We start from the raw sequence: 72,089 nt of genomic DNA on the forward strand, positions 1-72,089 counted from the left end.
TCACAAATAAAAAGAGCACAGGAGAAAAAAAAAAAACCCAAAACCAAAAATCCCTCGAAAGAAGCAGCTTGTCACTAAGAATTGAAGTCCAAAATGAGCAGCAATTCCTATAGTTCCCGGGAAACCAGTTTATGATTTAAAAATCCATTATGAGACTAGCTGTATCTGGTGAATAGTAGAGGGAAAAATGAGACCTGGATATATGCAGCATCGGTCTTCATTCTAGGAGAAATTTTCAACACCTAGAAAATTCAGGTACATCATAGAATCATACCTAGAGAACTTGTACCTACCAAAGTGCTCTTCTAAATTTTACAGGGTTTACAGAGTATTTTTCCTTTTGTTGTCACTTCTTACCATTTGTAGAGCAATAGAAGCAGTTTCTTTTCATTTCGAAGAGTTAAAACTAGGGACTGTAGGAAAATGAGGGAAGTCCAGTATTTTTATTAGTCTTGCAGTTTGACAGATCTCTTAGGAGAGGAAAAATAAATAAAGAAAGAAATAAATAATCTATATCTTTCCAAAATGTTTCAATAAAAAGACTCCATTGACGTACAAAAGCTGTACACAATAAAGGAAATATGTAAGGAAAATTATGCTTCTTATTTTTTATCATCTGTGTTGACTGGGGAAAGATATAAGCATTTATAGGTATCATCTACCTAGCTGCTAGCTGCCTACCCTGAAACTGTGTTAGGCATCTGTGATTTGTTTAGATCTTCTCTCATAAAGGGTACCTGGATGGCTTTTTAGAGGGCTGATAATTAAGAAAAATAGCTTCATGCTTTCACTCTGGAGACAGGGAAAGTAAACAATTCAAACGTTATATGCCTTCCTTCTAAACAGGCTTGATATCATGAAGGTGTTTCCCTAACTGCTTCACAGGTGAGAAAGCTGTGACTTCTTTTTTCTCTTCTGCAGTTAACGAGGCTGCTCCTCCATTTGCAAGGGTATTCGCTGCTATCACCCTGTAGTTTTAAATTTAGTTGTAATTATACTTTTTGTGGTGATGGAACTATTGCTCACCTCAGGGAACAGAGGAGCATTCCCACATCAGCATAACCTGATAAAGAAAATTCCCTCCTTCAGAGAGAGAGAGAGAGTTGACAGGGAAGAAGCAAATACTTAAAATGTTGATTCTGGGACTGGTTCCATGTCTGAATAAAAGTTTGGACCATTTTCCGGTGTGGCCAGCCTGGTTTCACAGTGCTTCTTTCTTGCCTCAGGGAAGCTGATATTAGATCCTGCTAAAAGAGGGCACCTTAAATTTAATTCAGGTTTATTATTAACTAGTAGTAGTATAATTGATATTTATCTAAGACGATAGAGAAGTGTGAAGAGTACAGAGGCCAATTTATGTCTTGGCCATCATATTATTATAGCATTCTAAATAGCAATAATTAATGATGATTCTAATGCTCTTTCCCTGACAAGAGAGATGCAAGATCAGTTTATCTGAAGAAGTATAAAGGACAAACAAGGAAATATATTCAGTGAAAGTCCCAGGAGATATCTTATTACTCCTGGAATTAAAAACGGGTATTGCAGACTGCACAACCAATTACTGAGACAGTTACAGTGTGATTAGGGCTCCCCAAAATTGCTTTTTTAATTATGTCAGAAAAATGTGTTTAAATCATCAGCATGCTAATATGCCTGGTGGGTTGGGGAACATTTATTTGACTTTCCATGATGAATTCATGTAGCCAGTTAATCTGTTATTTCTAAAGACCCTCATATCCAAAACCCTGTTATTCCTAAAGACTCTAATATAAAAAATCCATTCCTCCTCCCTTCCAAGGGATGAGGGAAGTCTCTGCACCATTCCATTCACATGGCATTCTGGAAACACTACAGACCTAAACATTACACTCAAAAGCTCTGAAAAGATGTGAGCTTTAGTGTTTACTGTAATCATTCCTCATTAAGTTGAAATAGGGTTATGGAAGCACTAGACAAAGGAAATGCTGTGTGGGATGAAGTCATAAGATAAAATTAACCATGGTAAATACTTTGTTTCCTTGGTTTCCCGTGTTCTTAAATTTGTAAGGAACTTGGAAAATAATGCAGTATGCAATGTGGAAAAAAAAATATCCATCATTCTGTAGAAACATGAGTGATAGTAAAAAGGGGCTGCTCCTTCCACAGGTGAAGTAAATAATTTATTTCGTCACCCACTTCACTTTTTTATGTTTCACTAGCAAAAATGTTTAAAAGAACTGAGCATCGTATGGTGTTTTGAATTTACAGAAGCAAAATATGCTGGAGAAATGAGGAAAATTTGTCAAAATCATATCAGGTAAGTGTGAAAGCTGACAGAACACAGGATTTCGGATCATGGTTATAGGTATGCTTTCCAGCAGTTGTACTCACTGCTCTGTAACTGATTTTGACTTATTGACTGTAAATACAATAACTCTCTAAAAACAGCTTGAGTTGTAGGTAATACAATAGATCTTCCTTTGGTGGAAGCAGAAAAACTGCCCAAAGCATTTTGATATGGAGATGGCTCAGATTAGTCAGGGCCCTGTCTCATCTTCAGCATCATGCTCTGGCTGAACTTTCCCAAAACCATATTACCTAGAAATTTACTTTTTTTCTTTGTGCATGAGCCTATCATGTGGTTCAACTCCTCCCCTTCTTTCTATAGATCTCTTGGTTACTATTTCTGTCCCACATCATAATTAAGATGTCTGGCTTCAAGCAGCTTGTTCTTTTTTCCATCACCTGTGAGCAAAGTGGTATAACTTTAAGAAACAGTGTATTGAGAAAAGTTGTAATGAAAGATTTTTAAATACTTCATTTAATTAATAAATTTTACTTAATATATTGAATTAATAATTCAAGATTGAAAAAATTACACATAGCATTAAAAACATAACATAATAAGAGTGGAAACCCCATTCATCTTGTTAAACATAGGATAACTCGATAGCAGTAGATTGCAGCTTGTCCTACCTGGGCAAGGAAGAGGCTCTGAAAATTGTGGTTAAGAAGTAAACTTCTATTCTAATATCTGAAAAAGGTGATTTTTTTGTTTTTTTTTAATTATGGATTTTGCTATCAGAGACAGGTCATTAACTTTGCCTTGTTGGTAACATTTTCTTGCGTCATCTCACACTGTCACCTTCTGGCTGTAATTTACTCTTTAGCCTGAAAATATCTCTGACAGAGGGAGCAAGACACTAAGGTCTAACCAAAACTCATTTAGGCACATAGCTGCTGTCGATCAGCAGTCGGTACCTTTTTCCTGGCAGTATACTTCTGCCTCTCTGATCACACCATCTCTTTGATGATGATCTCTCTCCCCAAAAGGCAGGGCTGAGACATTAGGAAAACAATGGAAGGGCAAATCACAGCATTTTGTGTTCTAGTTTAATAATGGTAGACATATCCATTTGAAAGGCTTGCGGTATTTTGTCTGAGTATTTGTTTGATTTCTTTCTCTCCACTGAGACTTTTGCAGCTAAGATTTCAGGCAAAGTTATGTTTTTCAGCATGACCTCTTGTGGCATGCCTTGTGTGTCATGTTTTAGTGTGAGGTGTCCCTGTCCATGGCATGGGGGCTGGAACTAGATGATCTTAAGGTCCTTTCCAACCCTAACTATTCTGTGATTCTATGATTCTATGATACACATACAATGGAAGTTGCTTCCTGAGTCAGAGTAGACCTGACAAGAAATTGTATAGTCTGTAATACAAAGCTATGGACATATGACTGAAGAGTCTGGCTGGAGGAAGAGACAAAAAAAATTTGATTTGTCATGGGCAAAATGTGACCTGGATTTGCTGTGGCAATTCAGCAGCTGCAGAATGTCAGTGACTGTTCAAAAAATTATCTTGATGAAATCTTCAATTAAAGTTTCAGGATGATTCAAAAAAGAGGAATTATTGACCATCTCTTGAATTCTGCAGGATCTTTTTCCACCTTTGCCAGGTCCTGCTCTTACTCATCAGGGAACATTTTGGAAATGGGTGTTTGATTTGTAGCAGGGACAGCAAGCAGAAAGGTGAAGTCAGATAAAATTAGTTTCTGTTTTTTTCTCTGCTGTTGACATTGAAACTTCTGACAGTTCCTTCAATTGGTCTTTTCTGTGTTATGCATAGGTAGAACTGGAAAAGTAGAGCTTTTCTCAGGAATGCTTTCCAGGTGAAGTTTTTTTTTTTTAATTTTTTTTTCAGCAGAGGAAGAACACCTGAAAAAGGGCTTTTTCTTTCCCCACACTCATAAACTTTCACTCTCTTCCCGCTTTTTTTAGAGCTGAGAAATAGTAATTGAGTTTGGAGAAGGAGAAAAATACATTTCATTTTTAAAAGTAACATGTTCCCTTTTACATGATTGACAATGACCTCCAAACACAGCACCTTGTCTTGAGAAGTAACATTATTAATCCATTCCTACCGTTTCACAGCTGGTAAGGCTACAGAAGTAGCCCATGTGGAGAGTGCACATGTTTCTCAATTCTGCAACAGGAAACTTTGGCAAAAATCTTCCTGACACTTTTTAACTTTTTTTCCTTCCATTTTTACAAGCTACGGCTCTGTCTGGCAAATAGCTTCTCCTTTAAAATGAGGTCTTGGTCCAGTTATACTTTCAGGTGAAGAGTATGTTGAAAAAAAGTTTTCTGTCTCATTGTGGATGTGATGATATTTTCTGACGGTTCCTATAAGAGAGTCATTATTGGTTATAAACAATTCCTCTTCCCTGGAAGAGAAGATTTCACCTCAGAAACCAAACAGCCACAAGATCAGAGAATCAGATTATTGAATCAGTAGAAAGCACTGAAGAGCAAAAGCTAAGACTTGGGGTAAGATACAGGATTTCGTACATGGACCTCCAGTGCATCAAAGACACAAGCTGAGTGCCAGTGCTCAGGACAGCAGTCCAGCTCCAAGTCCTATGCCTGATTAGATCACAAAATGCTATTTAAAAAATAAAAATATTTTTAAGGACATGAAGTTCTTGAGCTGAGTTTGCTCAGCAGTGCTTCTGCCTAGACTGGCCTGTTTTTGTAGACACGTATCACCTGCCTAAACCAGTGTGTGGTCCACAAACAGCTCTTCCATGGCTACATTGCCAAAGGACCCAGTATGCTGGGCTGAAAATGGTGTTTCTACGCATCATTACAGGACCGTGATCTGCTCTGAAGCTGGCAGGTGATATCAACCACCTAATTTTGGTCCTACCATCTCACTGGGTAGCTGAGAAGCAGGGTAAGCCCTGCTGCTTTAGGGTGCCTGGCCATTATGCTTCCAGATGGAGCAACACTTCCCACTAAAATAAAAAGCACATCCCATCCCCCTGATACTGGGACTGTGCATAATACATGTGAATGTGTGAACATGTGGGCTGACCTGTACCTGCACCTGGACACACTAGGGGTGCCTGTGGTCTTCCTGAATCTTACAGCTCTCTCCTAACCAGGGTAATAACATGCATGTAATATGTTTCCTTATCGAAGCTGACATATCATAATTGAATATGTGAAGATATCACCTGCAGATGCTGCTTTAAACTTCCTACACTGTATATTGATAGAGCATTTTGGCTGTGGGTTGGCTGAATATGTTAGAAAAATGCCTCCTTTTGCTTATCTGGATAATTAATATCTTCCTTGCCAGATAATGGCAAGTGAACATCTTTCTTCTACACTTCATTTTACATAATAATTTCAGTATTCCATTTTAAAAAGCCTGTGTATCTATGGATGAATCTTAGTTGTTCTCAAGTGAAATATTGTGAATCAAATCATGATGACAGAATCTTGACTATTTAATTAAAGTGTTAGCATGTATCTGTAATGCTTGATTCCTACAAATGGCAAAATTAACAACTTCATTTAACTATGTTGTTCTCAGTGGAAAAGAGCACACTTAAATGCTCCAGGGTGCTATTTACACCTGCTTAATTACTTGTATTTACAAATTATCTAAATTACCTTGACACAGAGGAGGATGGGGACCACAGTCCATGAATAAAATTAAAACTTCAGACTTCAAAACCAGTTTGGTATGATGTCTATGTCAGAGGTGATTTGGAGTCTGTTCCTGTGAGCAATAATCCTTGGTTGTTTATATATTATGCTGTCTTGGACCCAAAGACACCTCAGTTTAGGTCAAAATTGTCATTTTATGTCATGTCAGTAGAGAATGGGGGAGTGTTGTTATGATTATATTTTATGGGAGTGAGTTAGAGGCAAGTTCATTGTCATCTTTGGACCTGGCATATGTGTCTCACAGTAAAATCACTTTTGCCCATCTATTTTCAAACCCAGTGCTGAAATGCGTAGCTTGTTCTACATGTCAGGGTGAACACTTTTATTTAAGTAAGGGCTTAATATGAATATAATTTGGACCTGAATTTTAAGTTCCTGAGTGACTACATTTAATTGGCCAAACCAAACTGTAGCTGTACACTGCTGAATACCACGCTGAGATCCAATTTTCATGGCAAAGTCTGTGACCTGGTAGCCAGGCAGCCCTGGTCCCCTTTCTGTAGCAAGTACAGGATTAGGTCCTATTTATTGTCTATGGAAATCAAGACTTATGGCCTTTGGAAGACAGCAATTTTCTATTTGTTTTAGAGAAAGCATCAGTTTTAAGTGAGGTGCTTTGCATAACTCACACTTAAAGTTCATGGTGTGTTTTATAAAAGGCTGAATTCCCCAGTGACAGTGGGCAAGAGAGGTAGCACCTGGGAAATTGTTTCAGTAGGAAAAATGAAAATCATTATGTCAGTTTGAGTGGAATGTTTAATGTAATATACGGATTTGGGAATTGTGCTAGAGGCATATAAGAGGTTGACCAAATATAATGCAGGCAAAAATAAAGCATTGCTGTGTTTACATAGAAAGTAGTAATAGATCTCTAGACAATTTGTTATTAATTGTCCCATTAAGTACCCCTGCCTTCTTCTTATTTCTTTTAGTAATTCTCAACTGTTTCTTAATAGCTTACCTGTAAAAGAGTGAAGAACATTGAAGAAACAGGTTTCAATTACCTTGGTGAGAACACGAGAAGTTCTTTAAAATCAGAAGTAGAAGAATAGCCGTCCTTTTATGTCCTTTGCTTAGAAATTACATATTAAAATGTACAGCTCCTCTTCATGGTTCATTAAGAACAATTAGATTTTGTAAATGTATTCCAAGACAAAGTTGAAGTTCTCATATATTTTTAAAATGTTATTAAGTCTAGGTGAGGATACTGCTTTATTGATTGAAATCCCCACAGATACAGAAACCAACTTATCAGTCTCATTAAAGAGGAACAAAAGAGCACTAAAGGAGCAAATTATTTTCTAAATTTATTTTGCAATTATCAAAACAAAATGCGTATAAATAAAATGAAATCACATTAAAATAAAATGTAAAAGTCACAGTAAAAACCTTGTACTTTATTAGATTCTTTTTTTAGGGGTTCACAGCCATGTTCGACATAGGCTGCACAGCGTTCCCTTTTCTTCTCACTTTGGTGAACAATTGCATCTATAAGATCTGTGCAAATTAAAAAAAAAATAGTAGAATAACCAACTCTGATGAGAACAAGTGAAATTTCTTCAGATGAAACAAACATAAAAAGCATAACTTTATTTCATGAAAATAGATAACCAACAGTTTATAAATTTATAAAATGGTGAAGATGATTAGAACTGGGCTATTAGCATGTAATCCCCAGTGCTGGAAGCAGTTCTTCCTGCACTGTTCTCTGCCACCCAGGACTGTTATCTGCAGGAGGCAGAATATTCTTGCTCAGTGAAAGTTTCTGGGTGCATGATAAAGAGTGAATAACAGCATTAGTAATGCTTAGAGTTCATGCAAAATGATGAAGCATTCAGAGTCTTTTCCATCCCTTCATTCATCCTTGCAACAACCCTTGCAGGAGTCAGGAAGGTGTTACTATCTTTACTTTTCAGCCAAGAAAATGAGGAAGCAGGGTGTTGCGGTGGAAGTACAGGCAGTTCTGGGGGAGAGTTGGTGCCAGCTGGGTGAGGCAGCCCTGTCATCCCCCTGAGCAGCCTTGGCTCTCAGCAGGAAGCTGTCCTGGTCAGGGTGTAAGTACTTAGCACTCATGTGGTTTTGGCAGCTGGTGTCAACTGGGCAGAGCCAAATCTCCATGGACATCACTGCTGATTCTTCTTCCTCTCTTTCATCTAGAACTTCATCTAGCTCTTCTCTGCATGCAATATTATTTTGGGTTTATCTTGTCAGCAAAGTATCATATTCCAAAAAATAACAATAAAGGTGTCTTACTCTAAGATGAGGGAGTCTGTTGTAATTACCTGTGTAATTTTGCTGGTTTTATTCCACATCTCTTCCTTGTACAAACAAACTCGTAGGTGCTTGTGAAAGGGCTGTGGCACAATGCTTAGGACCTGAGCTCTGGGGCTGCTTCTTTTTTGTTTCTTTCCCACTGAAGCTTTTCTATTTTGTATAAAGCAATTGATAATTGTTGGACCAGCAAGGAATACTGTTCTGGAATAAGAGACTGACTTGATACCTACACGGTACATTGGATTGTACAAAGCACAGCAGCTCTTGGCCCCTAAACAAGTGAAGTGCCACTCTCAGAACTGCTGCTGGGAAAGTACCTCAGGACAAAGACAGGTCAAAAGCAGTGAAACCTGCCTTGACATAGGCTATAGCAAAGTGGCTGAAGCAAGGGTGTGAGTTTGAACCTGGATCTTGTACAAGCCTAAGAACCTGGCTGGTTCTTGGATTTAACCTTCCTGTATCCAGGATTTTGCTTTGTATTGGCATATTTTGGCAAAGTACAATTCACAATGAAAAATGTTTCAGCAAGAAGTCTCAGATCAGGTCATCTTTAAACCTCCTCATTGAGGTTTATGGCATTTGGGTTAGGATGTCCTTCAGTAGGTCATTTTTGCTTCCATACTTACAGTTAATTGTGCAATGCTTTTAAAATATTACCACCCAGAAAAAAATCATAAGTAACATGTGCTTCATCACAAGCTCCAGAAATCACCTACTTTCAAATGAAAGTATTTTTAGAGGCCCTCATGTAGATGACAGGTCACTGTACTTGGAAAAGCAGGCAGCACTCAGCAAGAGCAAGCAAAGTCACATCAGAAGACATGGTTGGTGGCATGAAAGAAAAGGAGGCATAAAATAGCCTGATTTCATCTGCAAAATCTCTGCCCAGCTTCACTGACACTTTTTCTGACAAACCTCTAAACTAATTAGCTATGAGGATTAAAACAAGGCTAAAAGTGCATAAAAAGTAGGTGTCCTGCCCTGGAACACAAGGTAATTGCTGTGGACAAGTCCATGGAGGGTTTTATGTTCATGGAAGTACACAACATGGTTCAGGCATGATATAGCCTGGCAACTCTAAGCAGAAGCCTGTTGCTGCTTCAGGCAGTCACAGTAAAAACAGCCAGCAGCAGAATAAATTACTTGCTGGTGTGGAAAATGATCATGAAATTGCATGATATTAGAGCCCCAGGTCTGCCTCCAAGCATGCTGTGGTGCTCATGCTTCACTGTTTTCTCACTGAAAGCCAAACGGTGGTCTATAATGATATTCTGAGAAGGATTAGAGCAGACAGATTATTGTAAACCCCATTTGATTCCCCCAGCCATTAGCATGAGGGGAGTCCATGCAGACAGCTCTCTTTTCAGAAGTATGTTCGATTTCCATCAGCAGCAGATAAACTGTGCAAACCACTTACATAGGTGATGTCAATAAATAAGCTAAAATAATTTCAAATCCTGGGAAGAGGTGGTAAATGAGTGAAAAACATTTCTGATAAACAAATGGAAATCCTGCAATGTATCTCATGTGTCTGAACTCTGAATTTCTTTAATGTTCCTGTAGAAACACTGTCTTTGTATTAGTATTAACTGAAGGTTTAGAGTATGAATCAAATTATCCTGAAAACTAAATAAAATAGTTTGTGCAAGGAAATATAGTGGTGCATTGGCCATCTAGGAATGCTGGGCTGGAGGTCTGAACAAATAGAAGATGACAAGTAGTGAACCATGCACCAGGTTGGGGATAACATTTTGGCATCTTAATCATTAAGAATTGTAAGCTGAGAACAAGGAAATATAAATTTGATCTGTGTGTTTTTAATTTGTACACAGTATTATGGGAAAAGATGGATCTAAGCAAACAGTTTTCCCTCCTTGCTTGCTTTCTACATAAACATTCTAATTAACAAAAATGGACAATCCCATGTGTCAACTGCACAGTGTATTTTTTCCTGACAAAGTGAATTAGTTTATGTAATTAGTTAAAACTCTTCTCTGATATGCAAACAAGGGCATTGGCTGTGTTTAAAAACAGAAGCTTAATTATATATTTTAAAAGTGCTAATTCATATTTGGATATTAAACCTTGCTGCTAGATGCAGTGTAATTACATTTATCAAAAGTTTTCTGGGAGCCAGCATAGCTCTTCAAGGCCAGCTCTGCTGTGTTTTTCTGTCTCAAATTTAGGGCCTTCCTGCTTAATTAGCTATTCTGTTCCTTGCTGGGGGTTTCATTTTCATTTTGAATGCTCCTAACTGATCCTTCATCTCTACCACTATTATCTTGTATCAGGATCTTTACGTAGTCTGAAATTTACTTCTGGACATTCATATCACTTGGAATGGACATTCTTGGTGCTCCCCCTTTGACACTGCATGGAAAATGCATGTATGGAGCCTATTTTTTCTCCATAGACCATATGATTTGGCAGTGAGGCTGTTGGGGTGCACAGCACCTGCTCAGGAATCTGTTTTGTCCTTGTTTTTGCTGAAATGCGTAAGAATTTCTTCTTTTGCGATTCTTTGAAGTGAAGCCTGGCTATTTCCCCTCCCATGTTCCAGTTCTTAGATAAGTAAGCAGTTTGTGTCATGGATTTAAAGACCTGAGGATGAATTGGGAAAAGAGAAAGGAAGGGAAAGAGGAAGGGGGGAGAAAAGGCAAGGGAAATGGGAAAAGAAATGGGAACAAGGAAGGGAAATAGGGAGGGAAATGGAAAATGGAAGGGAAGGGGTAAATAACCATCTCAAGTGTTTGTACAAAGAGCCTGAGTGAATGAAAATTACTCTCTCTATACATGGGACACTTCATGTTAGTTTTGAGTACTGTGAAGGTCCAGGTGCCATCTCTGTGCCCCTGTGAACCTGGCTTAGCTGCTGGTTTTATAATAATCACTCCAGAAGTGCTCCTTTGCTGGATCCTGAAACTGCACGTGGTAAGTGACATTCTGTGTCTCCCTTCCTGCAGAAGCCCTGTGGTCTCAGCAGGTAAGGAAGGTGGAAGAAGCACATTGTTCCTAATTTTGCTTTCTGACGGCAGTAAGGAAAGAAGGTCTTGCGTTATGCCTCTTCCTTGTGTGTACCTAAACACCCCAGTTTTATTCCCTTTTCTTTATTAAGGACAGACATTCCCCATGGAAGAGCAAATGAAGCAATAATTAGCTTTGAAGGTTGGTTAAGTGCCAAGCTTCTGTCAAAAATAATCACAAGTCACTGCTTAAAAGCAGTTTAACAATGATCAAACTACTTTAGTCCAGCTATTAAGCACATTTTAAACAGCTTTTGAAAAGTTATAAATAACTCAAAACCAGCCAAGTAAATGCAGAAAATGGGAGTGGAAGTCAGAATAAGGCCATTGTCTTCCACATATTACTGTAGAAGAGTCAAGCTGCAAGTGTTTAAATTCACCTCCTAAATTCTTCTAATAAAAAGCATGGCAGGCTTCTTCAGCTTCACTGTTTCCTACTAATTTAAATAGGGTTAGCGTTTTGATAAGGTTATATTTCAAACAGACATTTAACTTTATTTTTGTATCAAGCAGTTTTCATTACAATACAAAAAAATCCAGAGAAGACCAAACTCATAAATAACAGTTGGCCCTCCAAAGTTAAAAATTTTTGTTACCAAATTGTTTTTAGCCCCATTCAGGTGCCTGCACTCACATATGATTAAAAACTGTCATTGCTGTTGCTACCTTTACAGTGCTGGTTTTATACCAATGAATCCTCCTACATAATAAATACCCATGCTCTGTACACTGTGACACAGAAACAACACACTTGCGGGAATGAACTGTGGGTGCAGACCTGCTCTTCAGTCCACTGGCCAACCAAGAGTCATCATTTTTCAGTGTCAGTCTCTAACTCTTTTTGAGTAGTTGTAAGTTCCTGGCCCCTTCATGTTAACATGACATTTCAGTAATAGGTACCATTTCATTAGTCATGGGTATAATAAGCTACAACTGGAGTTGTCTGAAGACACAGGGTAAGCCTTGCACCTGGGATAGCCTGAGAAATAGAACTGTAGTATCACAGACTAGTTTTTACCAAGCACATGTCCAGCAATGTGGCCATTCCCAGACAAGCAAGTTCTATTTTTTTTTCACATTCACATGATATTTTCTGTATTCAGAAAATATTTAGCTGATAGACTGTTCTGAATATCCTAGAAAACCAAAGCATGAAATCTTTGTGTATATCTTGAAGGTGCTGATGTACTGCATTCATTTAGACTGGTCTGACCTTACTGAGGTCTCAGGAAAGAAACTAATTTTTGTCACTGGGGCTTCACCTTGTTATCGAGGCAATATTTTGCTGCCTTGTAATCTGCCAGCTAAGCAAAGAGAAATATTGGATTCATAGTGAAAAACATATTTCCATAAAATATAGGGGTGTCTGTGAGGATTTTCTTTGTGTCTTCCAGTTGAAATCCCTATTACTGTCACTAATTTCCAAAAATTTCCAGAGCAAAGCTTGACTTTGGTAATTAGAAGGGAATGGTAATAAGGGGCAATGGTTTTAAACTGAAAGGAAGTATATTTAGATTAGACATTAGGAAGAAACTCTTCCCTGTGAGGGTGGTGAGGCCCTGGCACAGGTTGCCCAGAGAAGCTGTGGCTGCCCCATCCCTGGCAATGTTCAAGGCCAGGTTGGATGAGGCTTGGAGCAGTCTGATCTGGAGGAAGGTGCCCTGCCCTTGGTGGGGAGATTGGAACTGGAGGAGCTTTAAGGTCCCTTCCAACCTGAACCATTCTATGCTTCTGTGACAGGCACTGCCAAACAATTCCCAGCTCACTGCTAGTTTCTGTTCCCCAGTTCTCTGTACCATGTGACAGGCATTTCAATTCAGGGTTTGGTGGGGTCTGTACATCCCCTAATACCACATGAGAACAAGCTGTGGATAGTCTGGGGACAGTTCACAATGACTGAGCCCACACAAGATCTTCCCATATTGTCCTGGCAGGCCCTGTAGCTTTACACATCTGAAATCTCTATCAGACTGTGCCTTAATCCATGTATCACACACCTTCAGCATTACAATATTCAGTTTTGCACACAAGAGCTCAGTTTTGCACACAAGAGCTATCAAGTCATCTGCACAGATCCCTTCTTTCAAGGAATTTAACTGATATAAACACCTACTGCTGGAAGTATAGCAGCTTCATGGCAACTTTTATCCCCACATCCTACTACCATCCAAGTGTATCTCTAATTCATAGTTTCAAATCCCTGCTGATGTTCTGTCACTCCCTGATCCAAAGGTGAAATAAGCAGAGATCACAAGCTTACTACCAAACTCTCTTCTTCCTAATATGTCTTCTTACAGAAACACCCACAATTTATTACCTCTGCTCAATACTAATGATAAATACTACAGACTTATGGCTGTATGGTACTGTTTCCAGAGGAATTTAAGAACATTCTGTTAACTTTACTGTGTGAGTACTCACCAGTGATCATACAGTGATCATTCATTATTTTAGCAAGTGCACCCATTTCTTGAAGAGAATGCAGGAGCTCACATTATGTACAACAAAGCAATTTGAGATAGGAAATAGACTGCACCCAGTTGAAATTAAAAACATATTTAGTCAGGAAGAATACAATTGCTCAAGATGAAATTTGGCCAGGAGATGAAAGCTAATCTCGTTCTACCCAGTTTCTACTTAACCTCATATCTTTATAGAGAGATATATAAAGAGATACAAAATATTTATGAAATTAGGATATTATTCCCACCCCTCCCCAGTTGCATGCACACAATTTACTCTGTGATATAACGATTTGCTTTTTTTGACATTGCAAGTTGCTTTGCAAGGTAAGATCAGGAAACTTGCAAATATAAAAGTTACAGTGAGTACACCATCCAAGACTGCGGAGGCTGAAGCAAGAGTGAAATGCAGGAGACAGTGCAGAAATGTGCTACAGTCTGGTAGAACTATCAATCACAGACTCCTCTGCTAGAAAAAAAGGTTACAGCTTTTCACTCTTTCCTCATTTCCGCATCTTTCTGCATCTCCTAACCCCTTGACTTTTCATAGACATTCCCAAGGCACTTTGGTTTACCAGCTTACAACTCCTCATCTGTGTACAAGTTACCACTTGGCAGGAAATGGGACTCTTTGTCTCACAATGGACATAGATATCCTTCTGTTAGGGCAGCTAAGGCGCTAGTCCATCTTTGCTCACACCAAATGTTTTTGTATTTCCTTTGCAGTTAAAACACTGCTTTCCACAGCACTTTCACAAATGATTTAGAACTTTGAAATTTTACCCCCCTCTACAGCACTGAGTGTCTCAGTTTCCTTACAGGGTGAGACAACAATATGTACCATGTTGTTAAAACACAGTTCTAGCTACTACCCTTTAATTCTTAAAGTTTTGCAACAGTTTTGAACTGAGTTTTCAGAAAATAAGTTCCTTTTATAATTGTCAAATAGATGTGCATGAGAAATTTTCATATATATACAAATTCATTTATTTAATCTTTCCTGACTTCACAACAGCCAGAATTAGGGTGAAGAAAAGAACCAAATATCATGCAAAACCATTTCCAGTAGAGAAATAGAGAACGAGACCAAAATTTGAATAATTAATTCATTTTTCCTTAGATACTTATGGCTACAGTAAGGAATAGTGAAAGAATATGGAAGTATTTATAGCTTTACCTAAGGCAAATGAATGACTAAGATGCTTATTCTTATGTTAAGTAGTCAGAAGTAGCTGCAGTCTTAAAAGAGTGGTAGATCAATCCTAGTTAGGCATATATTTTAAAATTAGTGTTCATCAGCTGCTTTTTGGTAGGAGGAATCAATTTGTAGGACCAAGTTGTAGCACTAAATAGTACATCAACAAAAACAGATGAAGTGATCACAGCGTCAGCAACTCTCATCTTCTCCATGGAGAAACAAAGGCAGTTTTTAGCATCTTCATGGGCTGCAAATGACAGTGGGGAAAGGACAGATAAATGTATTTTTCTATATGTCTTTTAGCCTTTTCATATTAGCACAGCAGAACTGAAATCTGATAGTAAATTGTTCTTGCACCACTGGTTTTCTCACTGACTACAGAGTATCACTCCTTTAAAGTTTTCTGCAATCAGAGCATTGTCAAAGAGCATTGGCTACACAGTGAGCTATATTTTTGTCATGACAGTAATAAACCCCAGCTTAATTAAGGTGAATTTCTGAGGGACACCAACTGTTTCTTTTGGAGACATGAATTTATGAAGATTGAAGTGATCTGTCAGAGCATCTTATTGTGGATTTCAGTCTCACAGTAGGAGCCTGCTCCACTTTCACTATCTCCTCTTTGTCAGGAGCAGACTAATGGGGAGTTTCCCAATATTAGGCTCCATTGTAACACAAGTTCAGATTCTAAAGAGATCAGGAAAAACTAATCTAGGCCATCAGACTCCCAAGACAGAATCAAATGCTATCTTATTTTTCTCTATTCCTTTATGCAATGCAGTTTTAAACCCTGCAGGTATTGGAATTTCTTCACTTCACCTTTGATCCTACATTTTAATTTTCCATTGTCTCCACATAACCCAGCCCAAAATCCCACTTCTAATGCCCTTTGACTTCCTACTAATAAACTCCAAAGCCTTCATAGGTTTGAGCAGATCTTGCCATAAGACCTTCCTTGTTTTCTTGTACTATAGCTACTGCATAGTAGAATCTTTCACAAAGGGGGAAGAGTATGGCACCCCGAGAGCACTCTTCTACACCCAAATACTGACTGCTGCCCCATGGAGTGGAACACACAGCTCTTGACCTCTGATAAGCTTTATGGGAGGACCACGCTTGAACATAAAGAAAGAACTATAGATGTGTATGATGATAACATGCCCTCATATCTGCTTGTTATTTATTTTAACCTAGGCATTGCTCTGTGTTACATTTAGCCAGAGGTGAGGAGCAAAGCAGTGACAGTGCAGACCATGTCCTTCAGACCTCTTACCAAACATAGCAAATGTAGTCAGGGTGAAGTTTACTCTTATATGCCACTCAAGTTTATTGAAGACATACTGAGAGCAGGTGAACCACTGAATGGGAAATGTACATTTTAATTTGTAATTAATCAAAGTATCAGCTTGTGATTTCTCATGCCATGTGTAAAAGTGTAGTCTTTGATATGCAAAGGTGCTGTTGAAGTGTAAATACAAACTGGATAGATTTAGAAAGGCATTATTATTATTATTATTATTATTATTTTAACATGAACTTGCTCCTTTTTCAGAGAAAGTTTTGACACTACAGGTTCACATGGGCTATAATGTCCTTAGATAAGTTTTGCAGTATGCAATTTGGAAACCATTTATTATAGAACTGTCAGTGTTGGAACAAGGGAAAGACAGGCTTTTATGAGCTTTTGCTAAATACCTAGACATAATGAGTAATGAGACAGACTGAAGGACATTGATACGTCTGATAAAATCATACTCTTATCACAGGTCTCTGGATTTAGGGCAACCCTCCACAGATGATTATGAGGTGAGCTGCTGAGATGAGCACAGAAGAAAGTTAACAGTAGCTAAGCTTGATGTAAATGTACCCCAAGTTACCTGTTCAGCGACATGTATTTCTATGGGTTCTTCCCCATGGGAATATAAACTAGATTAACTTTGTTTTATTGAAAGATAAGTAATCGTACATTCATTGTGAGACAAGAACATAACAAGGGAAGCTACTGAAAAAAAAATTACTTCTCTGCCTCATTGTGTGGGTCCATTGTATTTCCATTGCTTGACAGTAATCTGTTTTATTGAAAGCTGACGATAATAGGCTAATGCAAAGATCAACTTTTATAAATGTTTATCTTGGTGTTGAAAACTGCAATGCCAGTATAAGCAGCAAAAGATACTGGAATATTTGTAGTGTGTTTGTTCAGCTAACTTGAACAAAGTTGATAAAGCAAAGTTGTGCCAGAAAGATGGCTTTGTTTTGATAAACTAGTCACAGAAGCATTGTTCTCTAAAGGTTGGCTGATCAGTCAAGGCTCTCTGAATTATTTTGTGTGTGCTGTGCATTGATACATGCACAGTCACATAAGAGCTACCTCAATAGCCAAAGCACGCTTGCTCTTTGATGTCACTGCTTTTTGCACACTCTTCCCCTAAATCCTACAAAAAAAATTTGAACAATAATTGCTCTAATACCAGGCTTCCCCACTGCAAGCTTTGCATTTTGTAATTAGTTGACTATCAGTTCACATAAATACAAAAAAAGGCCAGCTCTTCTCCCCAAACTCTGTTCACAGAAAAAGCCTGCAGTTTATGAGACTCGCTGTTCCTCCTGGCTAGGGAGCTCCAGACACAGGGACCTTCCCTGGGCTCTGTGAAGGCCTGGGATGTGTAACCACTTGAGAGATGAAGTCAGAGCTGGCAGAGGAGTGTAGAGGGACATATTCAAAGCACCTTATAAGTACCTAAGTTAAGCAGTATGACTACCATGGCATCTGAATTCAAGTGAACGTTAAGAAATTGAGAGAATCTGCTCTGAGGCATCAGCTCCTGTCTCCTTGCAGATGCAATGGGAAGAAAGGGTTGCAATCCATAAATCAAGTCTATGACAGACTGAGCTGTCTATACTCTCTTGAGCTCAGTCACTGTAGCAGTCACAGTGGCTCAGAGAGCTGCCTACAGATGGAAAGGTGCCTGCATTTGAGCCGAAAGCTCTCTAATTCTTTTTTCTGTTTGCTTATATCCTATTTGTGAACCAGGAGCCTGTGCACTGCTGGTGTGAATGGGCTGTGCTGTTGTATTTATAACTCAGAGAAGAAAGTTTGAGGTGTCTCTGTGTGGAAGCTTGCAAGAAGGTAGCCTCCTAAAATCTGTGAAGGTGATAGACAAATAGCAGCTCAAACCATCTTTAATTCTTGAAACCGAAGAGAGCTGTCAGGAGGAAAAGCTGATGCTTTGGGGACTGCAAATGGCAAGCAGATGCAGTGCTTCACTAATTGTCAACTGGTTCAACTTTTTCTGTCAATCTCCTAAGTGCCAGTCATATCTTTGTAACACAGACACCATAGGAAATACTTTTCTGCTTAAGAAACAATTGAGAAAATTTATCCAAACTTAATTATGAGTCTTCAGTTGAGCTCTTGTTTTTGACTACTGCTTTATCGCTCACAGCACAATATGGTAAACTGGTATATTTAGGTCTGAGTATTTTATTCTGTTGACTATGTTCTGATCTGTGATTTGTATTGTTGTGGTTTAAGCCCAGTCAGCCACAGAGCTCGCCCACTCATTCCCCCCCCTTCCTCCCCACCCTGCTCCCAGAGGGATGGGGAGAGGAATCGAAAGAATGTAACTCCTACGGGCTGAGATAAGAGCAGTCCAGTAACTAAGGTATAACACAAACCACTGCTGCTACCACCAATAATAGTAATGATAAGGGGAATAACAAGGGAAGACAACCGCTCACCACCCACCGACCAATACCCAGCCCGACCCAAGCAGTGATCCAGCCCTTCTGGGTAACTGCCCTCAGTTTTACCTCCTGGACATGACGTGCTGTGGTATGGAATACCCCTTTGGCTGTTTGGGTCAGGTGTCCTGTCTCTGCTTCCTTCTGGCTTCCTCTTCTCCCTGGCAGAGCATGAGACTCAGAGAATCCTTGTTCAGTGTAAATATTACTGAGCAGCAGCTAAAAACATCGGTGTTATGAGTGCTGTCCTCAGGCTGAAAGTCAAAACCACAGCACTGCATCAGCTACTAAGAAGGAGAAAAATGACTGCTACTGCTGAACCCAGGACAGTATTCACAAGACAGGCCCAGAAATAGCTGAGTCATAGCATGGTAAAACATTTCTTTACAATTACTGTAGGGTTACATTTTTTATAAGATTATCCAAAGTGAAGAAATGAAATTTATACTCTTTTTAATGTTGGTAACTGTATGTACAACATTTGGAAATGCAAATGCATGTATAGTACATGCAAGGTGCAAAACAGGCTGGAAAAAAAACCCTATAGGTAGTGTAAGCCCTATTATGGATTCCCAAGTCCTTTGAACTGTCTCCTATGACTTACACTTACAGCCATCACACCTGCTCCTTCTATAAGCAGCTTCTTTGTAACAAAGAAATACTACAAATCTCAGAGAATAAGTAAAAAGCCCAATAGCCAGTTAGTTACTGGTCATTAAGCAAATTAATTGTGTTATCAATGTTCTGGATGCTACAATTGCTTGTCCCGTAGTAAATATTCTGCAGGAATGGCAAGGATTTTTCAAGAGTAGAAAATAAGTCTTTTTAGCAGGTAAGAGGTTACTTTCTCTAAGCCAGGTAGACTGTTTACTGTTTCAGCTGAGCTGGAAAGCTCACAGCAAGGACGACATGAGGCTTTTTTCAGACTTGTTGGGCAATGCTTCATGTATTTACTGTACTGAATCCCTCTGCAGGGTTCTGCAGTCAGCCAATGTACCACCCTCAGCTAAGTCCCTCCAACACAGGTATTTGCATGTGATAGGCAAACTCTTTAAACTTAGGAATGACATCTCACGTTTCTGCTGTAATAAACACTAAAATGACTAAAAGTGAAAAAATAAAAAATTCTCCCCTTCAGGAAGTTAATTTCTGACCATTAGATACTTTCCCAGACTTGTTTTACTGTAACTTCCCCTGCAGGAAGAGATCTAACGGCCAAAATAATGTATAAACTCTTACATTAAAAAAAAATCCCTCACTATTGCCTTCAAAGCAAAAGCAATGGCAAACAGACTGTGACCTCTCATTTCTAAAATTTAAACATTTCTTGAACACAAGTAGGGATTTAAAGCTTGGGATTTAGAGCTCTTACCAGGCACTAGTGTCAAACATTGACACTGTGTCCAGTGGAAATATCCCAGACTTGCTCTGAGTTACTTATGATCACTTAGTTACTTATGATCACCTACCTGTGATGCCTCCAGAGTCTTTAAGCCTCTATTAGTTTGTGAGAAATGATTTGGACTTCAGAAATTACTATCTGTAACCAGTGCATCCCCCAGTTTCCCCTGACTAAGAGCTGAAATGTGTTTATGTGGAAACTCAGCTGTGTTAGCTTGTGAGTTTTGTACAAGCAGATGCTGGGATTTATGTTGCCAGTCTAAGCCAAAGAAGATCAGCACATTCTACACTGTGCAGGATTGGGTCCTTACACTGCATTCTTTCCTTTACTTATCTAAAGAAAAAGAGTACTGCAAACAACCTGAGATTTCCCTGAGCATTTTGATCAAATCCAGAGGAAAAACATTAAAATAAGTAACTGATTGTATATTTATTTTATAATTAAACTTTCTTTTATTTTTTTTTCAAAACCAGATTTATATTTTTAACAACCCCATAACAATGACAATTTAAGTTTACTATCATTCAGTAAAAAAACAATACAAAAAAAACAAACAAGAAAGGAAGATGAAAAAGACCTACTACTTGTTTGAGTATGGAGTACTGGAAACTGTTTAGGCAACCCTTCCTTCACACTTGCGGAGCCAGGCCCCCTGAACATCTTTGCACCTTAACAGCTCAGCTGCAGGGATGACTTGGGCAAATTTGCTGGCTGTGGGTTGAGTGTGGGTAACTCTGCTTCCAATAGCGATAACATGGAGACAAAACTTGGACTCCTTCCCTCCTTCTAGGGTGAGGAGTCCCTTTCCATGGCAGGGGGGTTGGAACTAGGTGATCTTTAAGGCTCTTTCCAGCCCAAACCATGATTCTAAGATTCTATTCTGTAAGTGTTTAGTAGTCTGCTTTCTACTTTCCAAATATATAGAGGGTTCTCTGGCTTCTGGGGAAGTATAAATGGGAAAAGGCACAGATTTTGGGTGTTATTTACAAGCTTTTCCTGTCACCAGCTCATACAAGGGGAAGGTACCTGGGTGCTAAACTTCTCTGCATCAGAAGCATTAATTGGAAGGATTGTAGTTCTTTGTATCCACTTGATTACATCTTGGAGTAGTGTTTTGCCAATTTTCTGTGTGGCCTTGCAGTGTTTTCAATGTGTTGGGCAACTCATATGCTTGCTGAAGGGTAAATATGGGAAGCAGTTTGGTGCCCCTGTCCCACTACATGGCAGTCCTAAGGCTCAGCCCAGGCTCCAGGGGTCAAAGGCAGCACAGCAGAGCTCCTGAACCACTGTGGCAATGAAGGACCAGATTTAACATTAACATTAAAATCACTCATTCTGCATGTATGTTTGAGGTTCTTCCAACTTTATGTGTATGCCTCAGGGGAGTCTGCAGAATTAAGACAATGAAATTAATATAGGGAATGAGAGTCTAAAATTGCTAAAAAACTGTTCAGCATAAACCAGCTGAAAACTTAAAAAAAAAAGTTAATAAAACCCTAGAGTAAAATCACTATTTATTTAACTTCTTCTTGCTCCCCTTCTCATGAATAGATTGGGAAAACTCCCTTACAGCTGTGGCAGAGAATTACAGCAATTCAGTTCCATCTATTTTGTCCCCTAAATTAATTTCTTAGTTACCTTCACCAAAGGTCCTAAACGTTGGTGGCATTGGTTCACTGATCTCACGAAACTGTGCTCATCTATACCAACAGAATATTTGCTTTTCTCTCTTTGTACCTGAGGCTGTATTTACAAAACATCATGAAATTTCCAGGTAAAAATGGCTCTTTTGGATGCAATTTCAAATAGCAAGCATGAGGGATAGATGAAATTCTAATATAAAAGCAAATGATTGAGAAAGAGCTACTGGCACTGAAGATTGTTTTAAACCAAACATTTAATCAGATTAATTAGTTAGGATTAGTTTTTACTGCAAATTTATGCTGTGCCTTGATCATTGAACTTTACTGATAATTACTTACTTGCATCCTCATAAAAAGAGGAAATAAATAGTAGCTGATGAAAGGTTCCAATTTATTAATGCTGTAGAAATAAAAACAAAATTACTGCTGTTATGCAGAATGGTCACACAGAGAATTTCTAGTTTCTTACTTTGAAAATAAGATTGTTATTACCCAAAAGGCATTATTTAATAAAAAAACCTTTCTCCCATACTGGGATCAAACTACTCACTATTGCTTTGATAAACATTTTTAATAAACTGAAAAGGACTTGTTCTCTTTAAACACTAAATGTTTAAAGATGACATTAAAGTAAGCTTTAAGAATAGCAGAAGAGAAATTCTGGTTCTTTCTTTCTTTCTTTCTTTCTGGCTGAGAGCCTACTGTAATAATTGGGAATATTTTATTGACTTCTCTGGATTTTTAACTGAATCCTAGATCTTTTGCAAAAAATAAAATGAAATAAAGGACATGGTTTTAAACTGACAGCTTCAATATTGGCACAGTTGTCTTTGTGCCTTTCTTCAGTGTTTTCTTGTGGATTGTAAGCTTTCTGGCATTGGGAATGTTTGTTTGCATGTACAATAGCTAATGCAATAGATAAATAGACAAAACTCAGTTTGTCTCCAGGCATTTCCATTTTGTCTGTTATTTAATAATGCAGCCGATCAGCCACGCAGATTTAATGATCACAAGAGGGAAGGACTCCATTAGGCTTCTTTTCTATACAACGCCATAGGAAAATAAGCTTCATTAATTCTGTTAATGGAAGAAAAAAATGTTTTAAATTGACAGATTCCCCTTCCCAATTCTTTTCAAATCAAGGTAAACAAGTCGTATCTAAATTTCCAGCAACTTCTTACAATTTATATTGGCCTGCTTCAATACATCTGATGGATTACACAGCACAATCTGTTTTGAAACACATATCTGAATTCATGGATCAGTTACTTCTGCTGAAAGTACTGGACATTTTTTGCTTCAGCTAGAATATAGCTGTGTGGAAGGCAAGTGTGGAGGTTTTTGTACCTGCACTGTGCTGGGGGACATTTAAAATGCATATTCATTAAGTTACAAGATGTAAGCTGGAAAATACAGTTTAACTAAAATCTCAGTTAAATTCAATATTAATGAACCACATGTGATCCCTAAGAACATTACTGATAGAAGATAATTAAACTTCCACACAGATTCTCTCACTGTTTGCAGCACACATGGAACAGTGCTGCTCAATCTAACTGTATTCTTCTGATCTGCTGGGGAGAGTAATATTTATCTTCGCCTTTTAGTAAAGTCCTTACTCCAGCCATTTCATGGGAAATTTAAATTTACCTACCATGCTCCTTTTATTTTTCAATACAGAAGACAAATCACCATTCTCTCCATTCTGCTAGGATGGATGAGGTGCCTGGAGGTGCTCGATAAGGGCCAGCCTACAGCTTTTAAAATAACTGAAGGGAAGGAGAGGGCTATTGGTTTTACAGCATCTTTCCCAGACACCCTCCACTTTCAGAGCCCTCTGGATGATGATTATGAATCTTTAGGAAATCATAAACTCAATGCACATTTTGGGGAACAGGAGAACATTTCTGCGCATTTCTTTGAGATGTCATTTACCATTTGCAATGTAGGAGAGCCCAGGAGCTGTGACTGGCTGTATCCACAAGAAAAGGCATTAGACACATGCATGGTAAAAAAACCAGAAGCTTTTAGTCTTTCCTCCAGATAATTGCATTTCATGTTCAATGGCACCAGTGGAACAAATCAAGCAAAGCAGGAGGTAAGAGAGGCAACTCCTGCAGGCATGTTTTGCATAGCATATACTATATAAATGTAATGAGCAGTGGTGGAAGCGGTAACTGTATTTGCTTCCAACCTGGTTAATTTTTGTTATAGCCTATGCTTCTGTGAGGCGACACCAGTTTTTAAGGCTTGATCATGAGTCATTTATTTAATCAGATTTTCTTTTTTTTCTTATTTGTGCATTTATGCTTTTGGACCCTTTAAACATATAATCATGGTATGAATTTTCCCTCCTGTTCCAGGTGAAAGAGAGTTAAAGTCCATTTTGGTAGCTGAATTGAGCACAGCACATTTTCAGCAAACACTCCTTCCCCTTAAGTGTCCTGGTTTAAATTTGCAATCATGTATGACTGCTGTTTGTATGTAAAACCTCAAATTATTTTGCCCCAGTTAATCACCTCCAAGTGGAAGGGGTGACAAAAAAATTGCCATGGTGCCAGGGCAGCACGCAGACCTTGAATCCTCCTGGGTGGGAGACAGGATATGGAGACAGGAAAAAAAAAACCTCAAGCAATTTCTAGGAATAGGTTTTGTCATTTTCAATTAATTTTTTTAAACAATAAACCTCTGAATACGGTGGAGAAATGGAGTATCTTGTTTGTCAATTAATGTAGAGTGCTTTACAAAAAAAAATATGACATTTGCTTCACTCTGTCTTCATCAATATGACAGTCATGTTAACAGTTCAATTTATTTTTCCCCATGTTTTTACTATGAGGACAGAATGGAGTCACCATTATTTCTGTGGTATATATTTACGTTCTCCCATGCGATATTTGTCTGGCCTCTTGTGATTTATTTTCAAACATTTCTCAATGTCCAGTTGGAGACCAGTAACAAGTGGTGTCCCTCAGGGATCGGTGTTGGGACCGGTCTTGTTTAATATCTTTGTTGGTGACATGGACAGTGGGATTGAGTGTGCCCTCAGCAAGTTTGCCGATGACACCAAGCTGTGTGGTGTGGTTGATAGGCTGGAGGGAAGGAATGCCATCCAGAGGGACCTTGACATGCTTGTGAGGTGGGTTGATGCCAACCTCATGAAGTTTAACCATGACAAGTGCAAGGTCCTACACCTGGGTCAGAGCAATCCCAAGCACAGCTACAGGTTGGGCAAAGAAGAGATTCAGAGCAGCACTGCAGAGAAGGACTTGGGGGTGTTGGTTGATGATAAAATGAACATGAGCCAGCTTCAGTGTGCACTCGCAGCCCAGAAAGCCAACGGTATCCTGGGCTGCACCAAAAGGAGCGTGACCAGCAGGTCGAAGGAGATGATCCTGCCCCTCTACTCTGCTCTTGTGAGACCTCACTTGGAGTATTGTGTGCAGTTCTGGTGCCCTCAACATAAAAAGGACATGGTACTGTTGGAACAAGTCCAGAGCAGGGCCACGAGGATGATCAGGGTCTGGAGCACCTCCCATATGAAGACAGGCTGAGAAAGCTGGGGGTGTTCAGGCTGGAGAAGAGAAGGCTGCGTGGAGACCTCATAGCAGCCTTCCAGTATCTGAAGGAGGCCTACAGGGATGCTGGGGAGGGACTCTTCATTAGGGACTCTAGTGATAGGACAAGGGGTAATGGGTTAAAACTTAAACAGGGGAAGTTTAATTGGATATAAGGAGGAAATTCTTTACTGTGAGGGTGGTGAGGTACTGGAATGGGTTGCCCAGGGAGGCTGTGAATGCTCCACCCCTGGTGGTGTTCAAGGACAGGTTGGACAGAGCCTTGGGTGCCATGGTTTAGTGTGAGGTGTCCCTGCCCATGGCAGGAGGGTTGGAACTGGATGATCTTAAGGTTCTTTCCAGCCCTAACTATTTTATGATTCTATGATTACTTTAGATTTCTGTCTGCTGCAGAGAATCATAAATATGGATTTGTGTAACTTACTGTTTATTTAATGAACCCAGTGCTCATTAACCTGGAAGTTAATTGTTAACTGGCTTTTCTGAAATCATATTTAAAATAAAAGCCTGAATTAGCAAATAGCTTCATATCTTTCATTTTTGGGGTAGCTGAGAATGAATCAGTAAGACACAGGTACTAGTGAATATGCTCTGCACGTCACACCAGCATACATGCAAATATGAATATTCAGTATCACTATTATTTAAAAATATTATTTTAGGCAAAGTCTTCCCTTGATATGACCTTCCATGCTGCGAAGGAGCTTTCATGGAGGAGAAGACAAACATCAGAAGGACTGATGTTTCACCTCCTCTGAAAGGCTGTGTGAGACAAATGCCTTGAACAGTAGAAAGTACCTGTGTATGTGTCAGCCCTCGTGGGAGATGGAAATGCTGTGCATTGCAGAGGAGACTGAGCACTTTATCTAAGAAGTTAGGAAAAGAATTAACTGGGGTGATTTGGTTAGAGAAACATGGTAAGAATTATTTTAAAATAACAATAATAATAATGTTTGTAGGCTCCTAAGCACTAGAACAGGAAAAGATTTATATGTTATTAGGATTAGTCTTGGACTGTATTGCTTATATGTCTTACTGAATGGACCTTGCTTCTATTTATTTATTTAGTATAACAAAACCAAAGCAATAATGCTACAAAATAGTTAACTATCAGAGAGAAGTGGATTTAAGTCCATGTTTACTGTTCTGTACCAGAGTGGAAAACACTTAAATTTTCCAGTAGGAATTAAGGGAATTTATTTGCACAAGAAAAATGTGATCTGAGATAAATCTAAGACAAGATGCCAAGAAATCTGTGCAAACTGTATTTTAGGGATGAAATGGCAGTGCTACAGTTAGTATGCACAAAACCACTTTCCCCATATTTTCTTCAGCTGCAGGATTTGCATTTGACTGTTGAATACTTGAACTGATTTTGTGAGACTTCCTAGGCTGCTTATTTTCCCTCTTTTTATAGAAGACCTCCTTTGATCCTATTCCTGAAGAATTGTAGGTCTATTGCAGTGTTGCAATGTCCATTACTAACTGTGCCTTCAAGTACTGTTATCCCTAAGACACTGCCAAACTTAGCGGGGAATGGAATCTAAATCTAAATACCCAGATCCTCCTGCTGCTGTAGAAGTTGGTCTGACAAAGATCTTCCTATGACTGATTTGGCCAGTGTAGGACCTGGCCTGTGAATTGCAAAGGATGCTTGAGTGTATGTGAGTTCAGAGTTTCTCCTCAGCACTGCCTAAGGAGGGAAAGTTTGCCAGCTCTAGATTTACCAGGGGCACTAAATAGCGATGTTACAAGGTGCAACCCCTGCCAGTTTGTACAAAGTGACAATGAACAGAGATCCATAGTGCTCTTCCAGTCCTGCCTGCAGGGAGGCATAGGCTCTGAGCAACTTGTGAGCATCCTATAGCTGCTCTTTAATCCTCCGATTGTCATCCCCCTTGTTCCAACTGAGACGAGCAGAACACCACCAGAGAAAAAAATTAAAAATCATAGATTTTTTTAATGTCCTCTCTGTCTTTGCATAGAAGTTCAGACACCACAGACTTGAGTGAAAAGGATTCAGCCACTGAAGAAAAGAGAAGCAAGAACAGATATCTGTGATTTCAGGAGAAAATTTCTGTCTATGCTTACTTGAATTTGGGAGAAATCACTCACCAAGAGATTAGTTGGTGCCTGCAATTAGTGTAAGAGCAATGCAGATAAAGAAAATGCACATTTTCAGCCAGGAGGTGATGGATAGTTAACACCAAAATACACTTCAATATGAAATACCCTGACATTACTTAATAGGGGATCTGGGTGTGAACTTTGATGTTTTAATCTCCGGTGGTGCAAACTGAACTCTGGTTTTTCTGACCCATACAGGCACTTGTAGTTTGCCTGACTGAGAACAAGGTCATATAAAGGCCTTGGGATTTACATAGTCAACTGGATGTAGTAAGAAAAGGTCTGGATTCACATCGCACTAATCCAGAGCTTGTAAAGTGCTGACGGCCCTGCAGGCAGACCAGTGTTTTCAAGCTGTCTTTGAGAGGCAGATGTTCCTTGTGGGGCTGATTTCCTGTTCCACTGAAGTCTCTACAGGTGGTTCACTGCCTTTTCTCTGCTTAGTAGGAGACAATGCCCTGCTATTCCTCGGGAGAGCACTGAAAACTGCAGCTCTGGGTTCTCCTAGCTGGTTTAGACACAGCTCCATAAACATAGCCATAATCAGTTGTATTGCTCAAAGGCTGAAATAGTCCAAGCCTGGGTTTTTTTTTTTTCCCCACACTAAAAGTGTATGTAAATTAATCTTATTTTGCACAAACACTAGCTGAACTATTTTTGTGCTCTCTCACAGCCTTCTTTGGGGCACAGCTTCGCTCCATGTTATCTGTTGTGACTGTCTCCTCATCGGACTATGCGGCAGAAAAAATAATGCTGAAATCAAAGGCACTCTAATGGAAATAGCAATTTTCTTGAACCCCCTTCTATGAGGAGAAGTGAACTTTCCATGCATTTGTACATTGCTTTTCCACATGCAGCCTTAGACTACAAGTGTTATAAAGAAGAAAACTGAGTTTTTCCTTCTACAGCATAATATTCGAGAAGGATACAACTATGCAATATTGAAATTCCCTCAGGAAAAAAACACCTTACAATTATTATGCAGAACATTAGATAATAATTAGAAGCTAATATCTATCAGAAGGGACTATTTAGCCTGACTTCTATGTCAGTGAGGACTGGTAGAGTCAGTTTAAAATGGCTCATGCCAAACCCCCTTGAAGTCAATTCTACCCACCTTTTCCTTCTCCAGGTGTAACAGAGAACCACACATCAGGTCACCTGCACCACCTGTTGAGATTTTGCAGTCTTTGAAGCTTTAAAAATCTGAATATGAATGTATCTCATATGCCATTTGTAAGATATCCTTTTCAGGGGGACAGGACAATGACACATAGATCCAAAAGTATGATAGCAGGTTCATTCCACAAGTTGGGCACAAATACAGCTATGAAATGATTCTCCCTTACCCTGTAAAACAGAAAGAAGGCAGAAAAGACTTGTGCTGATTCTGAAGACAGAATGATGAACTTTATTGGTGAATGTAAGGAGACATTTGAGGATGTGTCATGGTTCAAGCCCAGTCGGGAACTAAGCAGTATGCAGCTGCTCACTCACCACTCCCCCTCCCCCAGTGGGATGGGGAGGACAATTGGAAAGAAAGGTATTACCTGCAGGTTGAGATGAGAGCAGTTTACTAATGGAAATGAAGTCTAGTATTATTATTATTGTTGCTATTATTGTTGTTATTGTTACTATTATTATTGGGGAAAAGAAGAGATAGTAATAGACTTCAAGACAGACAAGTGATGCACAATACAATTGCTCACCACCTGCTGACTGATGCCCAGCCCAATCTGAGCAGTGATCCATCCCTTCCAGCCAACTCCTCCAGTTTATATACTGTGCATGATGTGTTGTGGTGTGGAACACCCCTTTGGCTAGTTTGGGTCAGGTATACTGTAACTGCTCCCTCCTGGCTTCCCATCCCCCTCCTCACTGGCAGAGCATGAGACTGAAAAGTCCTTGATCAGAGTAAACACTACTGAGCTAAAAACATTATTGTGTTATCAATGTTATTCTCAGACTAAATCCAAAGCACAGCACTGTACCAGCCACTAGGCAGAAAAGTAACTCATTCTATTCAAGCTTAAACCAAGGCTATCCAAGCTTAAACCAGGACAGGATGGCTCTGCTTTAAATTGAATCTTTAGCTTACCTGTGAAGGCAGCCAATTGTAACTAAAATCTTCATTGCATCTGGACCCAGATTTCTAAATTTCTTGGCTGATACACGTGATAGAAGTAATCTTCTTTTGTCCCTATCTGTCGGTAGACTCTACAAGCATGCTTTGTTGTGTGCTGTCCCACAACATCCTTTGCCTTTCTACATGCATAGCAAAGCTTCAGCAAGCTTGGCTTGTTTCCAAAAACCATTCTTTGTGACAATTAAAAGAGACAATTCAGAACACCATAATAATAAAAGCAAACAGAATACAGCAGAAATAATTTCTGATCTCAGGCAAGAGCTGAGAATGAAAATTAATAAAGACAAAATGCTGTTTACTGAACTTTCTTTGCGGTGTGCACAGAACAGAAAATAATTTTGTTGGTTCTGTTATCATTCTTGCAAGCACAACACAAAGCACTGCTGATATGGTACAGGTCCATCTGCCAGCCAGGGGAGAAGAAAAGAAAAAGCAATTAAGAACATTATGAATCAGATTTGTTGCTCTGGACTGGAAAGATCCCGTTAAGCATGCTGTGATTCTGAACAGAGAAGAATAGCAGATGAGCTAAGAGAGAATTTCTCTTGGTTTAATTTTTTTTATTATTATTTTATTTATTTATTTGTTGGGTTTTTAAAATTTGTCTCGATCTATTTACCCTGTCTTCCCCAGCTCCCCCAGTCAAGGATATATCTGTAGCCAAACTATCTTTGGCTCCCAAAGCTAAAGTCAGGTACTCTGTGTAGAAATCCACATTCCTAGGGTGTGGGGGCTAACTACTAGTATGGACAACTTACTGTTCCAGTATGATCCTGTGATAGAAGAATACCTGTCTGTGCACCTGAGTGAGGCCACCCAGCCTGATTGCCAGAGCAAGGAACTAGGTAGCCATTTCAGCTTGCCCTCTTCCTGCTCCCATCAGTCCCCTAACCCAAATTTGCTTGATGTCTGAAACTGAGGCAGCAAAAGTAATCCTTGCTTTATGAAGACAGTGAGAAATTTCTACCTCCTCAATAAAGAGGGTTCAAAACGAACTATCTTACTGGTGGCCCTATGCATTTTGCACATTTGTCACACATTTGTCAAATGCAAAACCAACACTCTCTTCGCATCTGGGGACAACACTGGCAAAGAGCTGTTTTTGTTACGCCTCTCATACTTTTGTTTTGGCAGCCCCGGCATCCTTTCTTGGTGATTCTGCACAGAACTCCTCTGGTATGCATGTAAAACAGTAATGGGAAATGAGTCTCTGAGAAGTGAATCTAGACCACATTACTCTTTAAGTAAACACATCAGGCAGCTGGTAGTGGTCCAGCCAGACACAGTTCCCATGAAACTATGTCTTATCTTTATGCTTCACTGTAATCTGAAGGAAATGAACAGAGAGCCCTAATGTTATGTTTGCTTTATAACACGTGTTCTTGCAAACTGAGGATGCAGAATAGACAATCGGGTTTTTTTTCTGGTTCCTTTGTTCCCAGAGACATTGTGACTTGTTGCCCAGCATGCATCAAGAAAGCACATGCTTATAAACCTGCTACTACTGCCCCAAAATCATAGCTATGCCATGTGCAAGGCACTCCTGAGCCTGCACTAGATGTACTAAAGCTCCAGTTATTTTTGTAGGCAGCATCACATGTTTTTCCATCCCCTTCACATCTCACACCTGTTTGACTCGCAGCCAAGCTGCCTTCTGCCAGCAGCTTGCACATGGTCAGCTGTCCTATGCCAGGGAAGCAGATCAGCCACATCTGCCAGACTGTCAGCAGGCACAATTGTCCCACTGATAATGGGTCACAGTTTTGGACAGGAGCAAAGTGGTCACTTGTTCATATTTAAATAGCTCTGGTCCCTGGAATAACGTCAGGCCACTGTGGCCTTGGTGGTGGCTTCACAGTTGGACTCTGCCGTGGGCTGACTGCTAAATCTTTCTTGTTTACATGATTATGTACATTACAGAGAGGCCAGCAGTGGGTTTACATATGCCAGCAGTGATGGCAACACTGCAGTAAAGATGCAGTAGATGAGTGACCACCTTCATCACCAATCAGCCACCCAAATCAACGACTGCTGGGAGAGCATCATGAGCTAGGGTCTGAGGATTCATCTGCCAGCATCCAACTGAGCAGCTGTGGGCTGGGCATAGCCTTTGGGACCGATACTGTTGCAACCTGATGCAAAAAATGTGCCAGATTATCTCCATTCATCAAGTGAGAGAATAGGAAAAATTGCCATTTTAATACAGTCAGAATTAAACTTGAATAGAAAAAATGAAACTAGCTGTCTAAACAGAACAAATTTTTTATAACTTTCACAGTGATTTATAAATCATCCCCAGCTAGTTCGTGTCTGAGTGGAAGCTTTTTGTGGAAAGCTGATCTTATCTTAATGCAAACATTTTGCTCCTGTTCTCTGGAAAAATGTTCAGTTCAGTTTGTAGAAAGAAATACAACCTTGTTGAGAAATGGTGGGACTTGCGAGACAGTCCAGGAATAAAAAAAAAACACAGAAAGATAAGGTGGAAAAAGTGTTATTAGATCTCTGGAAAAGGATCAATTCACTGTTTGAAAACGTTGCAAGAATTTGTTCTCTTCTTTTGTATGGCACATGTGAAATCAGGACTGACTTTTAAATATAATGTTATAAATTGGAAATAAGTTTCAAAGGTAAACTTAAAAATGGATATTTAAACAGTAATATTACCCCTTTATACTGATGAGTACGATTAAGAGGCAAGTAGACCCATAAACATTGTAAAGGAGCAAAGCCCTGCCTGGTGAGCACTCATGTACTGCCTTTGTGTGTCCTGCCTGATAGTGTGGTGGCTACAGTGGTGATAACACCTCTGGGATAATATATTTAAGAAATGGGAAAAGAAACCATGGGGAACAACAGTGGTGGAGAGAGGAGTGAGAATATGTGAGAGAAACAGCCTTGCAGACACGCAGGTCAGTGAATCAGGAGGGCAGGAGGTGCTCCAGGCAATGGAGCAGAGATTCCCTTGCAGCCCATGGTGCAGCCCATGGTGAGGCAGCTGTGCCCACGCAGCCCATGGAGGTCCATGGTGGAGCAGATCTCCACCAGCAGGTTGGGGAGGACCCCATGCCAGAGCAGGGAAGAGTATGAGGAATCCTCCCCTGAGGAGGAAGGAGCAGTAGGGGCAAAGTGTGATGAACTGACCACAACCTCCATTCCCCTGTACCATTGCTGGGGAAGAGGTAGAGAAGGTCGGACTGAAATTGAGCCTGGGAAGAAGGGAGGAGTGAGGGGAACGTGTTTTAAGATTTGGTTTTTCTCATTATCTGACTCTGCTTTGATTGGTAATACATTAATTTTCCCAGTTCTGTTTTGCCAGTGATGGTTGTTGGTGAGTGGTCTCTCCCTGTTCTTATTTAGACACACGAGCCTTTTGGGTTCTTTTTAATCCTGTCCAGCTGAGGAGGGGAGTGATAGAGTGTCTTTGATGGGCATCTGGCATCCACCCAGGGTCAACTCACCACAACTCACAATGTCCCTCAATTTTGATTTATTCCTGACACTAGAAATAGGTGAGCCTTTCCCATAAAAGGCTTGTTCCTACTCTTTTCTTTCCAGAGCTGCCTGTTTTCTGGGAGCCTGGGGAAACCTATCTCAACATTACATAATTAAAACACTTTAAATGATGCAAACAGAATTGTGGCATGATTTTATTTCATGGTCTGTTTTGTAATTTTGCCTATTCATCCCATTTTGAATTTAAAACTTGTTTAAACACACCGTTAAACATTTCAGTTTACTTACAAGACCGATGCCACTCTCATTTAGCAAATTAGTGAAATGAGGCATATAGAAACTCAGTCAAATCACCATTGTCATGGATTTTCCCTTGTGTAATCTATAACTGAGTTCAGCCCATGTAGTACTGGGTATCTGAGACAGGTGATGCACCTAGTGATGCATGAAATAATCTGCGGTATTAGCTCCTGAGTGAGAAAGGACCTGACCTATGGCTGATACTGTCTTCAGAGGCTGAGAATCACATTAAGAACAGGTCACCAGAGCAGGTGGGAACGATCTCACAAGCTTAGGTGTTGGGTTAAGGGCTTGATCTGAAGGCATCTGAAGAGAATGCAAATATTCCAGTGTCCTGAGTACATTGCTTGAGGTCCTCACAATTTCAGCCATTTCATCGGTTCATAATTTAATAGTTTCTAGTGCAGTTATCTGAATGGAAACAAAAGGATTCTCTTACAGCACAAATCCCTAAAATAATAAGTTTTATAAACCAATGCTTCAGCTAACTTGGCATCCAGTCTTGAATAATATTTCACTTGGAAACAAATAAGAGGATTTCTGAAAGATCGCTTGTGTGGAAAAAATGAGACTATTTAGGACAATGTAAGAAAATTGTGCTAACTGATGCAAAGATACAATTTTGTCTTGAGATTGTGAATATACTCATTCTGCTGCTTTATTAACTCTCATTAGATGCTGGTTTAAAACATGGTGCTGGTTTAGCTCTTGGGATTTAGCACAATGAAGAAGAAAAAAAAAACCCACCCAGTTTTGTTGTCTCTTAATTTAACATTCCACTGGTTACTTGAGAGTTTGTTTCTTGAATAGGTTGCTACAGTGCATCACTTCAGTTACCTTAATGTTTTGATTTAGCTGGGAATTGTATTCCAAGAATGCTTCTATTTTGCCCAAATCTGTGAATTTTTAATAATTATTACATTCAAAATGGTGTCTCAGTTGAACAAGAGATCAGTGACTATAGAGCAAATGAAAATCAGTTATTGAATATACAGGTATTCACATCCACATTAAAAACCTAAGAGAATATAACAAAGTCAAATGTTCCAATATAGCTGTGAATTTTGTGAGTAGCTACGGAATTTTCATTGTTTGCTTTTAATCTCATATGATTATTTCAAACATGAGCATCTTATCTCCTTTATCCTTTTTCAAAATCCAATAAGTGAAATAGAATTATGTTCTAAAAAGATAGCAGAAAACAATGGCCAGAGATATTAGTGGATGCTTATTTACACAGGCGATACTATTTTCATATTGCCAGAACTTGGTCCAGATGCTCAAGTGTTAGGTTTAGGCATTGAGTAAGTGTGTTTGGAGGCTCTAGCAATCCAGAAGCAATTGCTTTTGGCAGGCTCTGGAGTGACTATAGATCCATGAGATTATTTATGACCTATAACAGCATCTCTACTGTCTATTCCTGCTATGCTCAAAATCCCAGCCTCACTTGTCTGAATGTGATCCTTTGTGCAAATGGGCTATGTGGGCCTCGTTAGGGATTTATACGGACTAAAGAAACATCACCTGAAACTTTGCTGTTTAATTTAAATGTGATCTAATATCGTAGATTGAGTGTATACAAAATTTCATTAATTTTGAGGATTGATGCTTTCTATGTGTGGTAAATCACTCTTGCTCAGAGATGGGTGTATTAAAGTGCTTGGTTGATTTAGGATGTGGATGTAAATGGCAAAGCTTAGTTTATGAGCTTCATTATTTTTGGAGTGAGGCTTCCCATACGGTCCATTAATCTACCTGATTTTTATTATCTCTTTCTCAACAAGAGCCACTTTCTTAATAGATATTTTGACATTGAGGTTTAATGACATTTAAAAAGATGACAGACTCATGCACAAAAGTTATAAAATTGTTCAGTCATGAGCAGATCATTCAGTCCCAGAAATGGAATCTCTACTTTTTTTTCATTTAAGTTTTAGTATTTGCTCTGGTAGTGTAAACATAATACCCTGTATAAAATAATTTACTTCTGCTTTCAGGAGAGGTTTGTTTCTCCATGCTTGTCTACAGACTAGAAGAATGAGAGAGACAGCAACTAAAGGATCCCAACTACACTTACATTTTTTGAGCATTTCCAAAATAATTATAGAGCAATTTGATAAAACAAAGATCTCCAGCATCAATGTGTCTAATCTTAACTACTCTATGGGAAGCTCTTCCTTTATTTGTACAAGCCACTCTGCCTTCGGAAACACATTGTGCCTCTGTACTTCTTTAATCAAACAAGCTGATCTACCTTTGGAATCACAATGCATCTCCATATCAGTATAAAATTTGAGTAGGTGGCCTTCCAATTCTGAGGCAAAACCAGGTCAAATTTCTTATTGACAAGATTCTTCTGGCTAATAGGGTTCTTTGCCTCAGCAACCTGGGTCAGTAATTCAGAGAAGAGTTTCTTCTGTGGATTTATAACAGACTAATTTATCTTTAAAATTCTATTCATTATTCTTTGCCTTTGCAAAAAGCCCTCTGCATTTTAAACGTATGCATATATTTAATCTGTCATTAGTTTTCATAATGAACATGAAAATTAATATGCATAGCCAGCTCAAGCCCATTACTTCACTATTTTAATAGCCTTCAGAAGCATTTTCATGCCAAAATAATAGGCTTTTTTTTTTTTAACAACCTGCATAACTTACAGGCAGCAATATGTTTTTGCTGCAGGCAAAGGAAGCACCATCTTTTCTGATGACCTGAAGCTTCTCATCCTGTAGATATAGTTGCAAAAGGTTTAAAGATGTGGTCCTGCAGAGAACATAGATTTTTCTGCTGTGTACAGAGCAGTTTAAACTTCATGCATGTGTTCTTGGAACTGTCTGTATGGTTTAGCACATGTTTTTAGCTCTGAAACACAGTACTTGTGCAATATGTTCTCAACATAATTCTGGACTAGTGCCTGTGTGAATGGAGGCGCTCGCAGTGAAGGAGTACTGTGATCTTTGGAATAGATTAGTATGAATGGGAGTGCTTCAACAGCAGAGATCGGACAGAAGTGTGTGGGATTTTCATTCCACTTGCAGGAATCGTTAGGAATTGTTGTTTGTAGTCATTACTGCACTTAAAGGGTGTTGCACCTCTTAATGTGAAAACCTATCTTTATGACAGGGGACAGACTGAAAGAGGATTTAGTTTTATACAGGAGGTAGCACACCTTGCTTTCATTGCTTGGTGGTTTTATGGTTGTCTCTGGGTTCTTAACATCTGTATTTATGAGCATGGATGGGCAATTTAGCTTGTTTCATTGTAAAGACAGACACGGTTAAAGTGGAGTTGAAGTGGAGATAAAACATATTTATCTTTAAAGTGATGATCTCCTTTAGAATTCTTAGAAAACTCCTATACAAAGGCAAGAAGAATCATAGAACCAGACATCTTGGAATGACCTTCAAGTACCCCCAGTCCAACTGCCTGCTCAAAGCAAGGTCATCTGTGAGATCAGACCAGCTGCTCAGGGCTTTATCCAGTTAGGTCTTGAACCCTCCAAGGATGGAGACTGCACAGGCTGTCCGGATAGCCTGGCTGTTCTCATGGAATTTCTTTCCTTATATCCACCTAGAACGTGTTCAGTTTATAACTCCTGACTCTCATTCACCTGGTGTGTACTGCTGTGAAGAGTTCAGCTCCCCAGTAGTCCTCCAGGCAGGCAGGGCCAGGCTGCTGTGTGTCCTTCCTGAGGCTGTCCTTCATCTGGGCTGAACAAGCCCAGCTCCCTCCACCCCTGCTTGCAGAGCAAGGGCTCCATCATTGACCATCCTAGTGGCACCCACTGGATTTCTCCAAATTTGTCAATGTCCAGAGGAATAACTGTAGAAACAAGCTCTTAAACTTGTGTTTGTCTTGTGTATTTTTATATCGTTATACCATTCCTTTCTCTTCCTATTGATTGAGCTAACCTCAGCACTGTTAAGAAAGCAAAATCTGTTATCATTCTCTAAGATGCATTTCTCATAATAACTGTCTTCTTGGGATTTCATTAAGATCATTATACTTGGTTTTCCTACAGGGTCTTCCTTTCATTTCCTTTGCTAAACTCCATGGATGGATGACAGTCATTTTTCAGGATTAATTAATTCTTTAGTGATAACATTATTAGTCACTATCTGAAGATCCAATAATCCTTTAAAGAAGTGATGTGAAAGTCAATAGGTGCATGAAAAAAGGCTTTGAAATTGTTTCCTGTTTCCAGCAAGTCAATAAAGGCCCTCGGTGGGAGGCTGAACATCTCAGTATCCCAGTGTAACAGCAGATGGCTTCGCCATCCCTGCAAGTGTTCAAAAACCATGTAGGTGAGTCCCTTAGGGACATGGTTTAATGGTGGACTTGGCAACCCTGGGGTAAAGGCTGGACTTGGTGATCAAAAAGGTTTTTTCCATACTATTTGATTCTATGATTTTCAACACAGGACACATGCATGCATGCAAAACAAGAATGTTTACAGCTACTTTCAGGCTCATCTGCAAAAAAGGTCTCTTTCTAAGGCCCTTGGGGTGGCAATATGCAGGACAAGGATAGTATTTTCTCTGTTTTTATTTCAAAATGGCATTTGAAAAGTTACCTGTAAGCTCTACTTTACTTTTGTCATTGAAGGAGGAATTGCAGATGGTAACACTGGGAGGAGCAGTCTTTGCACTGGAGGAGGTTCTGTTCAAGGAGACCTTTACCAGCTGGAGAAATGGGCTGGGAGGAACCTCTTGGTGTCCAGCTAAGGCCTTTTGATACTTCACAATCTTTGTTTGTCTCCTTCAAAAATGGGGTGACTGAGATTAATCACTGTTGAGAAGAAGTGGGCAATAGATGCATGAGTTGAAAAGCTGAGCTGGTATTAGGCAATGATTCCAGCAGTATGCATGAGCTCTCCTTATTGTGGTGCTATAAATGCTGTATCAAGAAGGACTAAAACATCATAAAAAAAGTAAAATACCTTGATGGCATAAAGAAATATTTCTTCTTGTTTAGAGGCAAGGAAGGTTTCTCACAAGCATCCCTCTCTCCAGGGCCTTCCTTTGACAGTTTGAAGCAGGATAGCTCCATTATCCCATGGTGCTGTGAGTAGCACCATATCACACCTAGGGCTCTCTCCTTACAGGAAAGCCTGCCTTTAATTTCTGTCTGTGTCTAAAGTGAGGAAAGTTAATTAATGACCATCTTTTTCACAAATGACCACCAGAGCTGAATTACCAGGACAGTGTCAGGATATTGTTTTAGCACATCTTCTTGCCTAGGGTTTCTGTTTTGACTCAGTGTTTAGCTTTGCTGGAGTTGCCCAAAAGTAGCTGTGCAGCAGAAAAGCTGAGACATCCCTGAAGTCCAACTTGAAATGCAATATGTGTCAGTGCAGCTGGAAGAATAACTGAACGGGAGGCTGACCCCCTTTGTAAAGCAGAGATATGCTGGTGTCAGTGAGGAGGCTGGATTTGGTTAGGACAAATCTGCTAGGCATGTGCCTTTGCTTAGGGAAAGGAAATAAAAGCTTTTATGACAGCTTATGTAGCCAAATAGCCACCTGCCACCTCCTTTGCTTATGCAAAGCCAGGCATCAGGAGCAGGTACCAGCACATGCATGCCCATGTCAAGGCAGAGAAGGGAAAGCTTGGATCCCCCTTCCACCACCGGAACAGTCAGACACCTGAGCACTTTCAACACTCATTTGTGGAAATAAATGGTGCGTTTATATCAAAGACCAAGAAGTTGCACTTTTCTTCAAGAGAAAGAAATAATGCTTATACCTAACTCTTACTTAGCATTACATCTATGCATTTCAGAGCACTTGGGATCGACAGCTTTTTTTATTACGGATTAAATAAATGAACAGAGGTTCCTCTACATTTATTTCACAGGCCTTTTAAAACAAACAATTCTTTTCTCAGATGCTTAAGATCAGAAGGCAGAGGTCAGTTGCTATTTCACAGGGATTTTAAAGTAGAGATATTTACTGTAGAGTTTTATAACGCCATCCCTGACCTTGGATTCCTTGGTAAAAACAAAGTGTTTAAGTTCCAGGAGAATTAGGAAACATGTTAGAATGGAAGAGAACTTTTTCACCATGCCCTGTACAGAAGTATTCTTTTGATTCACAACCCACAGTCTTGCTGCTCTTTCTTTGGTTTTCCTGCAGGTACCTATCAGAAGCAATCAGAGGAAGAACAGTGTATCAATGAGAATAACAAAATGATTTTATTTCATTACAAATTATTCATGTATTCAGTTCCATTGAGACTTTTCCTGTAGGACTCACTAGAAAGAAATAACAACTGGAAATTAAAGGGACAAGACATACGCTATTTATTTTCAGAAACATTCAGTATCTTTTTGTGTTGTATTTTTTCCAATTAAGTGAGTCAGTTCTGTGCTGGCTGTGGAAAAATAAAGTAATGGCAAGTTAATTCTCAGGGAAATGCGAATAGGTTGAAGCCTGTTACTGAGTTGATGTCATAAATTCCTGTTTGTCAGCCTCTGGATTGCAAACGGGTGGCACTGTGCAGAAGGACCTTTTCAGCACTATGCAAAAAGTAACTTGAATAGAAAAAATATTTTGTACATGAACACAAAGACAAAACATATGACTATGTGTTAGTCTATAGATATACCCCATAGTAAATCTATTTATTCAAAGATTTTCTGTTACGACTGTAGCAAAATTTTCTGAAACTGCTTACAAATATTTTTTAGTAACTATGCAAGTCTGACTGTATTTATACATATATATGTGTATATACAGGCATACTCATACATGCACACATGAATGCACCATCACTGTTCTGACTGGATTTGTCTCTAGCAAATGGCTGGCAGTGCTAAAAGTACTAAAGGGACATTCATCATATTGATTTAAAGTCACTCAAAGGAAATTGAAAAACGGAGCTTTGTATAAAGACGGAAAAGTATAAAAATGGAAAAGGTCTCTCATCCCCTTCCCTTTTGTCTCTCTCTTCTGTAGTGTTTCTCTCTGTACTGCCTGTTATTCTTCTGCTCCCTATTACCCTTCTAAACCCTGTGCTACTCCCACTTACTCTGTTCTTTTGCTTTTATACTAACTAGCAATACGTCCTTTCATGTTCCTGCCAAGCCTGGACACGTGGCAATTGCTCGCTCTCTCATGCATGTTAACTTTTCTCACTGTCCTTAGCTGAAAAGGTGCAACTGTGCTGGCTCTTCAAGATCGTTTGTTTTAGATGGGATTTTTCAGGGTGATTAATCCGGTTCATTTTGTTCTTCAGTCATTGCACTGCAGCTTTGATGTTTCTGTTCTTCCCACTAACACGTCAATGACGGTAGCTTTTCTGCAATATAACACCATACCAGGCAGTCTGATGGAGGGATAAGTTCATAGCATTTTAGTATCCAGCTACTACCAAGTGTTAATGCTATTTTGACAGTAGTAAAATCTGTGTCTGTCACTCCATCTGTAATAAATGGGAGATGAAGTCACACTGTTTCTATGCAGGGGCACATTGAGAACTAGAGAATGTGATGCTAAGCTTATGTGTGGCACTAAACATCATGAAACTACACCATTAGCTGAGCTTCATCTGATCCATCTTATGATCAAAATGAACATACAATAGTGGAATAAGTGTTTGCAAATATTTTGCCACTGAATTTAAATCACAGATATATTTCAATAATAAACATAGGAGTGTATCTTTATAGGTTACTTGAGTTGTGTGGGTGGCTAGTCTTTTATTTAGATGATTTAGTGAAATCACATGGTTTAATTATTTTGTACTTAGTAAGAATACTGAACTCAGTCATCAGCTATGCCAAGTGATCTTCACTCCTATTTAAATCATAGGACAGTAACATTAATATTACACGGTGTTTTGTTTGTTCAATTTGAATATGCATGAGAAGCTGTCCAGAGAATGCAAGGCAAGAGCACTTTTGTTAAAATGTGAAGGAAAATGAGCTTTGCCGAGTTTGAAGCAATCTTCAGGTATCGTAACATAATAAAATTTGGTGTGGAGTTAGTTTATGAAAATACCATTTATCATTCAGGAGTCAATATGAAAACCTGAAAGCTAGATCTTGCTGCAGACTCTAAGAAAAAAAATATTAATGATTTCTGAAAGTCTAGCCTCATCAGCTGGAAAGCATTAACCACAATGTTCCCAGTCATTGTGGAGAGAGCCTTGAATTTAACATTTCCAAAATGACAGAACAGTTTATAATGCTGTCTCCTTCCATATGAAAGACTGAGGATCTGAAGCTGCAGGCTCTTCAGGGTGGTAGAACAAAAAGGGCACCTGCGTTGAGGAATGATTGCTTTGTGAGGATTACAGGCTGCAGTTAAGGCTGGAGGAGCTGCCTGAGTGTCTCTTTGTTTTGGAAAATGGTCTCCATTCTGCTCCCATGGTTGTTTCTATTCCCATACATGGCCCAGTTCTGATTTTTGTCTCACTTCCTGACAGAACTGGCACAAGTGGTTTTTTGATCTGTGAGATCAGAAACAGATGTTAGGTATATTAGCTTGATGAGCTGGGGACAGGATTTATGCGTCTGGCTCTAGCAGCAGATCCAGGCACCCACTGATGGAACAGGGAAGCCTGAAAGGTCATGACATTGTGCCTGCATTGCAGACTGGGGCACCACCTGTTTAAGGCACCTTTATTTATGTGTAATACATTATTTTTAACCAATCAGCAAGAGAAAAACCCGTTCTATGACTTTTGTAAAAGTGGACTATTGACCTGTGTGATTTTTGGTAAAAGAAGACCATTCACTGTGTTTGTCCTCAGCAAAATCCCCTGTACCTCACCACATGACTTACAAAGTCAGGAAGCAGACAGGCAGACAGCAGATGTAAGGTTTAAGGTCAGGTTTAGGATACCCAAGTACTGCAAGTACATGTGCGCTCTCAGTTACCTCTAGAGTCAGTGGAGATCTAGTCTATGTCAACAGTAGAGCCTAGCATGCAACTGAAGTTGCATGAACAATGCTCAAGCAGACACAAAGGGTAGGATTCAGTTGCACAAACATAGGCATAGTCTTGGTTTGGGTGCTGTGAGGCACCTTTCTTGGCCTTTTGCAGGCACTTCAGAAAGGTTCATGTATCCCTAGGGTATGTTTGCCATTCCTTGCAGATGTCTCAGATACCTTCTCCTGTACAGACATGGGCCTGGACAAGCTGCTCTAACTGATCCTTCTTGAGCAGAGGGATTGGACTAGGTGATTTCAAAAGGTCTATTCCAACCTAAATGATACTGTGGCCTCAGCTGGAAATAGGTGTCAGTGCATTAAGCACCTGGAAGCTGCAGCTCTGCCAAAATTCCTGTAGGCTCCATTGACAGTGCTCACTCCAGCTTGATTCATTTGAGGATGCTTAGGAGTCTAGTACACCCATGAGATGCCTTACATCTGCCTGTGATGGGCAGATACAGAAAAACACTTATGGGAAATACAGACTCTTTCTGTACCAGGCCAGGCAGGACACCCTCAGCATCTTAGGTACACTGGATACTGAGGTTTGAGTGACCGACTTCTCAATGGTCATGTAATATTATTCCAATAACACTGGAATATGCAACCAGGAGTCCAGATAGCAAAGCCTGCACATCCAAAATGAGTTGCTTCCATGGTAAGATAACTCCTTGCTATTATATTATGCATCTACTTTGAGTGTGCTACATTTCTGCATTTTATGCTTTTGCCTCTTACGTTAATAAGCCCTCAGTTACCTGGAGCTTCCTTGGTATGCTGGTATTTGATCAAGCAATCTCTAAACCATTTATTGGACAAAGTAAAAGACTGCTAGTTTTTTAATTTATTTTTTCATTTAAGGAGGATTTCTTAATCCATTCCTGCAGCCCTTATTATGTCAGTTGTTGAGTTTCTTAAATCATGCATTATGGTAAATCTCCTTGCCACACTGCTCAGTAACTAGCGTTGCTGCAGCCATCACATACCACATTGTGTGGGAATTGTCCTTCTTCAATTATCCTGCCTAGTACCTCATCTTAACTCTGTTTTTCACCACCACGTATCCAGGCTTTCATTCTGTAGGCATAAACAGCCTGTGTGCAAGCCTTGCATTCAAATGTGCTCAAATGGATGATGGTTAAATGAGACCAATTCACCCAACTCTTGTTTCTTGTTCTGCCTTTATTAGTTTTCACCAGAAAATAATTTACTGTGATTTGTGTTTGCATTTGTGTTGCAGTTTCTGTCAGCAACAGTGGTTTTTGTTTTTCCAGTGCATTGGTAGACACTGATTAGTAAAACAGGACAGTGTTTTAGTAGCCTTTAAGTGTTTTAGTAGCATTTTGTGACCAAAAAGAATCCCAAATCCAAATGGATTTGAGTTGCTTTTCATTCATCTGTGAGTTATATTAAGGGATGCTTCATTAAGTACTAAAGATTTGAAAGATCCCTCTCATGCTGGAGGATGTGGCTTACTGGGATGATGTGTTCCTTTTCTTACCTGGATCAGAACAGGGCAAATGAGCTGGCAGTTGAATGCTGGTGATCTTTCACTGAAGTAACTATGGTTTCCTATTAAATCATAACAGCGCTATTATCTGAAGAGGAGAGAAAGCAGTAGAATCAAATGAAGAATGAAAAGAGCTGTTTCCATTTTAGTCTCTGTTTAAAAATCAAGCTGTACCCAGAGACATTCATCCCAAATATCCATTACCCTCCCTATTTGGCTATTCAAGTGGAATCAATCTCATTTGCTTGTATAAAACACTTTTTCACACATTGACAGTGCATCACAGGGAAGTCCCTTACACATTCCCTGAGCAGAACTGAAGCTGCAGCACTGGGCTACAGGTGGGGGTCCTGGTGCAAAACCTTGCTGTAAGATATGTTTCCAGTCTTGCAGCCTACTGCCAAGGTCCCTTCCTTCCCACCACAGCTGCAAGTTGTCTCTTCCCATCACAGGACTGATGTATAGACAGATCCTTCACATTTTGTTGCAGCTGCCATTATTATAGAGCAGCCTGTGTCTTGAACTGATAAAAGAGTGAATTAGGTTGAAAACTGGGATTTCAGGGTAGTTTGTTGCACTCCACTTCTAATTGCAGACTTCCCAAGAATCAGCGGTGCTTGACTCCTCCGTAATCCCTCTGCCTTGCTGCTCAAAATCCAGTTTTTTAGTCAACAAAATGTACCAACTTGGGTGGACAAGCTAAGACTAGAAATATCAGAGGGGAGTATATCAGCAAATTATCTCCCTCTCTCCCACCTCTCTGTCATCACTATAATCTCATTTACCCTGGAACAATAAGAGACATAGAGGAATCCAGTTAGCTTGCTTTATTTCCCTTGGTGGATGTGATGGAGCTGCTCGTGACCTACTGAGTTGCTCTAGTGTATGTGGGGATTTCAGAAGCCAGTTTGCTTATATATAGTTGTAACTTCTTCAGTCATATTGAAAAAAACCTTTATTATTTTCCCTCTCAAAATCCAGAAAACCAAGAGCAATTAGCTTTTCAGGGTGGCACATGTTATTATATGACAGGTTATTATTTGCCAGCATAGGCACCTGTTACTTTTACATGTACCGTCACCTGCATATCTCAGTCATGGACCCAAACATTGTCACACTGGGACTGTCTGTAACCCTACGATTAAAAAAGTATTCCACTCCAAAAAAAACCTTTTGTATCCCTTGCATTTAGCTGAGGGAAATAAGTCAGGTTTCCCTAAGCTGGTCTATTCATCACCTGTTACAATGCCTCTTGTACTTGGAGCTTCATGGTATTGGGCAATGGTGTTCCATACAGGGAGTAGGAAAGGACAGACCTCTTTTGGGGGAATGTCAGACACAACAACCCTTTGCAACTCACCTGGTCACGGCAAATCAGGGCTTAGAGGGTAGCCAGTTGAGCGGCAGGAAGAAGAGAGACATGGGTGCCTCACCTGGCCACCCTTGCTTGCCTGGGTCAAGAACTGCTCTGGCAGCCTTGCATGCACACCCCAGCCAGCTTCTCGCTGTTCACTGAGGACCATTATATTCTCTCTATGCTCTTTTTTCCCAACTCAGAAACATTTTGCAGTCACTGTGCAGACAAGTTGTATCAGATATAAGAGCAGCTTATTTTAACGTACCTTCAAGTGGTTCAGTTCTCATGTGAACAGTCTTGATGGTAAAAACCCCAACATGAGGCAAACAGTAACAGCTCTGGTACGCAAAGATGAAGTCCAGCTGGCAACTCATGTTCTCTCCTCCAGCCAAGGCGCATACAAATGTGCCCTGCGTGAGGCACAGCAGGGATGATGACGTCCAGCAGCCATTAATTTGCTCCTAAGGCAAATGGGTCCAAATGGTAAAGGCTTTTGCAGATGGAATTTACTGTTCCAATGCAAATAACTAACTGGCGAACAATAACCACTCCAGCCTGAAAACCCAGACAGCAATTGGTTGACATTTGTGCTGCAGAGAGTTTACAGATTTCCCCATGAGTTGGACAGGAGCTGTGTTTTGGAGCAACAATTGATTTATTACTGTGACAACCAGTAGAAATAGAAGGACCTGTTGTCAGGCATGGGTGTGATTTGTTCCTTTGCAAACAAGCAAGAGGTGTCCAGCTGGCCAGTGGCCATTCCCAAGCAGAAGTCCAGGGGAGGATGCAGGTTTTATCTCCTCTCTGCTTGAATTTTGTCTGCTAAATAGTAAAGGAATTACTTTGGGGTTTTTTGAGGCTTTGGTTTAGTTGTTTTTTTTTTTAGTATTGTACCAAAACATGTTTGTACTTAGCATTGTTTCTACAAAGTAAGTCAGGGGATTCAAAGGTCAGGCTAGATATTTCAATTCTCAATCAATAGTATGATACTTTATCTGTTATTCATGAACAGAAAATCATTCTCATTTACATTGCACCAGCCCCTGGAGAGACCAATCAAGGTTCCATTGTGCTGATGCCTGATTGGTGGTCATGAGCAGAAACTTGCTGGTGCCTGCTTGGATTCAGTTCAGAAACATCCTTTTTTGCCATGTAAGGTTTTAACATGAGCACATTCTGTTCAGCAAAGTATATAAGTGCACGTTGAAAGTGATCTCTTCCCAGAAAAATGTTTCAGAGAGTTTTGGTACTGTCAAAAAGAAGGGAATTTAAACATGTGTGAAAATGTTTGGCTAAATCAAACAGGGCTGTTGCACACAGACCTTGCATCTTTTGAGCGTTCCACATTTAAGAGAGTTTTCTTTTGATTCATTGAAGGGTTTTGAGGGGTGGTTGGTCAACATGTCCAAATGAGGTCTTGTGACTGTTTTCTCTCCTAGGCATGTTCTAAGTCTGCCCCAGTGAACTGATACGATGCAGAGCTGCAACTAGTGGGAGTGCAGTAGTCATCTGCAAGTGTATCAGGGGTGTGAGCAGCAAGACAGATGAATCATTTCCATTTTCTGAAACAAAATAATGAAGTGTAATAGACTGAATTTAAGGTATGAAAAATGAGGCTGAATGAAAAGAAAAATATGCCAGTGACAAGAGCTGTCTGATTATAGAGTAATCTTGATGGAACAAGGGAAGAAACCAAAATGGCACACACTATTTCACAGTTAATCTGGTATAGCCTAAAACAGAAGGGTTAATTCTTCACTGGTTGCTAACAGACAAGCTGAGACTTCAGGGATATGAGAAGATGAAAGCAATGTATGACAATGAATACTTAATTTATGTGAATATGGCAAAGAATATTTCTGTTGTATCATTTTTGGTGTATAAATAATACAAAATATTCAATGTTGACCAACAGTTTGCTATAGCTGTTTCATAGTCTGTGTATTGTGTAAAATTGTCATACCTTACTGTGCTAGCAAGCCTGGAAAACACCGACTTTGTAAAGCTGATAAGTGTGATGCAGGGGAAACGCTATTTGGGATCAGTGGGGTGCATCACAGCAATAAAGAATTTCTGTGTAATGCTGTTATAGTAATCGAAGCTGCAGTTTGTCTCCTGCACACCAAAGCAGGCTGAGGCTACTAGAAGGTTTTCTAAAACTTCCCTTTGCAGTGCTGAGAAATTGGCTGCTTTTGTCTCACCTGAGTTTCCACCACTTTGTGAGCAATAATACAGAATTTTCAAGCCTTAGCACAGTCTCTAATTAATACAGATATTTTAATTTCTGAAGACTTCTACCTGCCGCAGAGTGTATAGGTTACTTTCTTACAGAATAGGGAATTACAATATTTCATGCCTAAGCCAAAAAGCAAAGCACTGGGGTCAGCCTTCGTGTGCCTCCTTTTCACTGAAATCAGTAGTGATGCACTGAAAATAACAGGATTTTCTAGGCATGGACAGCACAGCATTCAGTCGTCTTTTCCATTTTAGATTTTATTTTTAAAGACAGTCCTCTATTCAGATTCCTTTTAAGGTTTCTCTTCCTTTGTGCTTCTATCCTATAGCTTCAACTGACCAGGATGATTTAGCAGTACTTGACTCTCAGCATGTTAAAATGATATTCAAAGCTCCCCTTACACGGGAAGACAAAAAGCAGCTTTAAGACACTGGCAGCTTTCTCATCTACATATGAAAGCAACAAGAAAAGAAACAATTAAGTGGCACAGCCTCTCCTGGAGCCCTCAGACCTTTCTATCATCCTTATTTTCCCCTTAGTGATATACATGAGCCTGCTTTGTGCAATAGCCTGGTGCACTTGGCAGCATTATTCTCCCCAAACACCCCTAAGGCGGGCAAAACCCTCAGTGCATTGTAGCCTAATATGGTTCAGTGCAGGAAGAGAAACCAGTTTCGGGTTTAGTGGGATATCTACAGCTGAAGCAAGTAAATTTACTATACATTGCCCTGAGCTGACTTTCATTAGTGCTATGTTGCTGCAAGTCTTGGAGAAGTTTGATTAACACCAGGCAGTGCAGAACTTATTCCTCCCATCACTAAGGAACGTCTGTGTCAAAGGGAAAGTGTCTCATGAAAGCAGGTGTGGAAGGAAATGTTGATATTCATGAATCATTACTATGGACATAGTAATGGCACTGGGGAAGAGGGTGGCAGGTCTAGGCAAAATGCAGTAATTTTGAATGGACAGCAAGGTACATCCTTAGAAACCTGGCTGGGTAGCAAAGTGCATTCACCTGTGTGCATGCTCAGTAACTGTCCTACGTGTTTGAATAAGAAGATGCAAGGTTTGTCAGTGGATATGGGGCTGATGACTGTGTTGACAGGGAGGAAGAAGGAAGAACTTCTGCCTGGCATAATTCACAGTGGACATTATTCTATGTTTTAACGTAACTGACAATGCAAATGTGGCTGGAAGAAGGTTGTGGGTGGTTTTATGTCTTTCAGTATGGTTAATTGATCATCAGTTGGCCCTTGTTTAAGGTTATTTGAATGCTCTGTTTCCACAAGCATCTGTTTGTCACTCTTTCATTTAGTCTCAGATGGCTTTTGGGGTATCTAGTCACAAAAGCAGCATAGATTGAGAGAATACCTGAGATTGAAAACAGCACTGTCTTGGTTTCACCTCTTAAGAACTTTTATGATTTTTTATTTGGATTCAAATAGCACTATAGGCAAAAAGAAAGCTGCCTAAAGGACTACTGAAACAGCATTGCTGTCAGCTTCAACTGTAAAAAGGACTTTAACAATGACTGCACTTAGCACAGGCAGGGACAGATGGGCTGTGTTGCACAGTCCTCAGCCCTCCCTCTGTCTGATAGGAGCTAGTTCTGCCTTCACCTTCACATCTCACTGACCCATGAACAGACTACACAGGACATTTCAGTTAACCTTGTGTGTCAGGTGCCATACCTGCAGCAAGGGGCAGGAATCCTTCAGGAATGACAGCAGCCAATAGTGATATTCTTGTATTTCTCACAATTTTTCTTAAGGATCTTCAAGTCATATACATAGGCAGTCTAGCAATAAAAGCTTAGGTGTAGATGGCTGTTTCTGCCTGCACCTGAAACTGTCTCCAAAGGTGTCTGTGACACAGCAGAAGAGTGTGGCGTGAGTTGATGTGGTACATGCCTATCACTTCCCTGAGACTAATGCTGTGTGTCACTAACTACTGCAGCCATCTCCTACACATCTAAAAGCAATTTCAACTCTGTTACAAAGTTCTACCCTTTATGGTGTTCAGGGAGCTACAAATAGGCTTCATTTTTCCTACAGTCTTAGCAGTTGCCACCAATCTACCATTGGCTATTGAATCAATTCTGCTGACAGCTATTCAGTGTCAAAGCTGGACTAACCCCAGATTTACAGGGGAAGTTGACGTTAGTTAAGAACTAAGAGATGGTCCATTCAAGTTTTAACTCTGTTTGTTACTTACTGTATTAAAGATTCAAAGCTTCTTAGAAGCACTAGGGCTGCCTGCATAGGGCAGATGTCCTGTGGGATAACTTCTCAAGAGAATAGTTTCACTTGTTCACTGTCCTCTGAAATTTCTTGCACAGTGAACTGAGGAGCTTCTGTATAAGAAGGGATGTCAACTAAAAGGATGATAGCTGTTTATTTTAATACTAATTCTCCTTGGTGGATTTTCTATAGAAGAGTAGTACATTTTCTTCCTAGAGCTCACAATTTCTTACAGGAAGGGTGACCTTTTCTTTTTCTAAGCCTTGAAGTCCAAAGAGTGACAGGAGTAGCATTTGTGTATCAGGGGTCTCAGGAGAAATTCAAGCAGTTAGTGCACATTTTTCTGTACTTCTCTTTTTTTAGATTAAGTTGGAATAAAGGAAAATCAGCTCTGATGGGCTGTGCAGAGTATTTAAAAAAAAAAGGAAAAAAACATCCCCTAGCTCACTCCATCCATAAGGGGCAGAACCTTCCCTCCAGCCCTGATTTCAAAGCCAATGGTTTACAGTAGTTTCCTGGTCTGTGAGAGGTGTCTCCCCTGAGGCCTCAGAAAGCCTCCTGCTTCCTACCATATGGATTGCACTTACGTGAGACCTCCGTCTCCAGTCCCACCACGTGCTGCAGGCTGCCAGCCTGCCTTGTCCCTCCATCACTGCCCACATCTCCCCTTGCTCCTGCAGGGTACCCACACCATGGGCCAGGCAAACAGGCAGGAATCCATCCTGCCCACCCACAGCCTTTTAAAAACATATAACTTACAGCAATGAACCCAACAAACATGGTCCGTAGTGCACCTGGCTTGAGACCAGCCTGGGCTGGAGTGGCACCAAAGTTGTCTCAAAGCTCTTTCCATACTGACATGGCATAGGCAGACCTCTGTGCCCAAAGGCATTGAAGAAATGTTGGAGAAATCAGGAGAAATAAAATTATTTCTGATGAAAGAGGCTTATTTTTTATTTAGTGCCACATTAAATAAATTGCAAAGTGCAGTAGTGATGATTTAGTGCGTCTGGTGCTAACCACATTACTTAGCATTTATACAGTGCTTTCCTCATTCAGGAAAGAGCTTTTGCTAACTTAATTCACCCTCAGTCACCCTCTGCATGTCATGAGAGAAGTTAGGAACATTTAATATCCCTGCTGATGGATAAAGTGTATGGCTGAGACTGGCACAGCTTTGTTGCTTTTCCTCTTCTCCCACTCTCAGCATCCCACCCAAGTTGATTTGTGATGGATGCAGCCCATCTTTATGTCCTGGAAATCTTCAGCAGTGCAAGGGGCAGGATCCTGTCCCTTTGGTGACAGCTAGCTATGGTCCTGGCCAGGCAGCCAGGAGGAGCAGAGCTGAGACTGGTGGTAAGTAACAGACAGGTCTCAGCAGATCAGAATAGAGAGAGTAGGTCCTAGAGGCTGAGAGGTGGGAGCTGGGATGCAGAGGGGAGGATGGGGGTGAAGGGGTGCTTGGGTTGAGGGCATATGGGTGTGCCGTTGGCCTTATTCAGGAGAAAATTTGGGACAAAGGCTGGTATAGTAGTCTGGTACAGAAAGGCTTCGAGGTTGCTTTGAATTATCTTGCTTGATGGGGGTACGTAAGGCAAGGCATAGTAACAGGGTTGGGGAAGAGGATGGTAGGTAGGTCTGGCATGGGACTGGGGCACAGGTATAGAGCAGGTGTCCCTGGAGGTGAGCAGCTTGGGGTGTGAGGGGTAGTGCTGGGAAAGGGCTTCAGCCTGGGGGAGCCAGGGGCTGATTTCCACGTCAGGATACCTGCAGAGCTGGCAGTGTTCAAGGTGAGCAGAACTGCCCAGCCCCTATACACTACCACTACTCTTTGCTCCCAGCAGGACAGGGGTCTTCCCAGCAGTGGATGTATACCCCTTTGCCAGTGACCAGGGGAAAACAAGCTGCCAGGAGAGAGCACAAAGCCCACACTGCAGCAATGCTGTCCCACCAGTCACTGCTCCTGTGGGGTGGATGCCACAGCCCTGTCAGTTGCCCATATCTCAGGAAAGTGTTACAGGGACCTGCGTGGGGGTCTCAAGCACAAGGTGCCCAGGGTGAGTCATGGCTCATGCTGCTGCTTTTCAACTAGACAAGGGTCTGCTCAGTACAAGAGGGAACAAATAATGACAGCTACTCTAGCCCTTTAATTATTTGGGATCCTACTTTTAATATATGTGAATATATAAGTGTGCCAGTTCTCCCCTCCCCTTCGAGCTGGTGTAACTCCTAGCTTCAATGGATGTCTCTGATAGAGACCAGATCCATCCATCCATCCAGTTATCACATGAGCCAAATTAATGCTCACATACATGGCACTTGCTTTTGGCAAGGATAGTAGGTACACACTGGGTTGGTTAATACAGTGGCTGATGAACAAGACACTGATTAGTACCTACTACCTCTGTAAACTAACATTTACAAAATCATACAGTTATTGTAGGGGTGGGATGTGCTTTTTCTAAAAAAACCCAAAACCCTAGTGATATGTTCATTCACATAGATATTTTTACCATAAATGAACTGGAGATTATACTATTTTGACTGAAACATTTTTTACACTTACTTTCAAAGAGTTAAAGTTTCTGATTTAGAAGTGCTCAATTTAACTCCTCTATAAACTTCTCTTGCTTTCATAGTGATTTAAAAATACAGTGAGCTATCTTAACATTTTAAAAATTACTTGATTGTAAATCCTTCCTGAAAGATCCCTGCATGTATAAATTATTAGTTATAATTAAAATCTAGAACTATTTTTTTTTCATTTGCTCCTTAAAACACATTGGTTCTGTTCTACACCTCTGTCAGCTTAATGTCCCATTGAAAACTGCATTTTTTTCTGGAAAGAGGAACAGATAACTTTCCAAAAAGTTGATCCCAAAATTACAGCTTACAAAAATAACACCATTCATTGACTCTAATATTCTGCTCATGGTCGATTGCTCATACTTGGCAGTACCTCTAGGCTGAAACTGCTTGTAATGTTTCACTGTAAACCTGAATCTAATACGAGTGAGATGCTGCTTTAGTTTTATTAAGTAGCAGTTCTCCTAGTTGCAAAGGCATTGAAGACAGCCTGGAAGACACAGTCTGTGCGATGCTGTTCTTTATTGTCACAGGTACAGAGTTCTGGTGTGGCAATGCTGCACATTCAGGTCATTGAACATTTACCAATCAGGAAGGACTTTTCAGTCTCTAAAATGGTTACAAATGCTTTCTGTTGGAATGCACTCATTAAAAGTAGTCTGATCTCAATGGAGTCCTACTATTTTATTTTGTGAAATAACAGCAAAGTCTTACCAACTGTTGATGGAGACACCATGGGTTAATTTATGTTCATGTTGGAAAAGCAAAGCAGTGCTCACTCCCAACTCTTGACAGATCCCGCGAGTCTTTTCAACGGTTGATTGTCAGGTTGCCCCAATCTATAGCTTAGCTCTGACAACAGCTCACAGTTTATTTGCAGCTCTGAAGCCTGGTCCTATAGTGTTTCTCTTCTGACAGGAGATGAATAAAGGTGTCACTGTGGGAGACTTTTAGCCGGCTGCTATAAAAAGGACTCTCTTTGCCTTCCCTCACAAGATCCTCTAGTTCACTTTTGGAGCCTGTGGCTTTCCCCTCAGTTGAGTTTAGCTCCATCAGCTCCAATTCATGCTTGGCAGCTGTTTCTAAAACTCTTTGTTTGTTATAATACCTGACAAAGTTGTTAATGATTGGATGGATGGGAAGGGCAATCGCTATTACCCCGCAAAGAAAACTGATGGCAGCATTCAGCTTTCCTAGTGTTGTTTTAGGGTATATATCTCCATATCCAACTGTGGTCATGGTAATGATTGCCCACCAAAATGACTGAGGGATGCTTTTAAATAAAGTTTCAGGGTGACTTTGCTCCATGGTATAACCCAGGGCAGAAAAGACAAAGATTCCAACAGCTAAGTACATGAGGAGCAGCCCAAGCTCCTTAAAGCTACGTTTCAGGGCATATGTTAGAGTCTGGAGCCCTGAGGAGTGCCGTGCAAGCTTGAAAATCCTTGCGATCCTCATGATGCGCAGTGCCTGGACAGCCTGCTGGACATTGCTCAGCTCCATGAGCTTGGCTCCCAAGTGGGTCAAGGTCAGGCTGACATAGAAAGGAAGTATTGCTAGCACATCAACAATGTTCATGAAAGACAGGACAAAGTGGAGTTTGTTGGGAGAAGAGATCAGCCTCAGCACATACTCCACGGTAAACCAGCCTATACAGGCTGTCTCTATGCTATCCAGGGTCGGGTGCTCTACACGGTTCCCCTCTGCATCTACGATCTGGAGGTCTGGGATGGTCCCCACACACATCACGATGGAGGAGATCAAAATAAAGAGAAAAGACAGAACAGCAATCACTCGAGCTGGGTAGGACGATTCTGGCTTCTCCAGAAATTTCCAGATGTATTTTTGGCACCTTTTCCAGTGACTTTCTGAGGCATCCACTCCCAAGTCATCCAAAATCAGTTGCACCCTTCGGGCTATTTCTTCCAGTTCCTCTTTTTTTTCACTTAGATGAGCTTTGCAGCAGTCATCCAAAAATTTCAGATCCACTTTCCAAAATTCCATTTCATTCTTGAAACATATGGGGCATATCCCTTTCTTCATGTGAATTTCCCCAAAGTAGTACACGTCAATAATGCATTTGAAAGCATCTGGATCTCTGTCAAAGTAAAACTCTCTCTTTCCAGGATCATAGTCATCACAGAGGGAGAATATGCTATCATATCCTCCCGATAAACAGTTGATCAGCTCTGCCAGACGTGTTTCTGGGTATTGATTCAGGTTATCTCCATAGAACACCTGCCTTACCCCACCGACATTAACTACAATCTCAGTTTCTTCATTTCTTTCTGATCTGTCACTGTCCATATCTGGAAAGCTAGAGTCACCTGCCATTTTAATTCTATCAGGTTTTATTTGATTTTCAGCTTCTTGTTTAGTTTCAAAGCTTTGTGGTTTTAATTTCTCATGAAAGCAAATCGGTAGCGACTCAGCTCTATCACCAACGTTACTAAACTGACACAGAGTTGGGTGGAAAAGGTTACAAAAATAAGCCTGCAATCAGGAAAGCCTCGTGGGGTATGCAACAAGCTGCGGGGAAAAGACAAGTCATCGGGCTGCTGTGCCTGCAAGCAGGATCTGAGAAAGCTCCAGCAGATTTGAAAGAGAAGAAACCATTTAATAAAACTCACCCCTCTGTTCAGTGCTCGAGAGTCTTTTCAGGTCCCATTCTCTCTCTAAAAGTGATATTTATTCAGAGGTTGGAAGTCACGGCAGAGAAATAAATCCTGCGCTCTGATTAATGCAACGTGCAGTGAGTGACAGTTCTCAGAGAGAAAATCAGCAGGGTGAGCCCACAGAAACGTGTTGCAGTTTGTCTCTTCGATTCCACAGACTTCCCTAGAAAGCTGCTTTGGAATATTGTTTCTCTGTCCGTTTTCTTTTTACTTTAAGGTCTTCCCGAGTTTTTTCTGCTGACTCTTGTAGACGGTGCAAGTGGGCAGAGGAGAAACTTGTGCTTGTTTTCCCGTTGCTGTTTCCCAGCACAATAGGAAGCCCAGACTGCGAGGAGTCCCTTCCAAACTCTACCCTCTTCTGGTGAAACACAGTAAAGCACCAGCTACACAGAAAACAGCTCTTTATACGAATGCCTGGCTGTAAAATAAAGTGTACCACCATGAACTTTTAACATTTTTTTAAGAATCAAAGACAAACCATAACCGTGTATAAAGTCATTCAGAGCTTCAGAACGACACCAAAATATATTCTTCTGCTGGCAGAAGACAGAGGAAAAATTATTGTGTTTTGGAATAAATGCACAACATAAATCTTGCTCTCAGAGAGACTGGAGCAAGTCTAGAGTAATTCCCTGTCAGGACATTGCGTTACTGCAGATTTATACTGCTGTCATTGAGAACCAAGCAGAGACTATAAAGATTTGGAGGCAGCTGTGGAGCAAAACTTTCCCTGCACTCTCTGCCCATTTCCCACAGCACTGTGTCCTCAGTGTTAGCCATGCTTTCTTGATCTGTGGCCACCTGACCCTAAGGAGGGTTTGAGTAACTTACATCTATGATGATTTCTTGGTGAATGTTACTTACCAGCAATAGTGCTTTGCACTACATCCAGCTCTTAACAAGTAGAAGCAGAATAACAAGCATTTCCTTTTAACTTTGTTTTCCCCGAATTCCAGGATGTGGTGAACATTTGTTCCCCGGACCCTTACATGCAGGTGATATAATTCACTTTGGTGGGTCTTGAGGGCTCTTATCCAGCAAAACTCATAGTTAACAAGTTAACTGTTCCTGGGCTTAACAGAATGATCTATACCATCAGGTTTTGATCTTTTTCTATTTACTGGCTTCTGAAAAGCTTCTAAGTGGAGGGGAATAGGGAAGGGCAAATCCAGCTGATAATTTGCTTCTCTAGGCTTGTGTCCATAGTAGGAGAAAGGTGAGATCACTGATATGCCTGCTGTCCTGGTGCTCTGTCACCCAAAGAGGGGGACCCTGGTGAGTACACTGTATTCCATTTCCACTGCCTTGCCAGAAACTTGTGGGGGATTAATAAGAGGTTGTACACCAGGCATCACTGCTACATGGGGTATGCACATAGCTGCACATACATAATGAATATCCATTGGAGGTAGTTCGTGATGTGTGGGGATGCACAAGCCATGAGTCACAAACACTGATCCAGCCCCTTTCCAGACCTTCCAATGACCTTCTTTGTGCCTGAGCTCTTGCATGATTGAGGAGAGTGAAAGTATGAGAAGGATGAGATGAATTCATAATAGAGGAAGACTTACAAGAAACCTATAAAAGAAAGGAATAAAAAGGCCTTTCTCTGTGTCTGCCACACACATCCATGCACAAATTTACAATGCAAAAAGTGAAGGCAAGGGAAGTGTGTGCTTGCTGCTCTGTTATAGTCACCAGCCACCCAGTCTCACAGAGAGAAATAAGCCATGCATGAACCAGAGATCCATAATCTTCAAATGCCTGAACTGTGTTGCTTGTATCCTTGCTGCAGAACAGTACAGAGGACAAGGAACATAACTGCAGGGGCTGATCACTTTATTCCAATGACAGTACCAGGGAAAGAGTAATATCCATTATTCTATACCTATGTCACACTGTTAATCTCTGGAGGTCAGTGTCACCTTCAGGTGTTCTGAGGCTACTTCATAGTGTGGCTGTAATGCAAGATGTTCCTTGAATACTTTTCCAAGCACGTATAAGTTTACTGAGACTTGCAAACTTATTGAGAAAGGGAAATACATTGGATATCTGGAAAAAAATGAGGTTTGGTGGGTTCAGCAATATTTACCCACCTGAGACTCCTTTGGCCACTAACAGGAATGGTTTGGCTTCATTTTAGCACAATAAATTTTAATATGCCAATAGAAATCTCATACTTGCACAAGGGAAATGCATATGTGATTACTGACTGTCAGTTCTTGCAAAACAAAAACGAGACTCGGGAAAGTTAGGTTTAACATGTTGTCAGGCTGCATTGGCACAGAGAAACAGGATTGTTAGGTTTAAATCCTCAGATTCAACCATGTCAGATACCTTTTGGCTTTTCTGCAGATAATGATAAGAAATCAATATATGGCTGAGCATGACCAACACAGAAATCACCAACTTAGTTTCCAAATAGGCTTGTCTCCATACTCTGAAATTTTACAGAACAAACACCTACAAAATAGGCACACAAAGTTGCATTGTTCAATTTGAAAGGTGAAATCAGCTCCTCTCAAATGATAAATCTCAGCACATTCTCAAAAGGTTGGGAAGAAACTATTTTTGAAATGCCAGATCAGTCCTTATGAAGACTTTACTTAGTGCAGCTGCTAAAATCCTTGTGCTTTATTCTTTCTTGTCTTGCACCTTCCCAGAGCTCTTTACAACTTTCTGTGTGTCTGTCAAATGTCAGAGATCTGGTAGTATTTTAAATCCACTCTGATAAATGTAAATAATCCAAAGGAGGGTCAAGGAAAATCTTAATGACTATTTGTTTTATCAGACATATCATTAAGCAGCAAACAAGAGCAGAATGAATGATTTGCAGCAAACAATTTATTTCACTAATTGCATTCATTTTTCATCCATGAAAAGAGAGCTTCTCTAATCTAAAAATTTCAGTAGATAATTGGTGCCCTGTAACTCATTTATGAGTAGTTCACTGCAATTATTCTAAATTCAGCTTCTGTTGATTTATCTGGACTGGGCAAACAGGCCATGCTGTGCTCTGTGTCTGCTTGAAGCATTGCATGCTGGCAATGTAACTCCTACAAACCGAATGAGACAGGGAGTTTTCTTTTTGTGCCGGTACTTTGGCTCAGAGAACAACACATGGATTTGAACTGGCAGATGTGTTAAGTTTTGGCTGTAGTTTAGACTGGCTGCCTTCAGGGAGGAGAAGGAGTCTCAAACAGACCTCAAGCTCTGCAGCCCAAGGGATGGACTCCCAGGTTGCTGGATACCCACCTGCAAGGGCAGCGCCAGCAGGGATGCCCAGGAACTCCCCAGGGACCTTGGACCCCCGCAGGGCTTTGTCCACAAACCATAGATGGAACTCAAATATGGCTCCTCAGTGGCATCAGGCCCAACATGAGGGTGGCACAAAGCACCCCACAGCCCAGAACCTGAGGACCTGCAGCGACAGCAGTGCTCTAAGGATGCTGGAGCTGCAGGTTTGGCTCCCTTGTTTGCCACTTTTTGAGAGAGAACCTTCACCAGCTGGCAGCTTTGTGTTAGTTTGTGAAGAGAGATTGCTCCTCTTGAGCTGTAGTCTGGCTCATTCTGCACTCCTGCAGCTCAGTGTGTATCTCTGCCCTCCTGGCTGATGCACCCAGCTGCTCCCCACTGACTTATGGGCAGTAGTGATGAATGAAGGGACATGAACGGGTTAGGAGCTAACTTTAAGGAGGTAAGATTGGACTCCATGTGGAGAGGGGTGTTTAATGCAGAAGCAGGAGTCAAGCAGCCTCTCCGCAAGCAGGCCACAGTGTAGTCAGCCCCCTCCACTGAGCACAGCCCTGCTTTTAGTGCCTGGGACTATGGCAGCACCTTTGGCCTCCTTCTGGACTCCACAGAGCGTTTAGTGCTGTGTCTACACATGTAAGCTCAAGTTTAAGGACCTAACTATGACTGTCTAAGAAAGAAAGAGTATGTCTGGCACAGATTCAGCCTGCACTGACCAACTAACACAGACATTTCCCAGCCACCATGTGTCCATCAGAGACCATTCCCAACTGGAAGTTTGCAGGCAGCCACCTGTACTGGAGACTAAAAGGATCCTTAATTAGATGGAGACCAGTAGACTGTTAACCTCAGTGATCAGAAAGAAACATCCTTGGGCGCATGTAAAAATGGTCTAGGGTGCACTGAGTTGTGCTGAGTCACCTGTTGCCACTGGACACCTGCTTTTTAGGTGCTATGATTTCTATGCTGCACACTGTTTTGTGTCCCTAGAGGCCATAAAACTAACAACAACCTTAGGGGGATGATGGTTCCTGTTCAGTGTAACCCTCTCCCACAATTCTCCTTTTGCTATGTCATATTTGGTTTTTAAATGACACCCACAGGACTGCAACCTTGATGGATCCAACAAGAGATCTCAGCATCTAACACGCAACTTATCCTCAGCTAGATGCAGACTGTGGAGAGTCACTCAAGACAAGAACATATAATGAAAATGTACTATAGAAAAGTCAATAAGAGACCTAAAGGAGAAATGGGAATGGAAAGATCTTATTCCTTCTCCTTTCCTTGGGGAATTGTGAGGATAAAGCTTGCAGCCAGCTGCATGAGATCTGCTTTGGCAGCTGATAGAGCAAGGTTCTGTGGTTCTCTGTGGAGGAAATAGCATATAATTACTTCACATCAATCACAAGAAATGGGAGGCAGATAATCTCAAAGAAAGCGAAGCAATTAATGATGTCGTTGTGGATTTCAGAAAGAGCAGCTACTCTGATTATTTTACCGTAGCCAGCTTTAGTAAGAGGAACAGGAAAGAATTTGCTGTAACAATCCTTCAGGGTTTCCAAGTCTAAGGTGGTTTCTAGTGGTTAGTGAAACTACCTCACTGTTAGATTGGTATGTCAAAAGCAAGAGGTTATGAAGTGTCTGAACTGAGATGGGTATCTAGACTGTAGCAGGTAAGTTCACCTAGTGAAGCTGTTCTATGTGTCTCTGTCTTCGGCATATTTATGTATTTCTCCATGACTATGACTTCAGATCCAATGAGCCCCTCTTTTATTTCCCCCTATCTTAGTTACTTTGGTTCTTTTTTCGAGTTCAGAATTTATATATACCAAGTCAATCTATTTATTTTATTAGATCTTTTAATTAATTCCTCATTGAAAGTCTGGTAACAGCTTGCTGTAAATTTCAATTGGTCTTGCTTTCCATTTGACATTAATGAGTCTGTTTTCTTATACAATTAAACCTGGGTTAAGTGACCACCCAGGAGACCAGCCAAATCTCTGATTTAATGTAAATGGCTTTAAATAAATGAGATGCTGCCTCCACTGCAAGCAACTAACAGCTGAGTTGAAATTAAGATTATCGGTGAGGCGTGAATAGGATGGGAGCTGGAAAGGCTGTAAATGTTTTAAGGACCTTGTCTTGTTTATAGTCACTAAGTTTTGAGGAAGGACTGGAAGTTTGCTTCCTGCTCATAAACACTGTCACCAAAAACATTCAATTAATATTTCTCTATTTGAATATTGTTGCATGTACAAAGAAAAGAGAAAACCTAACATCCTGGTTTTGCCTGGGATAGAGTTGATATTCTTCCTAGTAGCTGGTACAGTGCTATGTTTTTGCTATAGTAGGAGAATAATATTTATAACATGTCACCGGGTCCCCACAGATGTGATCAACAAGATAACAGTGATGTCTCCACCAACTAATAAGAAAGAAACACAAGATTTCTTAGGTGTTGTGGGGTTCTGGAGAATGCACATCCCAAATTACAGTTCAATTGTAAGCCCTCTCTACCATGTGACCTGGAAGAAGAATCATTTCAAATGGGGCCCTGAGCAACAACAAGCCTTTGAGCAAATTAAACGCAAGATAGTTCATGCAGTGGCCCTTGGACCAGTCCAGACCAGGCCAGGTGTAAAAAATGTACTGTACACTGCAGCTGGGGAGAATGGTCCTACCTCGAGCCTCTGGCAGAAAACTCCAAGGGAGACTTGAGGGTCAACCGCTTAGCTTTTGGAGTCGGGGATACGAAGGATCTGAGGCCAGCTATACCCCAACTGAGAAAGAGATACTGGCAGCCTATGAAGGCATTCGAGCTGCTTTGGAAGCCAAAATATACATCAAATCATATCATTACCAACAGTCGACTCAATGGAAAGACCAGGAATGTGCCAGCAGATACTGAGGTGGCAACGGGCAGACAGTTAAGTTTTGGCAGCCAAGACATTAAGCCAGTTTCCAAGCTTGCCTGGGGAGAGATTTTTGAAGTATTTTAATGTTTTCTTTTAAAAGAATCTAACACTGCAACCCTCTACTTTGCTTGGAGTTGGAATAATTATAAATAATACTCTGTACAAGCTATTGTTCCTAATTCTTTGAAAGGAGAGTGTGTGTAGCAATTTAGCACATACCACCTCACAATAGAAGAGATTTTATATGAATTAATATTTTTACTGTGGGCAATCAAAATAATCAGGAGAGAAATATAATCAAATAATTCACAGTAAACATGGTCAAAAACACTTCTATGTGTGTACTCAATGAAAAGGAAAAAATATTAAATATTTTCTAGTGTGGAAAAGCTGTGAAGAAAACCAACTGGAAAAAAGCCATGGAAAACATTTCATCAGTGTGCTGAAACAGTAATAAAGAATAAAATACTTTCATTGATCCTAGAAAACATTGCAACACACTAAAAAACAGACTTCAGCAGAGCCTGCAATTCTCACGTGCTCTTGCAAGTATAGTTATAATTTTTCTTCTTTCAATGACTGGTACAGGATGAAGGAGGGAAGGTGTGTAGGCAGTAGCAGAGGTAGAGTTCGTGTCTCCACAAATATGAAATTACCCGTACTGTACCCACAGAAGTGTCCTGTGTATATTTGACTTCATTAAATCCTGCAGTACTGAGAGTTCTGGCATGATGCTCTGGAGCACCTTGCTGACTCCTACAGACTGCGGGCTCTTCAGGTTTACTCCCTCCATCTCCGGCAGAGATGTGATGGCCACAGTCCTGCCTATAGCCAGGAAGATGGATAGGGATTGGAGAAGGTGGTGTTCCCTGGCCAGTATCCTGCTTGCACAGCTGCATTGAGTAAAAGTATTAAAGCATGAAGATCTGGGGTGATAAAAGTATTTTTTTTTCTCAGCAAACCTTTGCACTATAGATTAGGCAAAGAAGAAAAAATCATACCTAATTTCCCTTTCCCATGGTGTCCTAATCACTGCTTTGAGAAGTGATGGGGATCATGTTCTTCTCGCTGTCTTTGAAAGAGAAGTCCAAACTTCTGTGTGACCTTATAATGAAAAGTTGATTTCATCATCTCCACTTTAGATTTGCTTAGCAAACATTTTTGCTGAATTCAAATGGAATTTACTACGTTAATCAAAACTACACTTTCTGGAGGACAGATGATGTGTTGGAAACAATTTCCTGGCCCTTCTCTGGATCTGTTGTCTGCCATTGGGCAAGTTGTTTACCTTCTTGCTACTTTTCTTGAGCTGTCTGGCAACACATTGCATTTCTTAATAGCTTACAAATGAGCCAAATCAAAAAACGTTTTTAATTTGGAAAACAGATTACAAATAAGCTTTTGCATTATCTGAATGGCTCTAAAGCCAACCCACATGTTTCTAAGTGATTTGTCTAGACAACGGGTGAGTCAAGCCTTTTATCTGTTCTGTTTTATACAATAATAGGTTCTGCTCAGTTAAGATTTCATTTTACTTTGCTAAATTGAATGTGTTTCATTAGTATGTACTTTTTAATTCAACATTGTATTGACATTTTGCATACTAATTCTCTTTAGTCAGGGTAGAGTCATAAGCCCGTTCAAACAATGCGATGCATGCACCACAGATTCATCGCAGCATCCTCAATGATGAGAATACAGAGTCCGAGATTAGCTATTCAGGAAAAAAAAAAGGCTAAGACGATGAAAGGAAGTTCAATGATGAATGGGAAGCGTCACTGCTGAGACCTTTCTTTGTTACCATTCTGTGGCATTTTCAATTGTTCTGTCCTGAGGAGTAATGAGAACTTCATTGGTTTTGCTAAGCTTCACTGCGTATCACTGCTGCAATGAATACAGGCTAATCTCAGGATAGCAGGGAATCCTTGGTTCTGGTGATGGCAGGATTTCAAACATCCTCTGTAGTTAGTGATTTCTCTTGGGTTGCCTTGATAAAGGAGTTCCTGACTATGCCAGCAATGTTAAAACTTCCCTTAATGGAAAACATCTCCCACATGCTCTATACCCAGTTTTAACTGCGCATTCCTCTCTAATCTTTTCTTTAGACTTCTGTGCACAGTTAGTAAGATGACACAGTAACAGAACCATCAGAAAGAGGAATCACCTCCTGTCCAGATATCCACAGTCACAATTTGCCACAAATCATTAGAACACATGCCAGTTGGCAATGTCTCATCATAGGGGGCTTACCTTTGGCTTATTTGAGAACGGAGCTAGATACAGTAACATTAGCACCACAAGCATTATAAATAATCTATCAATAATCAATACATGGCTAGATTCTTCCCTCATATTGGTCTTAAGCTGGTAGTGTGCTGAAGATAAAATCACTGCATGTTCTATATATTTTGCAGCAAATTCTTCATGTATATGAATGAAGAAATAAACGATCACACCATATACCTGGGGAAATACAACCCTGCTCCCAGCTGCATAGTCTGCTTGAGATTTATTTCATAGCTTGTGACAAATCATTTACTAATCAACCATTTACTGTTTATTCTTCATTCCTCTCTTTAAGTCTACTTTTTCCTTGATAGGACTGACTAGTACTAACTAATTTTAACTAGACCTGTACATAGTACAGAATATTTCCTAGGAATTTCTGATATCTTGATGTTTTTGTTGAGATGCGGAAGGAGGAAAAAAATAATCTGTATTTTGAAATTTTCCTTATAACAGCATGTCAAACAGATCCAAACACAAGATATACAAATCTTTGGTTTAGCAACACTAAAATTTTGCACCGTGAAAATATTTATACACTGCACACTAAATATTACATGCTAATATTGTGTTCTAAATACAATTCTGTTAGTGCAATAGAAGGCCAAAAGAAAAAGAGTTGAAATGACAAACTGCAATTAAACAGTTTAGCTACAGAGATAAATATATTTTGACACTATGAAAACAGTTTCTTTCAATATGAGGATGTATCTCAATTAGGTGTTTTTATTGCAAATTTTGGCAACTTTTAATTTAACTGAACTACATTTATCTGACATCAGTCTCTGCTGTCAAAAAAATTATCGGTTCTATTTCCAGTGTACAACACCAGCAATTCTAGCACTCATGAGATTCTTCATATTTCTTTTCTTTGCCAGAGCCTTTCTTAGAAACTAGAAATGACAGATGGAATTTGTGAGAGAAAAGGATACTTTCAGCACATACAGCCCAAGGGCAAGAGAAGAAGTCGACATCCTCCTCTGGGATTTTCACTGGCTATTGCCTTTGTTTTCTCTGTATCCCCTCTGGTCTTATTTAGCCTGAATCTTCTTCAATTGCTCTCCATGTGTACATTTTTCAAAAGGAAAGAATGTCCTTAATAAAACCTTTGGGAAGCCCAGGAGTGTCATGAAAGTATTCTTTACCCTAATCAAACAGTAACAAAACCAATCCACCCACCCTGTGCGGACTCAGATCTCAAAAGCAGCCAAAGGTCTGTAAAATGCCAATGAAAATAATTTATTTAGTGTCAGTGTTACAAATGTAATGAAAAGTAGAATTAGAATGTTATTTTAAAAATCTCTCACTGGTCCACCCACAACTAGTTTCTAACTGCAGAACTGCAATATTAACATCTAATATTTATAGTATACAAATGGTAGAATTGCAAGCCCAGAACAAAAATTTAGATACTCTGCACATGACATATCTCTATGTGGTTACAACACCTTGTACATCTTTTGTTTTTTTTATGGGAGCATCTGAATTTCATATTCTGGAAATTCATTTCTTCTGCAGAACTATAGCAGTGTGGCGCACCAGCCTTGCATATTAGTTTAATAACGTGTATCAGACTTGGAGTGTATTTTAAACCCTCTGCCTTCATTCCTCAGTGTACTAAGTTCCTCAGTGCCAATTTGAATACTGTTGTTAATTCCTTGGTTTTTCTCTTTTCCAAATTTGACTGTGAAGAAGTTGGCACTTGCTGGTTTTGGGACTAAAATCTAACATTCCATTAAAATGGGTGGGTTTTGACAAACTTCTAAAATACCTGATTTTTGTGCACACATAGTGGAAAATTTTGTTCATCAACAGAGTCATTATTTAACTTAACAATCCTGCTGCATTCCACCAGAATTCTCTATTGGGTTACTAGCTGATGACAGCAAGTTGGTTTTCAAAAGATGCCAAAGCTTTCAAATCAGCATTTCAAAAAGCAGGTGAACATACGGTAGACTGTAAGTGCAGAACATAACATAAAACACAAATGGATCTAGGCATCAGTTCACCTCGACTTGCTGCAAATTCCAAATAACTAAGTAAGTGATATTCCCTTATCTGTTTACCATAAACGTATTAAAAAGACTTCTCTCATTTTAAGTACAAATTTGTATGAATATAAATTTAAATACGAATTATAGACATTTTGCTCTTTTTTTCTGCTCACAAATTGCTTGCAAAACGATCCTTGTTTTCTTCAAACATATTTGCCACCTCTACTTACTATCTGTTAGTACCCACAGTTACCATTGAATCCTTTCATTAACGTTGTTGGGAAATTATTCCAGCAAGAAGCAAGAAGCATCCAAGAACGAATAGCAATCAAGAGCAGAGACAGGACATTCATATGCTAATATCTTTTATACACATGATTACTTGTAATGTTTTTTTGCATGAATAACAACCATTTCTTCAGCTTGTAAACAGAACCCGTGTGAGTGTGTATCTGCAAGTAGAAAGCAAAGGGGAAATGTATGGATGACTCCCGTGGCTCTCTGCAGTCAAACAAATATGGATGAATAAATATCCCTAAACCCAGCTCTGACACTACACATTGCAGAGATGTTGAGCCATTAGAAATTCCAGACCATGAGGATGAAGGTGAAAACACCCACCTGAAGTTGCCCCAGTAGTTAGGGAGACAATAGCTGGGGGCAGAGGATGGAAGAGTGAGGAGCTGTCTGCAACCTCACTGTACCATTAGCATACAAAAAAGCACCCATTCATTTTGTCTTATCTGCCAGCCCCAGCTTTACAGTCTTTGGAAGCCAGAGAAAGGGATCAATAGACATGTGCTGGCAAATGAGATTCTGTTTTAATCCACCAACAAATGTCTATGTTTTGGCAGCAGAGGTTTTTATACTGGTCTAAAAGCACTGAGTAAGAGAAAGCCAGCTAGCCTTTTACAGGACTTCTGGTTTAAACAGCAAAAATACTGCTTGCTGCAGAGCAGAATTCCAGCTTCCACTGGCAAAGTCTACCCTGGTGACCTAGACACAACTGCCTTGTTCAGGCTAAAAGAAACTGATGCTGCAGGTAGGATCGTAAACAGAGGTAATGACATTTAGTAGCACAAATTACATGCCTGAAGAAAACAAATAAGCTTTCAGGAACATAAACTGCCTTCTAAACCTAGTTGCCAATGTATGAATTGTGTGTTTGCAAATACCTCTTGGGGCCTGGAAGTTGAAGTTGCTGTATAGAAATACCTGCTAGTTTTAATAAGTTTATTGTTAGGGTATCCATAAGTATCCAAAAGCCAGTGAATTCACATAAATTCATTTCTATGATGTGTCTCTTTGGTTCTTTTTAGGGGCAGGTACATAGGAAATTCCCATCAATACTATATCAGGAGGAAACTGCTAATTACTAAGGGAAAACCTTAGCCTGAGAAAATTGTTGGTTACATGTGTCCAAAGCACTTGGCTATGTTCATGATAGAGATTAGGTTCCAGACAAGAATGAGCAGAAAAAATCAAAACTCTCAAGTCCTTAGACCAGTCCCTTAATGAACATTTCTCATCTCTTCTGTACTCTAAAAACTTTGATTCTAGCCAAAATGGCAAGCAAATATAGTCAATTCATGTTCACCGTCAAGCTACGGACAAAAATATTTGATGAAACCTTTTGAGATGCTCACCCAGACTGCTGGACCTATTTCATTTAGCTGTTTCCCACAGCTGTGTTGTGTGCCTGCATGGTTCTAAGGCATCAGTCACTGTGATGCTGTGGGATGGCTGAAAACCAAAGAAGCATTTGAAATAAGTATTTCCTTTAAAAGGAAAAGTTGTTTTGTTTGTCCTCCCAGCTGGCTCTGACACTGCCTCAGCTGTAATACCTGCGCTTTACATCCTGGGCTTCAGTTACGTTATAGTTTTGTGGGGTCTTTTGCTAGACTTTTTGGGTTCCCAGGCATATTGCCATTTTTTGTGACTTGCACACACACGCCTCTATAAAAACCTTATTCTCCAATCTTAACAGTCCTTCAGGCTGTGTGAGAACTTTCATTCCAATTTTCTATTTTCAGTAAAGGTACTACACAAAAGCTGTTGAATTATTCAGAACTATATGTAACTGGTATAAATTCTCTAGGCTGTCTAGTTTCATTAAAGGTAAATCCCAGCAGACATTGTAATTACAATGAGAGAATAAACAGAAAGAGTTAAACAACCTGTAAATGGAAGATAAGTTAAAAAACACGCACATTCTGCTGGTAGCTGTTCCCCTACATTTATATCAAAGCATTCACTGTTACCTAAATTCTTTCTATTAATTTAGAGCAACCTGTGCCATTACATGGAGGACTGATCTTCATGATAGACCAGTAGATGGTAAATTCATGGCTAAGAGTAAAAAATTCAGCAAGTTATTTTTTATCTAGTTCCTGATCTCCCTGTGGGATAAAAAATGATGGAAGTACCTGCCTTAGGAAATATTGCCAATTTGTCTGTGTTGGAAGTGGGAAAGATAAACTTGCACTGGGGTAATAGCAGTGAGAGATCCAAGATATGTAGGTATCTGAATGTGGGATGCTTTGACTCAGACTGCATCGCACTACCTTTGTCAGTGACAAGAGGGACTGTGGGACTTTCCTGTGAAATTATCCAAGCACTGGGGGTATATCTACATCCTAAAGCATAGACGCTAGACGGATGCATGAAGCACAGTTGACCGTGAAGAACAGCTATGAGTGTTATAATCACAAAACTCAACTGGACAAATTAAACTTCTAGCAAGTGCCATAAGCAGATGTTAGAAGCAGAATCTCTTGGAAAATGTAAAGCAAATGTTGCTTGCAGTATGCTGACTGAAAAGAAGTATCTATTCATGAGCACTCTTTGGCCAAGTCCACCAAAATGATGCAGAGTTAGGTAATCACTTAAAACAACTACTTATGAATGCTCTTCCTGTACTTTTGATAATTTTACTTTTAACCCATTTTCCTAGGATGATTGCATGTGCATGGCTTATCCTGTGGAAACCTAGACAAACAGAAAGAGTTGCCCTCTTTCAGTGTCTCCTCTGTACTGGCAGCAGACATGGTCCCCAGTTTAGGAAGCTTAGGTAATCCCATAAGAGGACAGAACTACTACTACTATCTTAATCGATCTTTTATAAAGCTGAAGTTCCAAGCTATTGATATTAGAGGCACTAAACAGCATTCAGGCTAACTCACTGTTGAAAGCTCAGGAGCCAAAATAAAAATGGATTTGCCCCAAATATATATTAGATTATCTCAAATTCATAAAACAACTGCCTATTTATGAATGGTTTATAGGCAAAGTGAGGCATTTATTTCCTGATGCCTTGTAAAGAAGAGTACTCAGAAAGAAAATTGTAGAAGAATAAAAACACTAATACCTCAGTGGTTTGTGAATAAAAATAAAAAATCAGGTGATGTATTTTCTTCTTTTAAGGATGCAATTGCCCTACAAGGCACCAGATTTCACATGGCCTGGTAAGAAAGACTACTGTTAAGACCTAGAGACTTTCAATGAAGGAGAGAGACAATTCCCCACACACTGAAATTTTGGATGTGTGTTTGCGGTAAGTGATAGTGAATGTAAGCAAAATTTGGAATGCACCGAATAATGGAAATGAATACAGAATAGATTGTTGCTGCCCATTGACAATTTAGTTATAACTTAAGCAACTCGGCAGACCCCCTTTCAATACAGGCTAAATGTACCCATAGTTTTGAAGCAGTATTTGACAACACAAAATACATTTTTTCACAGTCTTATTTATCCGCATCTGAAGAATGAAGGGAACAACATTTTCTTCATCTTGGCTGTTACCTGGGGATGTATCTGAGACAGGGTCCCTGAGGCAAAGGCTGAAATTGTTAGGGTTATTTATTAGAGATTGGGTTTAGTGGTTTCCAGTTAGAGCTAAAAAAGCTACGCATTTCGAAGTGTGGTTCTGGAGAGTTAATGCTTCTTTTGAAAATCCATAATTCTTCAATATAAACTATTTTTATCTGAACTAACACTACAAGTCAGCCTTATTGGCCTGAGCTATGAAAATATGAAATTGTGGCCAAAATTACCCATACAAATACTAGAAAGGGCATGTGGACTCACATCCATTCCTATAGTAGTGACCCTTTGCTGTATAGTGTTGCACCATAGTGTTGGACACAAACATGGCATCCAGTGTTTTCAAATACATGTATTTAAAGGTAGCTGTACGAATTCCTAGACAGATAGAACAACGATCGAATCCTGAGTTGTCTGCAATTAGCAATTCATATTCTGATTAGATCAAACTGCTTTTACGAGATTGCTGAAATATAAGGTTAAATGTTCATTTCACGTACTTGAGTATCAATACTCCATTACTTTCTATCTAAGTAAATAGCTTCACTTCTTTTTTAACTTTATACAAGTATTAAGAGGTACAAGGAAAGTAAAGGTGCAAAGTTTACGTCTACAGAAATAGATAACTAGCATGTCTATCCTCATAAGTCTTTGAAAACACATATAAACACTTCCTCATCCAGTTTTCCTATCTGCATTAATCTATTTATATTTAAATGTAAATATCTGCATTTCTAAATACACATGTTCTTTCACCTTGTACAAGTGTTTAAAATGATCCCATACATTGCAGAGGACTACAGTATGCAGGTGGCAATTTTCTCCAGTCAATTTTTGGACAGCTTGGAATATGGATTTTCTTATCTAGCCAAAGAACAACAACAATAGTGTTGTTAAAGCCATTAAAAGATAATAGCTGATACCTACAGAGCTAGAGAGGGCTAAGAAAGTGGAAAAAAATGGTTCTGGTTTAGGTAACTGGGACTAATCCTGTAACTCACTGAGCTACCCCAGCTGTTCTTTCAGTAGTGGAAACTGCTCAGCACCTTGCAGTCCAGATTGGCTGCTGTAAATAAGCATAAATTTTACTTATTGGTACCTGAGCACTAAGACACAGCTGGCTGCAGCAAGTCTTGGGAATGGCCCTGGGTTAGTGGTCTAAGAAACCCAGGCTTTATATATCCTTGTCCCTGCAACTCAGCTGGCTGAGTGGCCTGGGACCATACTGTGTTAATCTAAGCACTGAGCATCTTTCACATGAGCTGCTAAAAATGCATGGCACAACACAGCATGGACTTACCCTTTCAGTTTATGGTTCTCTGTGACATTCTCCTCTCACACTGATCTACTGCCAGTAACTGAAATATAGATAAAAATGATTCACCTGTGATCATGTAGTCATGGTCATATGAGAGAATAATGAAAAGAACTAGATCCTGTTCCCCAACACATACGACTTGAGCAAGAGGTGCCCTAATTTCTAACATGATCTTGTTGCTGTTTGTTATATGGATATAGAAGATACCTAGTTACCAAATGTATTAGTAACAATTGAAGAAATCACAAATTCGACAGTAATTTGCCAACTGGTTTGAGGGAAACTACAATTGTTGATGTTTTATGATAAGAAAATTGTCAAACAGATAAAACCAGTTTCCTGTATTTGATTATTAAAATAAGAACACCACAAGTTTGAGGAAATGGGAGCATGGAGTGACTTTATTGACTGTGAATATTGACTGTGAAGGGAAGGAAAGAGCCCAGCTGTATTTTTCAGCTAATAAAGCCATTATATACTTCAACCTAGAAATACCTTATACATAGCTTCTCAAATTCTGCAGTTAAAACTAGAAGCTTTGTGCAGTTTCTTGCATAAAGGCATCTGATGTTCTTTGAGATGACTTTTGACATTCTTTGAGTATTGCTCTTGGTTCAGTCCAGAAGGACCTAGATCTTGTGTCTCTGTCACACCTGCATGTACATGGGTCTCAGATATCCTCAGGCACCTCAAAGGGAGCCAAATGCCAATGTCTGGCAACTGAGTGTAACACTAAGAATGGACCTGTCAGATTCTTCTTCCTGCTCCACCACAATTTTCCTCCAGGACTTGTGTTAAACTTTTAAGATAATACCTATAAAGGCACCCATTTTCCATTAACTCCTGTGGGAACACTGATTCTTGAAGAAGAGGTGTTTATGATGGGACTCATCTAGCCTAATTTAGATACCTTATCTGTGCCTGTATTTTAGATGCCTAGTGAATAAGTTCTCCAGAAATCCAGGCAGACAGGATCTTCCTTTGAAGATATCTCACCACTGACTCTATAGGAAATATCAGATCTTTTTTTAGAATAACTGGGTTGCTTTGGTATTTAAAATGTAACATATTAGATGCCTGCAGTTGGATAGACTGGATTTCTTTGACTAGGTATGCGGATGTGAACTGCATATTTTAAGTTTTAAAAAAACAAGATGCACAGACTTTGTGGTTATCTGGTACATGCATTTCTGAGCAGGCTCTATATAACTTTGGAAGTCATACATCCAAATGTCCATTTGAGCAAATGCAGTCTTTTGGTGGTGCAGATACAGGAAAAAGGGCAGTGAGCAGCATTTTTGGGAGACCTTTGAAGCTGTTGGCATCAAGTTACACAATCTGTTTAACTGATACAGTACTATTCACATGATCTAATTGCAAGATAAACCAGGGTTCAGGAAATACACAGATTTTAACATGGAAAGTGAGCTATTAGCTGCAAACTATTATTGTAATTTGAAAGCACCATTTATCTTCATCAAACCATTTTTTTCTTCTTCTATCTCCCTAATTCAGAAAAATGGAAACATAATGAAATTTTCAGTGTGAAAAATCATCAAGAACAAACGGCAGACCAAGAGAGTGCAGCAGAAATGATTCAGTGAATTAG

General features: G+C 40.0%; 1 protein-coding gene across 1 annotated transcript; it reads right to left on the reverse strand.

The window, feature by feature from the left end:
- Positions 1–52,710: 52,710 nt before the first annotated feature.
- Positions 52,711–55,173, reverse strand: KCNF1 (potassium voltage-gated channel modifier subfamily F member 1). The gene has a single exon (XM_005146065.3). It carries the CDS (start codon positions 54,544–54,546, stop codon positions 53,083–53,085), a length of 1,464 nt encoding a protein of 487 aa, XP_005146122.1. The 5' UTR covers positions 54,547–55,173; the 3' UTR covers positions 52,711–53,082.
- Positions 55,174–72,089: the final 16,916 nt, after the last annotated feature.

This window comes from Melopsittacus undulatus, chromosome 3 (assembly GCF_012275295.1).
Source record: "Melopsittacus undulatus isolate bMelUnd1 chromosome 3, bMelUnd1.mat.Z, whole genome shotgun sequence".
Taxonomy (NCBI): Eukaryota; Metazoa; Chordata; class Aves; order Psittaciformes; family Psittaculidae; genus Melopsittacus; species Melopsittacus undulatus.

What these genes read in the sequence shown, in the direction of transcription:
- KCNF1 (XM_005146065.3), bottom strand. Translation starts at nt 54,546, where the DNA reads ATGGCAGGTGACTCTAGCTTTCCAGATATGGACAGTGACAGATCAGAA.